The 72,089-nt window shown below is 44.8% G+C and overlaps 3 protein-coding genes across 3 annotated transcripts in view; 2 read left to right on the plus strand and 1 right to left on the minus strand.

The window, feature by feature from the left end:
- Positions 1-1,890: 1,890 nt before the first annotated feature.
- capn5a (calpain 5a) lies at positions 1,891-35,578 on the plus strand. Its single transcript, XM_083913834.1, has 13 exons — positions 1,891-2,086; positions 8,689-8,848; positions 14,789-14,920; positions 25,758-25,966; positions 26,796-26,988; positions 27,691-27,884; positions 28,012-28,089; positions 28,811-29,006; positions 30,227-30,349; positions 32,351-32,547; positions 32,643-32,764; positions 33,083-33,219; positions 35,073-35,578. Exons 2-13 carry the CDS (start codon positions 8,693-8,695, stop codon positions 35,247-35,249), a joined length of 1,914 nt encoding a protein of 637 aa, XP_083769960.1. The 5' UTR covers positions 1,891-2,086; positions 8,689-8,692; the 3' UTR covers positions 35,250-35,578.
- Positions 21,278-22,760, minus strand: ompa (olfactory marker protein a; the record flags this gene model as incomplete). Its single annotated transcript, XM_083914127.1, has 2 exons — positions 21,278-21,709; positions 22,692-22,760. The coding sequence occupies 2 exons, from the start codon at positions 22,758-22,760 to the stop codon at positions 21,278-21,280; spliced, it is 501 nt and encodes a 166-aa protein (XP_083770253.1).
- A 28,856-nt stretch (positions 35,579-64,434) lies between the features above and the next one.
- myo7aa (myosin VIIAa) overlaps positions 64,435-72,089 on the plus strand; it is a gene marked incomplete at its 5' end in the record, with an annotated part of 95,423 nt that continues 87,768 nt past the window's right edge. Inside the window, one exon of the mRNA XM_083913792.1 lies at positions 64,435-64,483. Within this exon, the coding sequence (XP_083769918.1) occupies positions 64,435-64,483 (49 nt within the window). The remainder of the gene's footprint in view (positions 64,484-72,089) is intronic.

Genomic DNA, 72,089 nt, shown 5'->3' on the forward strand with positions numbered 1-72,089 from the left:
GTCATTTTGCATCTTTTTTGGTGGTTTTGCATCTATTTTTAGACATTTTGCATCTTTTTATGTGTATGTTCAAAACAACTGGGAGGTTTAATCATTGATTATTGTTATTTTTGCCCCAAAGAAGAAAAAACCCATTGTTTTGTTCCCATAATTAGAACATTACAGGGTTAATTGTGAATGACTTCCTCTTGAGGCAATAACGCATGAGTCTTTTGGTTGTTATGCATGTATTTATTATTTATAATATAATTATATATCTGCAGAGGAGTGAATATTCATGTTTAAGTATTCTAGATGTCGTCCTGGTCGTTCCCTGTAATAACCGCAGCACCCACCAGAGGTCAGTGTTGCTCATTAAAGCCTTCAGGGAAACTTCCCCAGATAAAGTAAAAATTCCTTCCAACTGTGTTAAAATGTTAAAGGTGCTTCTTTATTCATGTGTTAAGGGTAAAGTGTTTGCTGTTCTCCTACACTTATGTTTCTTTGGAGTGTACTTCGGTGCAGACATGATCCGGGCTCAGCTGTTAAATGCTTCACAGATGTTGTTTACGAGACCTCGAACTCAGCACTCAGAGGAATTTACTGCATTTAAACTCCACTTCATCTGAATCTGCCACTGAAGTCATCATCAAGTCAAAGTCATTTAAAACCACGTTTACCAACCGCAACATTAACGTCATGCACTCATTAACGTCATGCACTCATTAATAAAGCTTTATTTAATTTAATATAATATATGTTCTTCTCTAGAGGACTGTTCTGCATGATAAGTACTTTTAAAGTGCCCTCTAGGAGACAAAACGTGTGCTAAAGTGCTCTCATGGGGGCCAAAACGTGTGCTAAAGTAACCTCTAGGAGCATTAACGTGTGCTAAAGTGCCTTCATGGGGGCCAAAATGTGTGCTGAAGTGTCCTAGGAGCATAAAGATGTGCTAAAGTGCCCTCTAGGAGCCAAAATGTGTGCTAAAGTGCCTTCATGGGAGCCAAAACGTGTGCTAAAGTGCCCTCTAGCACAAAAACCTGTGCTAAAGTGACCTCTAGGAGCATAAACCTGTGCTAAAGTGCCCTCTAGCACAAAAACCTGTGCTAAAGTGCCCTCAAGGAGCCAAAACGTGTGCTAAAGTGTCCTCTAGGAACCAAAACCTGTGCTAAAGTGTCCTCTAGGAGCATAAACCTGTGCTAAAGTGCCCTCTAGCACAAAAACCTGTGCTAAAGTGCCCTCAAGGAGCCAAAACGTGTGCTAAAGTGTCCTCTAGGAGCCAAAACCTGTGCTAAAGTGTCCTCTAGGAGCCAAAACATGTGCTAAAGTGGTCTCTAGGAGCCGAAACTTGTGCTAAAGTGCCCTCTAGGACAAAAACGCGTGCTAAAGTGCCCTCATGGGAGCCAAAACGTGTGCTAAAGTGTCCTCATGGGAGAAAAATGTGTGCTAAAGTGCACTCTAGGACAAAAACCTGTGCTAAAGTGCACTCTAGGACAACAACCTGTGCTAAAGTGCCCTCTAGGAGCCAACACGAGTGCTAAAGTGCCCGCATGGGAGCCAAAACATGTGCTAAAGTGCCCTCATGGGAGTCAAAACGTGTGCTAAAGTGCTCTCTAGGACCACAACCTGTGCTAAAGTGCCCCCATAGAAACCCAAACTTGTGCTGAAGTGCCTTCATGGGAGCATAAACGTGTGCTAAAGTGCCCTCTAGGACAAAACGTGTGCTAAAGTGCCCTCTTCAGTGGCACGGACGTGCTATATGTGCCCTGTTTTTTCCATTTTCGCCCCTGCCCTTCAAAAACTCGCGCCACTGACAGGGACCAGGAAGATCTCTGTTTTTTCCACCAATGGTAGACCAACAGTCTTGAGTCGTTCCAATTAGTCCGAGCCGCACCTGAAGGCATCATATTGAGTCTGGCTCCAGCCTCCAGTGAAGTCTCCTCGCGCGTGTGTGTGTGTGTGTGTGTTTGTGTCTTTGACGGTTGTAAACTCACTAAACTCCGGTTGAGGAGCTCCGCACATCACCGGCCTGACAGCACCGACACCCTCCCGGGAGAAGAGCGGGGAGCCACCGGCGGAGCTGCCGTTAAACCGACCGTGTCTCCAGGTAACTGAAGTTTATCACGTTAAAGCTAATTAAGCCCTGGAACCATCTCCGGTCTCCTAGGAAACCGCACTCCCAACCGTCGTTTAACGGTCGCTTTCGAACGTTCGAAACGTTTGAATTTTAACGGCCGTTCAGTTTGATTTTTGTTGTTTTTTAACAAGTTTGATAATTCACAGGTAAAAACGCTTTAATTTAAAGTAAAGTTTCGGTTTCGTTGGATGAAAAAACACAAGTTTGACGGTGACACGCGACATTAAGTGTCCGCGGTTTCATTTCCGCTCTCACAGAAGATGAAAAATGTAAAAGAGCAGAAAAACAAAACACAATTCGCCATAGTTTAAGCTAGCTAGCGTTAACAAACACTTCCGGTGACAACCTTCAAAATAAAATGTAATTATTTGTATTATTATTACGAAAGGTAGAGGGTTTGAGTCCTGCACAGTGCTGGAAGAAGTATTTAGGTATTTTATTTAAATAAAAATAGTGATACTAAAGTCTAGGAATACGCTGTAATAAATAAAAGTATAATTTTTAATATAGATTGCTGTTTATTCTTTCTAATATGGTTCATATGTATTTAACTTCTCCCCACTGTATATAACATATATCAAGTATTAACTTTGTCCTGTTTTCTTTTACGTTATTTAAATTCAAATCAGTCAATCACTCAAAAAGTAATACTGTAAGTAAGTAAAAGTACAAATGTATCAGCATCCAAGTATGGACTTTAGGGCGCCCTCCCACTGTGCCTCCGTCCCGTGCCCCGTGCTTTAGGGTCCTTGTCCCCCCCTCCAGGCCCGTTTGTACTCACACTACCTGGGCCTCGGAGAATGCTTCTTGCTGCCTATACGTCATCACGCCGTAACACGTCACACGCATTGATGACGTCATGGCGATGCGTGGCTTTGTTTCCAGATCTTTCCGTAGACCTCGGAGTTTTTGTGCGTCTTGTCGACTGTTTTTGAATCTTTTCATCGACCAAATCTGCAGTAAACACTCCACCTCCGCATCACACCAACGTGAACCTTTCACCGCCATTGTTTGAAATGTCCGCGCATGGTCCCTCCTTCTTTTTTCTATGTCCCAACAGGAAATTACCTCAGAGCCGCCGTAGGCCTCGTGCTCGTACAAGTGCGCACGCTCGTGCTCGTACATGTGTAAACATGCTTTACTAAAGCCCACCTCTCTCAGACGGGCCGTGGACGACCAGCTGGCCGCTGTTATGCGTGGAGCGGTTGCACTCACACTGGTCAAACGAACTAAGCTTTACCCGAAAAACCTGTTTTGGCGCGGTGCGGAAGGACAGTGTGAGCGCGCCCTTAAGTACCTAAACAATGGGCCATTACACTTCATCTTATGTTACTGCATTATAATTATTGATGCATTATTGTGTACGTCACATAAATGTTGTATCCTAACTGACAAAGGTTGGAGAAATTAATAGCATAACATGCAAATATGCAAGTAAAGCATAATTTTCAGCCTTTTATGTTCGTAAAAAAATATTTTCATCTCGGAAAACGAACACACCGATACCGTTAGATACGGATGGACCTGACGATGAAGTGGCCTGGCTTTAAAGACAATTACATTCATTCAAAAACACTGATTAGAGGCATTTGTGTGGTTCATATTATCGTGCAACTTTCCATTTCTCAGCGCCGTGTTCCCTTTCCTGACAAGACATTATGCTTTTATTTTGAAGGCCATTTCCTGTATCCTCTGCTGACATACTCTGTTTGCCTTCACACAACTAAAAAAAACATGAAGCTCTTCCACTAAAATGTGTCTTAAAGTTCATTTTAACAAAGTGAGACCAAGGAGACTGATGCATTAAGATGCGTTCAGGTACACCAGGTGTGGCCGTGCTGTTCGGTTCACTGTGTCTGAACTCTGTCGCTCAGTTGTCACAGATGTGTGGTAACATGATTATTGGTGCCCACGTGAAACCACACCCATGTTTGGCTGGTTCTCCTCTGTTCTTGCTCCATAATCAAAGCTCAGCCCTGCAGGGGTGGGAGCTAACATTACATAATCAAAATAAGTGTCTATAATCTGCCCAGATTACATTAAAGGGCATGTGCAACGACAATACAGTTATGCCAGCACTTGAAGACACCTTTGATTCTTAAAATATGGCATTGTGAACGACATGAATGATACGGATTTATGGATAAAGGCGTTTTTTTAGTCTGTTTACGTTAAAAAAAGGAAGATAAACCTTTAAGTCGGTCGACTAATCTGTTGAGTTTAGTCGATTACCGTATTTTTCGGATTATAAGTCGCAGTTTTTTTTCATAGTTTGGCCGGGGGTGCGTCCTATGCTCTGGGCGTGCGACTTGTATATGTTTTTTTTCCTTCTTTATTCTGCATTTTCAGCTGGTGAGACTTTTAATCCGACAAATACGGTAATCATTTTATTGCTTTTTTAATGCTGAATAATCTATTTCAAAGAAACTTGGTTAAAACAATATTTAAAGTGGTGTTTTTGTGGAGAAACCAAGCCTCCAACACAGAGACTTCCTGTTTTATCCAAACAGGAAGTGCCAAAAGCGTCAGTTCTCTGAGTGTCCACTAGGGGCAGGTTTCATAACAGAGCAGTTTCTCATTGACCCCCTTGTTAAACATTGGGGGGGGGGGGGGGTTCTTTTCATCGACCAAATCTGCAGTAAACACTCCACCTCCGCATCACACCAACGTGAACCTTTTAAATGTCCGCGCATGGTCCCTCCTTCTTTTTTCTATGTCACAACAGGCGCACAGGAAATGACCTCAGAGCCGCCGTAGGCCTCGTGCTCGTACACGTGCGCACGCTCGTGCTCGTACACGTGCAAACGTGCTTTACTAAAGCCCACCTCTCCCAAACGGGCCGTGGACGGCAAGCGTACCGCTCCTAGACGCGGTACGGTTGCACTCACACTGGTCAAAGGAACCAGACTTTACCCGTGAAACCTGTTTGGGCACGGTACGGATGGACAGGGTGAGTGCGCCCTTAGTCGCCTTATATTTTGGATAATTAAGATACTATGTAAGAAACCAAAGGTGCAAGTAAAGGCACCAACACACGTGCAGCAGCTTCTGGCACCTCTTTATTTTGAGGTGCATGTTTTTGGCCCCGTTTGTTTTGTTAAAAAGTTTCCACTGATGGAAAGCCCAAGAAACTGTTGCTAATTGCTCAAAATGACTGGAACGTAAATACGTATTGAAGCGTAAATACTGTGTTTGTTGAAGACAACCGTCTATGGTTCTGCTTGGTATGGTTTTTTATTTTCCCCGCCTGCTCTGTTCAGTGTCCTCCGTGCGTTTAGCGCCTTAATTGACACAGATGTAATTACGGACTGGCCTGATGAACAGTCTCCATGGTAACCAGCATCCTGACAGTCCTTTACCCGCAGTAAAAGTACTAATACCACACTGTGAAAGGTAAAGTCCTGAATTCAAACCGTTATTTAAGTAAAAAAGAATCAGCTTGTGACGAATCGATGCATTTTGCGTCCGACCCAAGTTGGTTTTTTAAAGACTTTATCTAGATTTAAGAAGGAGATGGGAGGTTTCCACTGGACAGAGATACAAAACGGAGACGTAGTGAAGTACAAGTATAAGGGCGCTCTCACACTGTCCTTCCACACCGGGCCAAAACAGGTTTTTCGGGTCAAGCCTAGTGCGTTTGACCAGTGTGAGTGCAACCGCTCCGCGCATATGTTGTATCCTAGCTGATAAAGGTTGGAAAAATGAGTAGCATAACGTGCAAATATGAAAGTAAAGCATAATTTTCAGCCTTTATGTTGTGTAAAAAAAGATTTTCATCTCAGAAAACGAACACACTCATACAGATAGATACGGATGGAAGGAGGGGAGGTGGAGAGGAAGAGGAGGAGGGGAGGAAGAGGAGGAGGAGAGCAGGAGGAGAGGAAGAGGAGATAAGGAAGAGGAGGGGAGGAGGTGAGGAGAGGAAGAGGAGGAGAGGAGGAGGAGAGGAAGAGGAGATAAGGAAGAGGAGGGGAGGAGAGGAGGTGAGGAGAGGAAGAGGAGATAAGGAAGAGGAGGGGAGGAGAGGAGGTGAGGAGAGGAAGAGGAGATAAGGAAGAGGAGGGGAGGAGGTGAGGAGAGGAAGAGGAGGAGAGGAGGAGGAGATAAGGAAGAGGAGAGGAGGAGAGGAAAAGGAGGAGGGGAGGAAGAGGAGGAGGAGAGGAAGAGGAGATAAGGAAGAGGAGGGGAGGAGAGGAGGAGAGGAAAAGGAGGAGGAGAGGAGGAGGAGATAAGGAAGAGGAGGGGAGGAAGAGGAGGAGGAGAGGAGGAGGAGAGGAAGAGGAGATAAGGAAGAGGAGGGGAGGAGAGGAGGTGAGGAGAGGAAGAGGAGGAGAGGAAGAGGAGAGGAGGAGAAGGGGGAGGACGTGGAGAGGAAGAGGAGTAGAGGAAGAAGAGAGTAGGAGAGGAAGAGGAGAGGGGGAGAGGAGGAGAGGAAGAGGAGGAGGGGAGGGGAGGAAGAGGAGTAGAGGAAGAAGAGAGTAGGAGAGGAAGAGGAGAGGGGGAGAGGAGGAGAGGAAGAGGAGGAGGGGAGGGGAGGAAGAGGAGGAGAGGAGGTGAGGAGAGGAAGAGGAGTAGAGGAAGAAGAGAGTAGGAGAGGAAGAGGAGAGGGGGAGAGGAGGAGAGGAAGAGGAGGAGGGGAGGGGAGGAAGAGGAGGAGAGGAGGAGGAGGTGAGGAGAGGAAGAGGAGGAGAGGAGGAGGGGGAGAGGAGGAGGAGCGGAGGAGGAGGAGCCCACCTCTCCCAAACGGTTGCACTCACACTGGTCAGGCAAACTAGACTTTACCCGTGAATCGTGTTTGGGCACCGTACGGAGTCACAGTGTGAGTGCGCCCGTAGAAATGTCTGCAACAGCTGTATTTTTGGATGGCGAGCACTTGTGTCGTGTAAACTCCTCAGAAACCTCCTTATAGTGAATCTCCTGGTGAAAGCGTCCACCCTCTGATGCTCCAGGTCTGTAGTTTGTGGTCGGGCTCATTGAACCCACACGGGTCCAGTTTATGACCTTCAACACAGTTTATGGACCCAGTCTGCACAAACATTACAACAGTCCGTTTTTTAGCCTCCTTCCAAACAGGCCGCAAGTTTTGAGTTATCACACACACACACACACACACACACACACACACACACACACACACACACACACACAGACACTCACACCGCTTCCTTTTTTATTGTCTCACATTATTTTGCAGACTGGAAGTTGCTTTTAGGACTTCGTTCATTCGATCAGGCACACACACACACACACACACACACACACACACACACACACACACTTTCATCATATGTTTGCTTTGCTGGTGATCCGTAGTCAAACACGACTTCCCAAGTTTCTGTTTGTCATCCTGTCACATGACCAGTGGGATGACCACGTATTGACTCAGTGTGTGTGTGTGTGTGTGTGTGTGTGTGTGTGTGTGTGTGTGTGTGTGTGTGTGTGTGTGTGTGTGTGTGTGTGTGTGTGTGTGTGTGTGTGTGTGTGTGTGTGTGTGTGTGTGGGGGTGCGCGTGTGTCCGTGTGTCCGTGTGTGTGTGTGTGTGTGTGTGTGTTTAAAGTCTTTAAAGTAGTTTTTAGAGGAGGAGGATATCCTTGTTACTAATCCGTGTCCACACTGTTTTACTCTCAGCCTTTATTATTATTATTATTATAGTTTTGTTGTTTCATGTTGATTATAACTCGTATGTTTCAAATATTGGTTTATATGCTGTTTTTTTATTTTACAGAATATATAATGCAGACATTTAGTCATAAATCTATTTGATCTATTTCATTCTTAATGTATGTATTTTATTTTTATTTTATCCTTTATTTAAATGATCAACATCTGACTGACACCGAATTCGTTGTTTATTTAACTATTTATTTTATTTTTTATTTATTCTTGATTTAATCGTCAGCAATTAACTGAAACTGAACATACAGCACAATTAATGTATGTCATTTATTTATTTATTTATTTATTTTAAACGGTCAACAACTGACTGATGCTGAACATGATGTTTATTTAACTATTTATTTTATTTTTATTTATTTATTTAAATGGTCAACAATTGACCAAAACTGAACATGGTGTTATTTTGATATTATTTTATTTTTATTTATTCTTTATTTAAATGATCAACATCTGACTGACACTGAACATGATGTTTATTTATATATTTATTTTATTTTAATTAATTTATTTAAACGGTCAACAATTGACTGATACTGAACTTGTTGTTATTTTTTAATGTTTTATTTATACTTAATGTTTTCAGTCTTGGTTGTCATGGTAATAAAGGATGTATAATAATTTTAAATATTCTTATTATTATTCTTAGCTATGTGATGTGTGTGTGCAGCCTTCTGAGCACCTTTGCAGAGTCACATCGGTGCAAAATCCACATAGATTATCAGTTATTATCAATTATCTGCTGCCGTAGGTCATTGTGCCCTGATTACAGTTCATATAAAACAAAATAAGCACAGGAAAGTTACAGTTTACATCAACAGACAACAAACAAACGAGCCGAGCCTTTCTAAACGTGTGTGTGTGTGTGTGTGTGTGTGTGTGTGTTTGTGTGTGTGCAGCGCGATGGTGGTTCCATACGAGGGCCAGTCCTTCTCTGCGCTCAGGAGGCAGTGTCAGCAGCATGGACGTCTGTTCGAGGACCCTCTGTTCCCCACGGCCGACCAGTCGCTGTTCTACCAAACCAACCGCATCGGCAGAGTGGACTGGAAAAGACCCAAGGTGAGAGAGAGAGAGAGAGAGACAGAGAGAGATGGTTTGGGAATGAGTCCTGACCCCAAGTGAAGGAGTTCAAGTGCCTCGGGATCTTGTTCACGAGTGAGGGGACGATGGAGCGTGAGTTTGGCCGTAGAATTGGAGCAGCGGGGGCGGAGCTGCAGTCGCTCTACCGCACCGTTGTGACCAAAAGAGAGCTGAGGAAGGCAAAGCTCTGGATCTACCCTCAGTCCTGGTTCCTACCCTCACCTGTGGTCATGAAAGCTGGGTCAGGACCCAAAGAACCAGGTCCAGGTCCAAGCGTGTGAAATGTGTTTCCTCAGGAGGGGGTCTGGAGTCTCCCTTAGAGAGAGGGGGAGAAGTTCAGCATCCGTGAGGAACTCGGAGTAGAGCCGCTGCTCCTTTGTGTTGAAAGGAGCCAGTTGAGGTGGTTCAGGATCATCTGGTAAGGATGAACCCTGGGCGCCTCCCTAGGGAGGTGTTCCAGGCACGTCCAGCTGGGAGGAGGCCTCGGGGAAGACCCAGGACCAGGTGGAGAGATTAGATCTCCACACTGGCCTGGGAACGCCTCAGGATCCCCCAGTTAGAGCTGGTTAATGTGGCCCAGGAAAGGGAAGTTTGGGGTCCCCTGCTAAAGCTGCTGCCGCTGAGACCCGACCCCGGATAAGAGGCTGAAGATTCATAAAAATAAAGGTTTTATTTGCACGAGTGCAACAAAAGACAAGATTCAGTGTCCCTCCAGATTTACAGCGTTGGGACAAAAAAAACCTTAAAGTAATCCTGGTTTTCATGTGTTTCCACGTCACTGTCTGCTGTTGCCTGAACGTTCTTTTGTCTTTAAATATTTTGTTTTGTCCAAAAATATTCAGTTGAATGTGAAATCAAACAGAAAAAAGAGGTTTGCTGTTATTTTCAGCAGCATTAGTGGTTAAAAAAGACCTTTGAATGCCTTCACCGTGCTTCCCCCGAGCTAACCACTGTTAGCCACGTCCGGCTGTTAGCGACTCTACCGGGATTTCTACATTAATAGTTAAAAAACTGTCTCGATAGTTTATTTGATGCATGTAAGCGCCGAAAAAGACTTAAAGCAGAATCTAATCAGGGTATTTTAACCTGCACATAAAGGCGCATCCGTGGTTTCCTCCTTACACAACGACCGCAAAGTCAGCAGACATGAATAAGTTGTTGAGCGAGCCGATCAGCTGCGGAGGCAGGAGGTGGGGAACGGGTGACGGGGACAATAGAGCGCACACATGTGGACAGAGGAGTAGTGTGAGCAGCACAGGGAGAGGAATCTCTGGAATTTACTCAATGAAATCCAGTCAAACACCAAAGATCTGTTTCAGGAAACACACGAGCAGAACAACAACATGTGTCCGGAGTCAGTTACTGAGCGGAGGCTGCAGGGACTGAAATATGTTATAATACAATCTAGGAACAGCAAAAAAACCTGCTATTCAAACTCCTTTAAGGGCGCACTCACACTGTCCATCCGTACCGTGCCCAAACAGGTTCCACGGCTAAAGTCTGGTTCCTTTGACCAGTGTGAGTGCAACCGTACCACGTCTAGGAGCGGCACGCTTGCCGTCCACAGCCCGCTAGGGAGAGGTGGGCTTTAGTAAAGCACGTTTGCATGTGTACGAGCACGAGCGTGCGCACGTGTACGAGCACGAGGCCTACGGCGGTTCTGAGGTCATTTCCTGTGCGCCTGTTGGGACGTAGAAAAAAGAAGGAGGGACCATGCGCGGACATTTCAACAATGGCGGTGAAAGGTTCACGTTGGTGTGATGCGGAGGTGGAGTGTTTACTGCAGATTTGGTCGATGAAAAGATTCAAAAACAGTCGACAAGACGCACAAAAACTCTGAGGTCTACGGAAAGATCTGGAAACAAAGCCACGCATCGCCATGACGTCATCAATGCGTGTGACGTGTTACGGCGTGATGACGTATAGGCAGCAAGAAGCATTCTCCGAGGCCCAGGTAGTGTGAGTACAAACGGGCCTGGAGGGGGGACAAGGACCCTAAAGCACGGGGCACGGGACGGAGGAACAGTGGGAGCACAGTATAACAACATCCCCCTCTGCAGCAACATGTAGCTTGCATACAGACACACATGCTGCACACCCACAGAAAGCTAAGAATCTCTTCTACATGCTCATGTAAACCATTCAGATAACCAACAAACACAGATACAACAGCGAGCGATCAAACAACGCGAGGCGAAAACACAGAAATACGAGCGACAGACAAATAAAGCTGGTGCAGTGGCTGCTCTGCTATGGAGTGGATGCAGTGAAATCTTGCTGACATCAGAGTCTCCACCTTTATTGAAATACCAAGATCTCATCTTCAGCCTCTTATCCGCGGTCGGGTCTCGGGGGCAGCAGCTTTAGCAGGGGACCCCAAACTTCCCTTTCCCGGGCCACATTAACCAGCTCTAACTGGGGGATCCTGAGGCGTTCCCAGGCCAGTGTGGAGATCTAATCTCTCCACCTGGTCCTGGGTCTTCCCCGAGGCCTCCTCCCAGCTGGACGTGCCTGGAACACCTCCCTAGGGAGGCGCCCAGGGTTCATCCTTACCAGATGATCCTGAACCACCTCAACTGGCTCCTTTCAACACAAAGGAGCAGCGGCTCTACTCCGAGTTCCTCACGGATGCTGAACTTCTCCCCCTCTCTCTAAGGGAGACTCCAGCCCCCCTCCTGAGGAAACACATTTCAGACGCTTGGACCTGGACCTGTTCTTTGGGTCCTGACCCAGCTTTCATGACCACAGGTGAGGGTAGGAACCAGGACTGAGGGTAGATCCAGAGCTTTGCCTTCCTCAGCTCTATTTTCGTCACAACGGTGCGGTAGAGCGACTGCAGCTCCGCCCCCGCTGCTCCGATTCTCCGGCCAAACTCACGCTCCATCGTCCCCTCACTCGTGAACATGATCCTGAGGGACTTGAACTCCTTCACTTGGGGTCAGGACTCATTCTCTACCTGGAGTAAACAATCCACCGGTTTCCTGCTAATACCAAGATGATGCACATAAAGCTTGTAATTACAGAGATGTACCCTGTTTATCCTGAGCATGTCATTTTGGAGCAGGAACCTCAAAAAGGGCCTCAGGGACGAACAGGTTCAGTCCTTTCTGCGTGTGAGGATCTGAGCAGCTTAATAATTAAACCTGGACCCGTAACAGTTCATCAGTGTTATCCATCGGCCCAGGGAGCGGGAGAGAGAGGGAACACCGGTAAACGTTAAACCGTCTCTGAGGCGTTTCATCCCCGGAGGAACTGCGTGTTTGTCAAAGGGATGAAAAACCACATTTTGTGTTTAAGGGAGAAAAGAGGAGGATGAAGACATGTTAAAGGAGAACCACCCAGGCTAGAGTGAGTGTGTGTGTGTGTGTGTGTGTGTGTGTGTGTGTGTGTGTGTGTGTGTGTGTGTGTGTGTGTGTGTGTGTGTGTGTGTGGTGTGTGTGTGTGTGTGTGTGTGTGTGTGTGTGTGTGTGTGTGTGTGTGTGTGTGTGTGTGTGTGTGTGTGTGTGTGTGTGTGTGTGTGTGTGTGTGTGTTGTGGTTTATGGTACTGTGTGTGTGTGTGTGTGCGTGCGTGTGTGTGTTGTGGTTTATGGTACTGTGGGTGTGTGTGCGTGTGCGTGTGTGTGTGTGTGGTTTATGGTACTGTGTGTGTGTGCGCGTGTGCGTGTGTGTGCGTGTGTGTGTGTGTGGGCATATACATTATGTCGACTCAAAATAGCGACCTCTAATTTTGGGAATCACACAGTGAGAAGCCTTTGAGATTATTTTTGTAAAGATGTTTAATTGAAAGAAGATGTTTAAGTTACTGTGCTAAAATATGAAATGGATAAAAAATCAAAAACACAACAGCCAAATAGAAAACACAACAGAGAGAGAGAGAGAGAGAGAGAGAGAGAGGAGAGAGAGAGAGAGAGAGAGAGAGAGAGAGAGAGAGAGGAGAGAGAGAGAGAGAGAGAGAGAGAGAGAGAGAGAGAGAGAGAGAGAGAGAGAGAGAGAGAGAGAGAGAGAGAGAGAGAGAGAGAGAGAGAGAGAGAGAGAGAGAGAGAGAGAGAGAGAGAGAGAGAGAGAGAGAGAGAGAGAGAGAGAGAGAGAGATAGAGACTGTATATACAAGTAAAATAGTGTACAAAACACAACATATACTGTGTAGTACTAATACATACTCTGTGTGTGTGTGTGTGTGTGTGTGTATATATATATATTTTAAACATGGAGCAAGGAAATGCAAGACTTAAAAAAACAACAATAACAAACTAATATCTCCGTAGCAACGACCTTAAACAGTCCTCTGACACTTTGGGAAATGCACTGATTCATTATTTTTCTGTCTTTCCATAAACTTAGATCAGAAGATGGATCCCGCTAACATCTGCTCGCTAAATATGAAGCTGGAGTAGAAGCAGCTAGTTAGCTTAGCGTAGCTTAGCTTAGCTTAGCACAAAGACTGGAAACAGGGGGAAACAGCTAGCCTGCCTCAAAACCCTGCCCGGCTCAAAACCTGCCTGGTTCAAAACCCTGCCTGGCTCAAAAACCTGCCTGGTTTAAATCCCTGCCTGGTTCAAAACCCTGCCTGGCTCAAAAACCTGCCTGGTTCAAAACCCTGCCTGGCTCAAACCCTGCCTGGTTCAAACCCTGCCTGGTTCAAAACCCTGCCTGCCTCAAAACCCTGCCTTGCTCAAAACCTGCCCGGCTCTAAAACCTGCCCGGCTCAAAACCTGCCTGGTTCAAAACCCTGCCTGGCTCAAACCCTGCCTGGTTCAAACCCTGCCTGGTTCAAAACCCTGCCTGGCTCAAACCCTGCCTGGTTCAAAACCCTGCCCGGCTCAAAACCCTGCCTGGCTCAAAACCCTGCCCGGCTGCACCTGTGAAGCTCCCTCGTCTGTTGAGACATGACATGAGCCTCATGTAGCGTCCGTCTCCACGTGGTTGTTGGTCTCTCTGGGTGTGTGCCCACGGGTTGATCCCCGCCCTATCATTTGGCTGCCGTCCTGATCGTCTGTCTCGCCTCATACGCTCTGTGGTTTGTTCAGAGGGATCCAGGATCTCTCTCGGAGGGTGTATTTGTGTCTTTCACCCTGTCTTTACCGTATGGTGCTCTGGCTAACGCCCTCTCTGTCACATTCATCCATAACGGGCCGCTGCCCACTACGACCACATCTTTCTACCAGTGATGTAAAGTAACATACGTGCATTTACTCAGGTACAAGGACAATTATTCAGGACCCAAAGAACCAGGTTGCGGGTTCAAGCGTGTGAAATGTGTTTCCTCAGGAGGGGGTCTGGAGTCTCCCTTAGAGAGAGGGGGAGAAGTTCAGCATCCGTGAGGAACTCGGAGTAGAGCCGCTGCTCCTTTGCGTTGAAAGGAGCCAGTTGAGGTGGTTCAGGATCATCTGGTAAGGATGAACCCTGGGCGCCTCCCTAGGGAGGTGTTCCAGGCACGTCCAGCTGGGAGGAGGCCTCGGGGAAGACCCAGGACCAGGTGGAGAGATTAGATCTCCACACTGGCCTGGGAACGCCTCAGGATCCCCCAGTTAGAGCTGGTTAATGTGGCCCGGGAAAGGGAAGTTTGGGGTCCCCTGCTGGAGCTGCTGGAGCTGCTGCCCCTGAGACCCGACCCCGGATAAGAGGCTGAAGATGAGATGAGATAAATATATATTTTATGGAGAAGCAATACTTTCATTCTGTACCCCTCAAAACGCCCCATGGGTGGATTATTTTATTATTTTTTAAATGTGGCTTTTAATAAAGATTCTACATATTCAACCTTTAATGTTGGCAGATTGTCTTGCCATCATTTTTCCAAATGCAGCTGAAGCGTTGGATCATTTGCAGCACCCGTCCTTTTGTCTTTAACTTCATAAGTCAGGGGGAAATGATCTGAAAGCAGAATTAAACCGATTGTACTCGTCTTTATTCTTGCAGGAGTTACGCAGCAATCCCCGTCTGATCGTGGACGGCATCAGCGCCCACGACCTGCACCAGGGCCAGCTGGGAAACTGCTGGTTCGTCGCCGCCTGCTCCAGTCTGGCCTTCAGAGAGGCGCTTTGGCAGAAGGTGAGACACAGAGCTGTGTTTATTCTCTACGGCCTCAGTCAGGAGCGCTCTTCATGAGGTAAAGGTTTGAATCCCTGTAGACCGTACGGCCTCAGACAGGGGCGCTCTTCATGAGGTAAAGGTTTGAATCCCTGTAGAGCGTACGGCCTCAGACAGGGGCGCTCTTCATGAGGTAAAGGTTTGAATCCCTGTAGACCGTACGGCCTCAGACAGGGACGCTCTTCATGAGGTAAAGGTTTGAATCCCTGTAGAGCGTACGGCCTCAGACAGGGGCGCTCTTCATGAGGTAAAGGTTTGAATCCCTGTAGAGCGTACGGCCTCAGACAGGGGCGCTCTTCATGAGGTAAAGGTTTGAATCCCTGTAGACCGTACGGCCTCAGACAGGGGCGCTCTTCATGAGGTAAAGGTTTGAATCCCTGTAGACCGTACGGCCTCAGACAGGGGCGCTCTTCATGAGGTAAAGGTTTGAATCCCTGTAGACCGTACGGCCTCAGACAGGGGCGCTCTTCATGAGGTAAAGGTTTGAATCCCTGTAGACCGTACGGCCTCAGACAGGGGTGCTCTTCATGAGGTAAAGGTTTGAATCCACGTGGACCGTACGGCCTCAGACAGGGGCGCTCTTCATGAGGTAAAGGTTTGAATCCATGTAGACCGTACGGCCTCAGACAGGGGCGCTCTTCATGAGGTAAAGGTTTGAATCCCTGTAGACCGTACGGCCTCAGACAGGGGCGCTCTTCATGAGGTAAAGGTTTGAATCCCTGTAGACCGTACGGCCTCAGACAGGGGCGCTCTTCATGAGGTAAAGGTTTGAATCCCTGTAGACCGTACGGCCTCAGACAGGGGCGCTCTTCATGAGGTAAAGGTTTTGGATCGGAGTTTTTGTGCGTCTTGTCGACTGTTTTTGAATCTTTTCATCGACCAAATCTGCAGTAAACACTCCACCTCCGCATCACACCAACGTGAACCTTTCGCCGCCATTGTTTTAAATGTCCGCGCATGGTCCCTCCTTCTTTTTTCTACGTCCCAACAGGCGCACAGGAAATGACCTCAGAACCGCCGTAGGCCTCGTGCTCGTACACGTGCAAACGTGCTTTACTAAAGCCCACCTCTCCCAAACGGGCCGTGGACGGCAAGCGTGCCGCAGCTAGGCGCGGTGCAGTTGCACTCACACTGGTCAAAGGAACTAGACTTTACCCGTAAAACGCCCTTGGGCACGGTACGGAGGAACAGTGTGAGTGCGCCCTAACAACACCTTTAAAAAAGATGTACTTTATACACGCCTGTTAACATGTGTATAAATAAAATCACTTCCTTATAATATAATGCAGGTTACTGTTGGCACTTCACTGTGTAAAGGAGCAGTAATCCATAATCACCTGGATTACGCAGAGTGCACACAATGTAAAAGTAAACACACGCCCCGTCACACACATTTGACACCCACGAACACACACACACCCATCAGCACACACTCTTACAAACACCAAACCTTCCAGTTTCATCTCTGTCTGAAGGCTTTTACAGAGGGAGTTCATATAAGATTCACAGTTTGTTCATAAAAACATAAAGAAAATAGACTTTTTTAAAAGATGTTGTTGCCAGAATTTTCCTGGTGAAAGAGCTATCTCTGAAAAGACCTTTGAGGGCGCACTCACACTGTTCCTCCGTACCGTGCCCCAGCACGTTTCACGGCTTAAGTCTGGTTCCTCCTAGAAGCATCACGCTTGCCGTCCGCGGCCCGTTTGGGAGAGGTGGGCTTTAGTAAAGCACGTTTGCCCATGTACGAGCACGAGCGTGCGCACGTGTACGAGCACGAGCGTGCGCACGTGTACGAGCACGAGCGTGCGCACGTGTACGAGCACGAGGCCTACGGCGGCTCTGAGGTCATTTCCTGTGCGCCTGTTGGGACATAGAAAAAAGAAGGAGGGACCATGCGCGGACATTTAAAACAATGGCGGTGAAAGGTTGACGTTGGTGTGATGCGGAGGTGGAGTGTTTACTGCAGATTTGGTCGATGAAAAGATTCAAAAACAGTCGACAAGACGCACAAAAACTCTGAGGTCTACGGAAAGATCTGGAAACAAAGCCACGCATCGCCATGACGTCATCAATGCGTGTGACGTGTTACGGCGTGATGACGTATAGGCAGCAAGAAGCATTCTCCGAGGCCCAGGTAGTGTGAGTACAAACGGGCCTGGAGGGGGGGGCAAGGACCCTAAAGCACGGGGCACTGGACGGAGGCACAGTGGGAGGGCGCCCTAAACTTTTTGCTTCCTAAATAATCTAAGGTAAAGGTTTGAATCCCTGTAGACCGAAAATGACAACTGCTTTGCGCCGGATGTAAGACAGAACGTGTGTGTGTGCGTGTGTGTGTGTGTGTGTGTGTGTGTGTGTTTTCCACTGTTGGTGACCTCATTCCTCCTCCTCCTGGTCTCCGAGGTGCTCTGCAGCTCAGTTTTCCATCAGCTGAAGGGAAACTGCAGCGTGTTTAAGGTGTCAGCGCCTCAGCGGAGCAGCCGGTTGTCTCGTTGTTGTCTCGTTGTTGTCTCGTTGTTGTCTCGTTGTTGTCTCGTCTTTGTCTCGACGCCGTCAACGCTCCAAAAACAAACACTCATTAGATCTTTAGAGCGATTTTAGGTAAACGCCAGACGCAGCAATAATGACAACACACGAGCCGCTCGCCTCCAACCTACACTCACAGAGACGTGTGTAACGCTTTAAGACGTTCAGTACTTACATTAATAAACAAGATTTATACCGGTGACATTTGTTATGTCCTAGTCTCCTCTCCTCTCTTATTTCCTCCCTTCCTAGTCTCCTCTCCTCTCTTATTTCCTCCCTTCCTAGTCTCCTCTCCTCTCTTATTTCCTCCCTTCCTAGTCTCCTCTCCTCTCTTATTTCCTCCCTTCCTAGTCTCCTCTCCTAGTCTCCTCTCCTTATTTCCTCCCTTCCTAGTCTCCTCTCCTTATTTCCTCCCTTCCTAGTCTCCTCTCCTAGTCTCCTCTCCTTATTTCCTCCCTTCCTAGTCTCCTCTCTCATTTCCTCCCTTCCTAGTCTCCTCTCCTCCTTATTTCCTCCCTTCCTAGTCTCCTCTCTTATTTCCTCCCTTCCTAGTCTCCTCTCCTAGTCTCCTCTCCTAGTCTCCTCTCCTCCTTATTTCCTCCCTTCCTAGTCTCCTCTCCTCTCTTATATCCTCCCTTCCTAGTCTCATCTCCTCTCTTATTTCCTCCCTTCCTAGTCTCATCTCCTCTCTTATTTCCTCCCTTCCTAGTCTCTACGTGTGTTTTAACTCATTATTCAAAGATTATAATTCAACTTTAAACTGATGGCGGCTGATATGGTGATGTTTCTTTTCCCCATTTAATGAAATTAGACCTTTTATTTGTGGATTATTCACCATTTAGTGCCGACATGCGTCTGCAAACGTCCTCAGAAAGCTGCTGACCTAAAGAAAAACGATAATTAAAGAAGAATATTCAACAGTATTACGCAGAGAATCCATTATGTCGTCGACCGACTGTTGAGATGAACAGAGAAAATCAGGAAAACATAAAAAACACGGCTAAATAAACATGTTTAGTATCATTTAAATAAAGAAAAATGACAAATAGAATAAAAGCTAAAGCCTCATTTGTTTCATTTTAAATATTGTTCCTGCAGCATATAAGTGATTTGACCTTTAACCCAAACCAAAAAGATCATTTTAACTCTTATTTTGTGTTATTTCTGACTGAATTGAGGAAACCGGCCCTGCTGTGGTCCTTGTTTCCTCCTGTTTCAGTGTAACTCAGTGAAAGTGCAGAAGCAGAGCTGCAGAGAGGAAGAGAAAGGAGCCAAATCCCGTCGTTTGGCTCCGGTGTGACGGAAAAATCACTGGGAACAAAACTGGACTGTTGTGATTCAGGAAGAGACGATTCTGCAGCTGTGAACACGACAGCTGTTGCTCCTCAGTCACACGGAGACTCAGACTCTCATTTCCTCCTCTCCTAGTCTCCTCTCCTAGTCTCCTCTCCTAGTCTCCTCTCCTAGTCTCCTCTCCTAGTCTCCTCTCCTAGTCTCCTCTCCTAGTCTCCTCTCCTAGTCACCTCTCCTCTCCTATTTCCCCCCTTCCTAGTCTCCTCTCCTAGTCTCCTCTCCTCCTTATTTCCTCCCTTCCTAGTCTCCTCTCCTAGTCACCTCTCCTCTCCTATTTCCCCCTTCCTAGTCTCCTCTCCTCTCTTATATCCTCCCTTCCTTGTCTCCTCTCCTCCTTATTTCCTCCATGCCTAGTCCCCTCTCCTAGTCTCCTCTCCTCCCTTATCTCCTCCCTTCCTACCCCCCTACGCCCCCTCCCCCGTGCAGTGACACCAATAATAATCAGCACCCATGAGGACACACACACACACACACACACACACACACACACGTCGATGTTTAATAGATGTCACCCCATTGATCTGTGTTTTTCTGTCAGGCTGACGAACATGTGATGTGAACATTTCATATTCTGTTCACTGCTCCTCGTTTTCTGCTGTCGTTGCCCGCGCGACGAACTAAACACAACAACAACAACAACAACAACTCAAACACACACTTTCACAACACAAGGCCTGCTTTATTTACAAGAGGAAGTGATTTTGATCCAAAAGTCCTGAACAATAAGTTGCTGATTATGAAGTTTCAACATCATCGGATGATTTTATCAGCTATTTTTAGTCATTTAGCATCTTTTTGTGGTGGTTTTGCATCAATTTTTAGTCATTTTGCATCTTTTTGTGGTGGTTTTGCATCTATTTTTAGTCATTTTGCATCTTTTTGTGGTGGTTTTGCATCTATTTTTAGTAATTTAGCATCTTTTTGTGGTGGTTTTGCATCTATTTTTAATCATTTTGCATCATTTTGTGGTGGTTTTGCATCTTTTTTTAGACATTTTGCATCTTTTTGTGGTTTTGTATCTATTTTTAGTAATTTTGCATCTTTTTGTGGTGGTTTTGCATCAATTTTTAGTCATTTTGCATCTTTTTGTGGTGGTTTTGCATCTATTTTTAGTCATTTTGCATCTTTTTGTGGTGGTTTTGCATCTATTTTTAGTCATTTTGCATCTTTTGCGGTGGTTTTGCATCTATTTTTAGTCATTTTGCATCTTTTTGTGGTGGTTTTGCATCTATTTTTAGTCATTTTGCATCTTTTTGTGGTGGTTTTGCATCTATTTTTAGTAATTTAGCATCTTTTTGTGGTGGTTTTGCATCTATTTTTAATCATTTTGCATCATTTTGTGGTGGTTTTGCATCTTTTTTTAGACATTTTGCATCTTTTTGTGGTTTTGTATCTATTTTTAGTAATTTTGCATCTTTTTGTGGTGGTTTTGCATCTATTTTTAGTCATTTTGCATCTTTTGCGGTGGTTTTGCATCTATTTTTAGTCATTTTGCATCTTTTTGTGGTGGTTTTGCATCTATTTTTAGTTATTTTGCATCTTTTTGTGGTTTTGTATCTATTTTTAGTAATTTTGCATCTTTTTGTGGTGGTTTTGCATCTATTTTTAGTCATTTTGCATCTTTTGCGGTGGTTTTGCATCTATTTTTAGTTATTTTGGATCTTTTTGTGGTGGTTTTGCATCTATTTTTAGTCATTTTGCATCTTTTTGTGTTGGTTTTGCATCTATTTTTAGTCATTTAGCTTCTTTTTGTGGTGGTTTTATATCTATTTTTAGTCATTTTGCTTCTTTTTGTGAAGGTTTTATATCTATTTTTAGTGTCTCTGTCTGTCTTTGTCATTTGGTTGTCTATTTCCAATCATTTAGCATCTCTTCCTGGTCGTTTTGCATCTTTATACTAATTTTTGTCTCTTTGTGGTCATTTCTGGTTGCGTTGCCAAGCGTGCGCTGGCTGCACAGACAAAAAAAAACAAAGAAATAACAATGTGGTTTTGAATACCGACCAATTTCACCAATAAAATTAGATTCACCATCTTTCCTGAAACACGTGATCCACTGTTGAGCTCTATAGGGGACGTTAGACGACCGAACACAATGTAAACATTGTAATGATGTAAACACATTTGCAATAGTATCGTCTCTGCACCGATATTTAGGCAGGGCATCGTATCAGATCCTGATTCTGGTGACGTGACAACACTATTAAATAAATGTGTGTGCACAGAAGAAGGTGGATCTGCGATGATGCTGCAGTTACAGGTTAAAAAGAGCAAGAACGACCTTTTATGGGAAATCATTTAAGTTGAATTTCTTTGATTACCTGAAAAAGTGATGCAAAGTTTTCCTTCAGCTCTAGTTTGATGTTTTTTTAAAGGTCGAAGATTGAACCAAATATAAAATATATGACATCCGGTGCTAATTCTACGGACATGAAGTGAAGAGTCATGTGTCTGCTGTGAACTCTACCGAGCAGCTGACATGTGCGGCCTCGGCAGCATCCTTGAAGGCAAACAGGAAGTACATGACCTTCCTGACCTTGGCCAGCTCCGCGATCCTCTCGCCGAACTCTTGCATGTCCGCCTCCAGCCACTTGAGCGGTGAATCCTCCGGGTCCTCTGCGTTCCGCCAAAACGTCCCGATGGGTTCCAGCAGCTGACGGGTCATCAGGTTGGTGAGGTCGGGGGTCCAGTGTTGGCAGATCCCCGTGATGGTGACGCGACCGTGGGAGGCGAGGGAGAAGTACCAGCGGGAGAAGCTCAGCTCCTGGGTGGGGAAGTCCAGCCGATACACGGCCTCGTGGGGGAGAAGCAGGCGCTCGCCGTCCTGACGCTTCTGCCCCGAGCGCTGCAAGGACGACACGCGGAGACGCATCATCTGCAGGGGAAGTAAAAGAACGCACAGGAAGAGAAGAGAGGAAAAGGAAATCGAGATCAGTTGGAGAAGAGTAGTTATTTTCCCGTAAACAGAGTTTTTGTGTGAACAACCTTCCAGCTTTGTTCCCAGAAACACATTTTAATGCACAGTTTTGATGATCTGCGCTAGAAAAGCTTTATAGAAACGGCAAATTTACTGTAAAGCCCTGTTCAGACGGGACTAGTTTAACGTGGGGACGTGGGGTAAGGTCATTTTCCCCAGAGTCTTCAGTCCTGAATGCTCCACGTCTGTGATTATTCTGCAGAAAGTCGTTTTTCACCTTCTGTAAAACGTCAAACTCCTCCCGTCTGAATACGACCCTCTGTAAAACACATGTTGACGTCCGTCCCCTCCTATTAATACGGAGTTTACATTCATTTTTGAGCACGGAGGCGCCTGAAAAAGCCCTTTTTTAGATGATCGATTCTCTCCTTTAGTTTCATGTTGAGTTAGTTTTGTGATCGCAGGAAGCTGCGGAGCACGCGCATGCAGACAGGGAGGTGACACACCAGTGACCCCTCCACCTCTGGGAGAATACGGGGATTTATCACCCTTTTATATCACAGACGTCCTGAGGGGAGACTACTTTACCCCACGTCCCCACATTCAACTCTGCTGTAGCCTCTTTTAATCGCTCCAAACCAGTTAAAGTCAACATTAATTAAAGTTCTGTTGAAATCAATTCAAAGGGGGTCAGGAGATATAAGAGACGGGCAAATAAAGCTCAGCAAGACTTTGATTTTAAAGTAATCCAAAGTATTCAGAGTAATCTAATGGACTAAATACGTTTTAGGGCACGCGCTCAGTGATCTGACACCACAGCCTCAGCTCTGATCTTTACACGTTCAGATATTTCGTCTTAAAAGTGAAATAAAAAACCGTATATTGTGATAACGGACGCTGTGAGAAGGGAGAAGGTGTCGTTTGGCAGTGAGGAGCTCACCTTCGTCAGCGCGGCGTCCTCTTTAAACGGCAGCGCCAAAGTGTTGGAGGAGTCTTTGGCGTTGTCCATGTCCGACTTCGAGGTTTTGCACGATGAGATGAAGGGATGCTGTGATAGATGGAGCTCCCAGAGTTTTGAATCTCTCTCTCTCTCTCTCTCTCTCTCTCCCTCTCTCCCTCTTTTCTCATTGGCTCGTTCGCCTTCTCTACCTCCCCTCCCCTCCCCTCTCCAACTTTTTCCATCACACAGTGGCAGGTTCTCACTTTTGTCCCCTCCCATCCCCCCCGTCTCCTGCCCACGGGACAGTTTTGTCCGGACGCATCGATCAGCCCCACAGCACACGAGAGAGTGTGAGGGGAGGCATCGGGAGATCGGATCAATGCAAAAACAGCTTTCAAACCTTGTTTTAAAGGCTCACGTGTGACATTTCTGCACCAATACTCTCATTTCTGACACTGACGCCACAAAAAAAGGACTTTTCTGAGTCATTTTAAGGTTTTCAGGATGTGCAAACTCCATGGATCGGGTTTAAAATGTATGAATTGCAAATGAAAATACACTCCAAGGGGTTTTTTTTGTGTTTTTTTTAAGGCGTTAAGTAGGTGGGTGATGTGTGAGGGTGCTAGGCAACAGGAGGCGCCGATGACGTACGAGAGGGAACTCTGGGAGTTTCCTGGGGGCTTCTGGGAGCTCGACTGGTTTTGGCTCAGTGGACCAGTCATTTATTTATATCGCTGACTTCAATGAGGAGTGTTACTGTGTGTGTGTGTGTGTGTGTCGTCAGTAGGGATCTCAGCTCAGGATACGGGTAGATGGCATTCCCTTGTAGACAACTTTGGACGCCCTCGGGTTAATTGAGGGGAAACGAGTGGAAAAAGCAAATGTTTCTCAACTTTTTAGGAATCAACAAACGGACAGAATCGAACAAACGATCTTGTCAGAGGCTTTTATTGTTTTAGGTGAATATTTGTCGGCTTCTAAGACTCTGGAATAAACACCGTTGGTCGACGCTTTTGCTTCTAAATTGGTTTTATTTCATTATATCATCTGTGTGAATGGTACAGAGTGGGAATGGGGGGGGGTTGTGTTTTTGTCTCCATCGCTCTGGTTCTTTTTGGGGACCATTGACTTTGTCCTCATCTCATCTTCAGCCTCTTATCCGGGGTCTGGTCGCGGGGGCAGCAGCTTCAGCAGGGGACCCCAAACTTCCCTTTCCCGGGCCACATTAACCAGCTCTAACTGGGGGATCCCGAGGCGTTCCCAGGCCAGTGTGGAGATCTAATCTCTCCACCTGGTCCTGGGTCTTCCCCGAGGCCTCCTCCCAGCTGGACGTGCCTGGAACACCTCCCTAGGGAGGCGCCCAGGGTTCATCCTTACCAGATGATCCTGAACCACCTCAACTGGCTCCTTTCAACACAAAGGAGCAGCGGCTCTACTCCGAGTTCCTCACGGATGCTGAACTTCTCCCCCTCTCTCTAAGGGAGACTCCAGCCCCCCTCCTGAGGAAACACATTTCAGACACTTGTACCCGCGACCCGGTTCTTTCAGTCATGACTTTATTGGGCCTCTGACGGCAGCTGAAGCCGACACGGAGCCGAACCGACAGACTTGCTGGTGGCGGTGTATGTCGCAGATCTTTCTCTGACACGCTACAGTACAAATGAGTGCTCACGTTTTATTTTGAAATAAGATCTGAGCTCTGATACGATGATGTTTGTCTTTGTTATTGAGTGCGTTTACATGCAGTTTAAAAGTTAATACCCCGGTTTCTCAAACGCCATGTAAACACTTTACCCCGGGTGAAATCTGAGTTCTCATCGTACCCCAGGTAACAGACCTAGAGAACTCCTTCAGTAACCGGGGTAACCATGCATATAAACAGCTTAACCGGAGTAATATCGGGTTTCTCGTCTGCGCACGCTCCCCACTCTGCTGCTGTGGCTTTTGACCAGGAAATAGAATAAACCAGGAAGCAACGGCGCTAAAAACAACAACAACAATAGAGCGTTTCCTTTAAGCCGAAGGAGGACTTCACCACGGCGACTAACATCACTACCAAGAAGACCCGTTTCTGTCGTGATTCTGCCCTTTCATGTGCACGTGGGTGACCTCAATAATCCGATTATTCCCTTCACCGTGGTGAGGCCATTTTGTTCACTGATGTGACGGTAAACGCACTGAGTGAGGACTTCACCATGGCGACCAACGTCACTACCAAGAAGACCCGTTTCTGTCCTCATTCTGTCGTAAAGTCGTCCGTGTTCTCCGCGCTTTCCAAAGTTGTTGTGATTTTGACAAAAGGTCAACGTGAAGAAAAAGACGCATTCAGACCAGTTGTGCGTCGGCAGAGCGCCACCTACTGTACCGGAGGAAGACTTACGACAGAAACGGGTCTTCTTGGTAGTGATGTTAGTCGCCGTGGTGAAGTCCTCCTTCGGCTTAAAGGAAACGCTCTATTGTTGTTGTTGTTTTTAGCGCCGTTGCTTCCTGGTTTATTCTATTTCCGGGTCAAAAGCCACAGCAGCGGAGTGGGGAGCGTGCGCAGACGAGAAACACGATATTACTCCGGTTAAGCTGTTTATATGCATGGATACCCCAGTTACTGAAGGAGTTCTCTAGGTCTGTTACCTGGGGTACGATGAGAACTGCGATTTCACCCGGGGGTAAAGTGTTTACATGGTGTTTGAGAAACCGGGGTACGCCCCGTACCCGAATATAATCGGGTTTTTTTCAACTGCCTGTAAACGCACTGGGTGGCTTTAAAGGTAAAGCTCGTGTTGTTGTTGTTGTCGTTTTTGGCGCCGCTGCTTTGTGATGTTTTCTATATCCGGGTCAAAAACCACTGAAACCTACGGAGCACGTGCAGACGCGTGAGAGTTACTCCGTCATTCTTCACTTCCTTCCACGCTCATGTGTACGAGGAGAACTGGCGTGACCCGGTTATTAACGTACTCTGGTTACCACTGTGACTGTGAACGCACTGACTGACCCAGTGTCTCTGTGTATGAGGGTCGTTGCCCGTAGTGATTAAGTATAAACACATGAATCGTGTTTTTTACCCTCCAGGTGATCCCCGACTGGAAGGACCAGGAGTGGAACGATGAGAAACCGGAGTCCTACGCCGGGATCTTCCACTTCCGATTCTGGCGCTTCGGCGAGTGGGTGGACGTGGTGATCGATGACCGGTTGCCCACGGTGAATGGAGAGCTGGTGTACTGCCACTCCAACGACAGCGACGAGTTCTGGAGCGCGCTGGTGGAGAAGGCTTACGCCAAGTAAGGGGCGCACGCACACTGTCCTTCCGCAACCGTGCCCCGTGCTTTAGGGTCCTTGTCCCCCCCTCCAGGCCCGTTTGTACTCACACTACCTGGGCCTCGGAGAATGCTTCTTGCTGCCTATACGTCATCACGCCGTAACACGTCACACGCATTGATGACGTCATGGCGATGCGTGGCTTTGTTTCCAGATCTTTCCGTAGACCTCGGAGTTTTTGTGCGTCTTGTCGACTGTTTTTGAATCTTTTCATCGACCAAATCTGCAGTAAACACTCCACCTCCGCATCACACCAACGTGAACCTTTCACCGCCATTGTTTGAAATGTCCGCGCATGGTCCCTCCTTCTTTTTTCTACGTCCCAACAGGCACACAGGAAATGACCTCAGAACCGCCGTAGGCCTCGTGCTCGTACACGTGCGCACGCTCGTGCTCATACACGTGCGCACGCTCGTGCTCGTACATGTGCAAACACGCTTTACTAAAGCCCACCTCTCCCAAACGGGCCGTGGACGGCAACCGTACCACTCCTAGGCGCGGTACGGTTGCACTCACACTGGTCAAAGGAACCAGACTTTCCCCGTAAAACCTGTTTTGGCCCGGTACGGAAGGACAGTGTGAGTCTTAGACCATTACAGATGTCGGTCCGTGTATGTTTGGGTTTCAATTTTCAATTCACAAACGGATATTAAGTTAAAAAAAAAGGGTGGTTATTTGATTTACGTTTTAAAATGCTAAAATAAAAATTTAATTACGAGGCTTTTTTCTTTGTCAAGGTCAGAAAGGGAAACCCCGACTGTATGAATTCAAACGTCGGCGTGTGTTTTCCAGGATGTGTGGATGCTATGAAGCACTCGACGGGGGCAACACGGCCGACGCTCTCGTGGATTTCACCGGCGGCGTGACGGAGCCGATGGACTTGATGGAGAACGGGTTCAAAGAAGATGAGGAGAGACGCAGCGAGCTGTTTGAGAGAGTCCTGAAAGTCCACGAGAGAGGAGGCCTCATCAGCTGCTCCATCCGGGTGAGAAGAGCAGGAACCACACACATATGTCCAGCAGGAGGAGACTCCACTTAAAGCTGCATTCTCTCTAATGTCCAGCAGGAGGAGACTCCACTTAAAGCTGCGTTCTCTCTAATGTCCAGCAGGGGGAGACTCCACTTAAAGCTGCATTCTCTCTAATGTCCAGCAGGAGGAGACTCCACTTAAAGCTGCATTCTCTCTAATGTCCAGCAGGGGGAGACTCCACTTAAAGCTGCATTCTCTCTAATGTCCAGCAGGGGGAGACTCCACTTAAAGCTGCATTCTCTCTAATGTCCAGCAGGAGGAGACTCCACTTAAAGCTGCATTCTCTCTAATGTCCAGCAGGAGGAGACTCCACTTAAAGCTGCATTCTCTCTAATATCCAGCAGGAGGAGACTCCACTTAAAGCTGCATTCTCTCTAATGTCCAGCAGGGGGAGACTCCACTTACAGCTGCATTCTCTCTAATGTCCAGCAGGAGGAGACTCCACTTAAAGCTGCATTCTCTCTAATGTCCAGCAGGGGGAGACTCCACTTACAGCTGCATTCTCTCTAATGTCCAGCAGGAGGAGACTCCACTTAAAGCTGCATTCTCTCTAATGTCCAGCAGGAGGAGACTCCACTTAAAGCTGCATTCTCTCTAATGTCCAGCAGATGATGATTTACAGACTCGACTTAACCGCCACTTGTCGTGTCGTTCCAGGCGACCACTGCGGCGGACATGGAGGCCAGGCTGGCCTGCGGCCTGGTGAAGGGCCACGCCTACGCGGTGACGGACGTCCGCAGGGTGAGGCTGGGCCACGGCCTGCTGGCCTTCTTCAAGTCAGACAAACTCACCATGATCCGCATGAGGAACCCCTGGGGAGAGAAAGAGTGGGTCGGGCCCTGGAGCGACAGGTGAGGAAGAGACGCTGACATCTTTTCAAATGTCTGGAAAAACCTACGAAACAGTGAACAACAAACATTTCCCATGTGCTGATACCACTTTATTACAAGAGGAAGCTTATTTTCCACCTGTTTGCAGCTCTGAAGAGTGGAAGAAGGTCAGTAAGAGCGAGAGGGAGAGGATCGGTGTCACTGTGCAGGATGACGGAGAGTTCTGGTGAGTTTTACTTCAACAACACCGCCCCCTGTTGGCCTCATTTGTTATAATGTACATTTTTCAGTCATTTTGCATCTTTTTGTGGTGGTTTTGCATCTTTTTTAAGTCACTTTGCATCTTTTTGTGGTGGTTTTGCATCTATTTTTAGTAATTTTGCATCTTTTTGTGGTGGTTTTACATCTATTTTTAGTCATTTTGCATCTTTTTGTGATGGTTTTGCATCTATTTTTAGTCATTTTGCATCTTTTTGTGGTGGTTTTGCATCTATTTTTAGTCATTTTGCATCTTTTGTGGTGGTTTTGCATCTGTTTTTAGTCATTTTGCATCTTTTTGTGCTGGTTTTGCATCTATTTTTAGTCATTTTGCATCTTTTTGTGGTGGTTTTGCATCTATTTTTAGTCATTTTGCATCTTTTGTGGTGGTTTTGCATCTGTTTTTAGTCATTTTGCATCTTTTTGTGCTGGTTTTGCATCTATTTTTAGTAGTTTAGTGTCTTGTAGTCACTTTCTTTTAGAGTCATTATTTGTGTATAGGCAGCAAGAAGCATTCTCCGAGGCCCAGGTAGTGTGAGTACAAACGGGCCTGGAGGGGGGGACAAGGACCCTAAAGCACGGGACACGGGACGGAGGCACAGTGGGAGGACGCCCTTATAGTAAATAAACCAGACTTTCCACTTCTCCCCCCCATCTCTCTCTCTCTCCCTCTCTTTCTCCTCCTGCAGGATGACATTCGACGACTTCATCGCCAACTTCACAGACCTCATCCTGTGTCGTCTCATCAACACGTCCTACCTGAGTTTCCATAAGACCTGGGAGGAGGCCGTGAAGCGCGGCTCCTGGCGCCGCCACGACGACCCGTCCGTCAACCGAGCCGGGGGCTGCACCAACAACAAGCACTCCTTCCTCCAGAACCCACAGGTGCTGGGTATTTAATATCACACGTTGTTTTTATTAGCGATTACCGTATTTCCCGCACTATAAGGGGCAACGAACAGACGCTACAGTGGAGGCTGGGGTCACGTTCTGCATCCATTAGATGGAGCTGCTCTAAAGGGAACGTCAACAAAACAGTCAGGGGAGGTCGTCTTGTTGCTTCCTCCACTTCGGCACCATTGATTGGTTCATGTTCAACTCTCTGGCTGCTGCTCTATTCCCGTGTTCTGCTGCGTGACTTTTAGTGATGGTTAAATGATTTAGTGTCTCTTTGTGGTTATTTTATGTCTGTGTTGAGGCCTTTTGCACCTCCTTGAGGTTGTTTTGTGTCTCTTTTTGATTAATTTTGCATCTCTTTATAGTGAGTTTGCATCTAGTTTGAGTCATTTTACATCTATCACAACAGCGCTTTACATTTCTGTGTTGTTGTTTTGGGCTCGTCCGTCGTCATGTATACTTCGTTTTTATCCTTTTGTGTCAGTTTCAGTCATTTACTCTCTCTTTGTTGTCATTCTGTGTCTCTCTGTGGTTATTTTATGTCTGTGTTGAGGCCTTTTGCACCTCCTTGTGGTTGTTTTGCATCTCTTTTTGACTCATTTTGTATCTTTTTATAGTGAGTTCACATCTATTTTCAGTCATTTTGCATCTTTTTGTGGTGGTTTTGCATCTATTTTTAGTCATTTTGCATCTTTTTGTGGTGGTTTTGCATCTATTTTTAGTCATTTTGCATCTTTTTGTGGTGGTTTTGCATCTATTTTTAGTCATTTTTCATCTTTTTGTGGTGGTTTTGCATCTATTTTTAGTCATTTAGCATCTTTTTGTGGTGGTTAAATGATTTTGTGTCTGTGGTTATTTCATGTCTGTGTTGAGTCCTTTTGCACCTCCTTGTGGTTGTTTTGCGTCTCTTTTTGATTCATTTTGCATCTTTTTATAGTGAATTCACATCTAGTTTGAGTCATTTTGCGTCGTTTGTGGTGGGTCGTTTGTTACATGTACTTTTTTTATCATTTCCTTCCCATTTTAAATCATTTAGTGTCTCTTTGTCAGTGTTTTCAGTTATTCTCTTAAACAGCAATAATCAGGAAATCTCCATGTTCGAGAGGCTGAAAACAGCATTTTATGCATTTTATTTATGCAAAATGAAACATTACCTTAAGGATTAATTCGATAGATTAATAGTTGCTATTGTTTTGTGTGTGTTGCAGTTCGTGTTTGACGTGAAGAAGCCGGACGACGAGGTTCTGATCTGTCTGCAGCAGAAAGACCGCAGAGCCACGCTGAGAGAGGGGCGAGGAGAGAACCTGGCTATGGGCTTCGACATCCACAGGGTGTGTGTGTGTGTGTGTGTGTGTGTGTGTGTGTGTGTGTGTGTGTGTGTGTGTGTGTGTGTGTGTGTGTGTGTGTGTGTGTGTGGGTGTGTGTGTGTGGGTGTGGGTGTGTGTGTGTGTGTCTGTTTTAGAGACCTTGGCCTGTGTGGACCCTGTTTTAGAGACCTTGGCCTGTGTGGACCCTGTTTTAGAGACCTTGGCCTGAGTGGACCCTGTTTTAGAGACCTTGGCCTGTGTGGACCCTGTTTTAGAGACCTTGGCCTGTGTGGACCCTGTGTTAGAGACCTTGGCCTGTGTGGACCCTGTGTTAGAGACCTTGGCCTGTGTGGACCCTGTGTTAGAGACCTTGGCCTGTGTGGACCCTGTGTTAGAGACCTTGGCCTGTGTGGACCCTGTGTTAGAGACCTTGGCCTGTGTGGACCCTGTTTTAGAGACCTTGGCCTGTGTGGACCCTGTTTTAGAGACCTTGGCCTGTGTGGACCCTGTGTTAGAGACCTTGGCCTGTGTGGACCCTGTTTTAGAGACCTTGGCCTGTGTGGACCCTGTGTTAGAGACCTTGGCCTGTGTGGACCCTGTGTTAGAGACCTTGGCCTGTGTGGACCCTGTGTTAGAGACCTTGGCCTGTGTGGACCCTGTGTTAGAGACCTTGGCCTGTGTGGACCCTGTGTTAGAGACCTTGGCCTGTGTGGACCCTGTTTTAGAGACCTCGGCCTGTGTGGACCCTGTGTTAGAGACCTCGGCCTGTGTGGACCCTGTGTTAGAGACCTTGGCCTGTGTGGACCCTGTGTTAGAGACCTTGGCCTGTGTGGACCCTGTTTTAGAGACCTTGGCCTGTGTGGACCCTGTTTTAGAGACCTTGGCCTGTGTGGACCCTGTGTTAGAGACCTTGGCCTGTGTGGACCCTGTTTTAGAGACCTTGGCCTGTGTGGACCCTGTGTTAGAGACCTTGGCCTGTGTGGACCCTGTGTTAGAGACCTTGGCCTGTGTGGACCCTGTGTTAGAGACCTTGGCCTGTGTGGACCCTGTGTTAGAGACCTTGGCCTGTGTGGACCCTGTGTTAGAGACCTTGGCCTGTGTGGACCCTGTTTTAGAGACCTCGGCCTGTGTGGACCCTGTGTTAGAGACCTCGGCCTGTGTGGACCCTGTGTTAGAGACCTCGGCCTGTGTGGACCCTGTGTTAGAGACCTTGGCCTGTGTGGACCCTGTTTTAGAGACCTTGGCCTATGTGGACCCTGTGTTAGAGACCTTGGCCTGTGTGGACCCTGTGTTAGAGACCTTGGCCTGTGTGGACCCTGTGTTAGAGACCTTGGCCTGTGTGGACCCTGTTTTAGAGACCTTGGCCTGTGTGGACCCTGTGTTAGAGACCTTGGGCTGTGTGGACCCTGTGTTAGAGACCTTGGGCTGTGTGGACCCTGTGTTAGAGACCTTGGCCTGTGTGGACCCTGTTTTAGAGACCTTGGCCTGTGTGGACCCTGTGTTAGAGACCTTGGGCTGTGTGGACCCTGTGTTAGAGACCTTGGCCTGTGTGGACCCTGTTTTAGAGACCTTGGCCTGTGTGGACCCTGTGTTAGAGACCTTGGCCTGTGTGGACCCTGTTTTAGAGACCTTGGCCTGTTTTAGAGACCTTGTGATGAGAGAAGTTCAGAGGGAGTTGTAATGTCTGAGGCATGTTTTGGTCTAAAGACGTCACCCAACCAAGGCTCAGCTCGTTCTGTCTGTGACCTTGTGACCGTGTCTGTCTGGATGGGGGGTCTCCTCCTCTAAAAGGCTGAGCACCCGTGGGCTCGGGGTCATTCCTGCTAAACTCTGAGCTTTGTGATCCTGTTTGTTGATCTTTGTTGAAGAAATCCATTTCCACAACAAGGTCCCCATAGATAACTTCCCTGTTCATGAAAACAAGCCTCTCTTTGGACGCGTTTGAACACTAAAGTGGTGAAGTTACGTCTTCAGCTGTTAAAGTCTGTGTGCAGACGCATGAGTGTCCGTCTCTCTCGTGTTCAGGTGGAGTTGAACCGGACCTACCGTATGCACGTCACCCAGCAGAAGGTCGGGGGCAGCGTCTACATCAACTCCAGGTCTGTGTTCGTACGCATCAACCTGACCGAGGGCCGCTACGTCATCATACCCACAACCTTCGACCCCGGCCTGGAGGGAGACTTCCTGCTCCGCATCTTCACCGACGTGCCGTCCGACTGCAAGTAAGGAGGGACACACCGGGCCCGTTTGAGTTTTCAGTGTTCCTTTATTATCTGATTTAAAAAAAGACAAATGTGCCTCTCTGTCTGTCCCACAGGGAGCTGACGCTGCACGAGCCTCCGCAGACCTGCTGGTCCGGGATGTGTGGTTACCCCTCTCTGGTCACTCAGGTCCACGTACTGAGCGCCAATGGACTCGCAGGACAAGACTCTGACGGAGGTAGAGTTAGCGAGGGTTTTCTCAAAGAACCTGTAAACGTCTGGGATGAGACCTGTGGTCGTGCACAGATATTTCTGCTGTTTAGAGGAAATCTCACACCTGTCACGTTCATTCAGTATCTCTGGAATGAATTATCTGAAAAAACGGAGGAAGACGATGTTGCTGTCACGAGAAAACGGACGCAAATGATCTCGTTAGCACGGGAAAACAGAGGAAATAAGATGTATGTAATGTGTGATCCTTTAGGGCTTCCGTATTTAAATACTCTGTGTGTGTGTGCGTGTGTGTGTGTGTGTGTGTGTGTGTGTGTCTCTCCAGTGTCGGACCCCTACGTGATCATCCGTTGTGAAGGACAGAAAGTTCGCTCTCCGGTCCATAAAAACACACGCAGCCCTGACTTTGACACCAAAGGACTCTTCTACAGGAAGAACGCCAACAAGCCAATCAGCATCGAGGTTTGTGTGTGTGTGTGTGTGTGTGTGTGTGTGTGTGTGTGTGTGTGTGTGTGTGTGTGTGTGTGTGTGTGTGTGTGTGTGTGTGTGTGTGTGTGTGTGTGTGTGTGTGTGTGTGTGTGTGTGTGTGTGTGTGTGTGTGTGTGTGTGTGTGTGTGTGTGTGTGTGTGTGTGTGTGTGTGTGTGTGTGTGTGTGTGTGTTACTAAGTTTTCAGACATGTTAAAACAATCCCACGTGCTGTTTTAGCATAACCGTATTTTCCTCACTATAAGGCGCATAGAACAGACGCTACAGTGGAGGTTGGGGTTACGTTAAGGACCGCCTCTAAATTCATTGATGCTAAGTTGGCGTGCTAGCGCTGTTGCCTTCAGTGGAACAGTGATTGTACGGACTCTTCTACTTGCTGCTCTCTGTTCAACAACCCACTGTTGGAGTTTGTCCTCCAGCTGCAGCCGTCTCGCTCTGTTCCCTCTAAACTCTGTTGAGTCTTCTTTACTCCGCGCAGGTCGTCTTGTTGCTTCCTCCACTTCGGCACCATTGATTGGTTCATGTTAAACTCTCTGGCTGCTGCTCTATTCCCGTGTTCTGCTGCGTGACTAATGGCCTTGAGTGTAAACTCTGCGTCGTAAGCGTGTCTCTTAACAGGAGCCATTTTGGGCTCTTTACACAAACACACACATGGAAATGAAACGGCACGCTTCACGCAGTCGTATATCTCAACATGCACCGCGCGTTACTTCTTCTACGGGGGAAAATAGAGTCGGAGGCTGCTCACCGTAGTTGGAGACCTGTTGTGGCTCAATATTGGTCCATATATAAGGAGCACCGGATTATAAGGCGCACTGTCGGCTTTTGAGACATTTGAAGGTTTTTAGGTGCAACTTATAGTGCGATACATGAAAGCACCTTCCTATGGAACACACAAGCTTTAAGTGTTCAGAACATCATTTCATGTGTGTACAGTGTAGAAAAACGAAAATACAGTATTTTTCTCCACACACACTCGGGTCTTAATGCTGCAAAAATATAAATACTGCTAAACTGTCATCAGTGGGCTCAGTCACCACCGTGTTACCTCCTTCAGAGCTCAACCGTGCAGTTGCAGACGTTAAACTGATTATTAACCACCAAACGTAGATTCACCTCGAGGTGTGAGGTTGTAAAACGATGGATTACGCTCCTGTAGAGTCCACCAGTCCGTGTGACATCAACCTTGTTTAAAAGGGGAATTTAACGTGGAGTGTCTCAGCTGCGGCACGCTTGCCGTCCACGGCCCGTTTGGAAGAGGTGGGCTTCAGTAAAGCACGTCTGCACATGTACGAGCACGAGCGTGCGCACGTGTACGAGCACGAGGCCTACGGCGGTTCTGAGGTCATTTCCTGTGCGCCTGTTGGGACGTAGAAAAAAGAAGGAGGGACCATGCGCGGACATTTCAAACAATGGCGGTGAAAGGTTCACGTTGGTGTGATGCGGAGGTGGAGTGTTTACTGCAGATTTGGTCGATGAAAAGATTCAAAAACAGTCGACAAGACGCACAAAAACTCCGAGGTCTACGGAAAGATCTGGAAACAAAGCCACGCATCGCCATGACGTCATCAATGCGTGTGACGTGTTACGGCGTGATGACGTATAGGCAGCAAGAAGCATTCTCCGAGGCCCAGGTAGTGTGAGTACAAACGGGCCTGGAGGGGGGGACAAGGACCCTAAAGCACGGGGCACGGGACGGAGGCACAGTGGGCGTGCGCCCTTAGCGGCTCACATTGTGCCCAATAACAGGTGTTGAACCTCAAAGTAGTGAACTGGAGTAAATCTACTTGATCACAGTCACATGTTCCTCTCTCACCGCGTCTCTCAGATCTACAACCACAACGTGTTGGTGGACTCCTTCCTGGGTCAGGTGACGTTGCCGGCCGAGCAAGGCGACTTCCAGCAGACGCTGCACCTGAGAGACAAGGGCGACCGCCGCGACAACGACCTCCCGGGAACCCTCACTGTCACCGTCATGACCAGCACGGTGCTCACCAACATCTGAGACAGACGCACACCGAACCGTCCAGTCAGCGAAAGTTTACTGAATTACCGCTTTACCGCCCTGTAATGGCAAATTAACGACGCAAATAGATTTTTGTAGAAGGTCAAAGATCCAGCGGGACGTCTGTGGAGGTCACCGGAGGAGTTGATGTGTTTTAAGCTTGTTTACAAAACGATTTACAGAACCAGTCTCTGAATTACACGTGATTCTAACGGGGCTGGGCGACGCCATGATCTCCTGTCCTGGTGTAGGTCAGGGGGCATCTGGGAATACGGTGGCCCGTACAGTGCGCAAATGCAAACAGCAAATACGGAAACACAACAACAAATCATAAAACACAACAACAAATGGGGAAAATCAACAAATAGAAAAACATAACAACTCATAAAACAACAACAAATAGAGAAACACAACAACAAATAGAGAAACACAACAACAAATAGGGAAACACAACAACAAATAGGAAAACACAACAAATAGAAACGCAACAACAAATACGAAAACACAACAACAAATAGGGAAACACAACAAATCATAAAACACAACAACAAATAGGGAAAAAAAACAACAAATAGGGAAAAACAACAACAAATAGGGAAACACAACAACAAATACAAAAACACAACAACAAATCATAAAACACAACAACAAATAGGGAAAAAAAACAAATAGGGAAAAACAACAACAAATAGGGAAACACAACAACAAATACAAAAACACAACAACAAATCATAAAACACAACAACAAATAGGGGAAAAAAACAACAAATAGGGAAAAACAACAACAAATAGGGAAACACAACAACAAATACAAAAACACAACAACAAATAGTGAAACACAACAAATCATAAAACACAATAACAAATAAGGAAACACAACAACAAATACAAAAACACAACAAATAGAAAAACAACAACAAAAACGAAAACACAGCAACAAATAGGGAAACACAGCAACAAATAGAGAAACACAACAGCAAATAGAGAAACACAACAACAAATAGAAAAACACAACAACAAATAGGGAAACACAACAACAAAAAGAAACACAACAACAAATAGAGAAACACAACAACAAATAGGGAAACACAACAACAAATAGAGAAACACAACAGCAAATAGAGAAACACAACAAAAAATAGAGAAACACAACAACAAATAGGGAAACACAACAACAAAAAGAAACACGACAACAAATAGAGAAACACAACAACAAATCATAAAACACAACAGCAAATACGAAAACACAACAACAAATAGGGAAACACAATAAATCAGAAAACACAACAACAAATCACAAAGTCTGTTTGTCAGGAGGGCTTTAATAGATTGACTACCTTTTCGGGTAGACGTAAATGTCGTGATTGATTTTTTTCTGTTTGTTGTCGTGATTCAGGATTTGCTGTTGTGTTTTTCTATCTGCTCTATTTGCACTTCAGGGCCACCGTAGTTAAGAACATATCTCACAATATAGCACGTTTTCTGGTAATCCAATAAATTAAACCTACGTGAAATCTTTTAAACTTTAGTGCAAAGTTGACAGAACAGTCGAGGATGAGCACGTAAAGCATCTTCGGGGTTTTCCACGGGTCCTGGAGAACCTTCAAAACGTTTCCCCGTCACGTAAAACGCACGAAACATAAGAGAAAATGTCAAAAGTCCTGGAAAAGGATTTTTCCCTTTGGCTGAAAATGAACCAGTAGTGTTTCTGTGAGAGCTCCATCTGAACGGGTGGAAAAGTCCCGTTCGGGTCCTGATAACCTTCAAACGGTAACGTTAGTTCATGGTCACGGGGATTTTTGAACAGGCTGTTGTGTCGTGGAAAATTGCTGAGTCGTATTTTTAAGGGAAAATGGACGTTTTAGCCGAGTGAAGCTACTTTAAAGAGCTAAATTACGTGGTTTTGGATCCGCGCATAGCCTTGAAAATTAACATAGAATCAACTCTTGCCAAAATACGCATCAGAACAGCCTGATTTTAATTTTATCTTTTGTTTTTAATGAAGGTACCGGATACTTTTGCTGATTTAGTTTTTTTTAAATTTGCCAAATTTGACTTTTTAAAAGAAAACACAGATTCAGAGTCAGAAAGAAGTTTATTGCACTGTACGTTATCTGTATTATCTCAACTTGATCCAATCGTCCTCGCCTACGTGAGTCTCCATCTTGTCTTTGACTCCGCCTCATTTCCTGTTACCAAAAAAGGGCATGTATGTGACGTTGGGGGGAGGGGTGTACGTCCATCTGGCTGACGTTTACCTCCGAGGAGAAGTGAGGGCCAGAGGCTAGCTGTCACTCAAGAGGCCACGCCCCTAATTATTCATACACTTTAACCTCCAATCAAATAAAAACTAGCCCCTCCCCCTCAGTGTTGTCATGGAGATATGAGCTAAACACACAGACTAGAATGTTCTTTTGTCCTTAAACAGGTTTAATGATGCTGTGTAAACGCCTGTTTAACATGGGGCTCAATGAGAAACTGCTCTGTTATGAAACCTGCCCCTAGTGGACACTCAGAGAACTGACGTTTTTGGCACTTCCTGTTTGGATCAAACAGGAAGTCGCTTTGGTGGGGGCGTACAACAAATACAATAACTAAAAAGAAATTAACAGTAAAGCAAAGAACTGCAGTCAAGATCATAAAAAGTAAATCCGGAGCCCTGATACGTCCAAATGACGTAAATATTGTATTTTATACACGGGATAGAAAAACGATAAAAATACATTTTCTGAGAAGTCTGAGTTAATGAGCTTGTTATTGACGATTTAAACGACTTAATTCTGGACATCGATGTAATTGAAAGACAATAAATGATCATAATCGCCCAGCCCTAATTTCTATCTATCTTATAAACGTTGTTTACAGTTGTTCACGTTATGCCTATTAACCACTACTTATTGTTATATTTAGTTTCATGTTTACTTCTATTTGATCTTTTGTGTTGATTTACTCTTTTTTAAATCCTATTCCTGTGTCTTTTTATACGGCTTTCTTTTATATCTGGTCTCGATGCCTTTAATGTCTCCTGTACGCCACTTTGTATTGTTGAAAGGTGCCATACAAATAAACTTGGTATTATAACATCATAGTACCTTCTATTGCAGCTTTAGCTAGCATTAGCATTTTGTTTCGGTGTTGCGCTATTCTATAAGTGAATGTATTGTTCCATAGGGGGCATGGGTGGATACTGCTCAGGGGTCCTGTTGCTTAAAAAAACACGATCACAAAGAGATGCTTAATGACCACAAACATACACACACCGTCACCGACTACAAACGTCCTAGCATGCCCACAAAGAGACAGTAAATGACTGAAAATAGATACAAAACAATCAAAAATGTACATATAACAACTACAAACAACCACAAAGATGCACAAAATGATGCAGAAGCAACACAAAAAGTTGCAAAATGACAAAAAAAAATTTAAAGTGCCAGAAAATAGTTGCAAACCGACTGGAGACATAATTTGACCACATACATACCGACGTAAAATGACTGAAAATATATACAAACAACTACAAAGAGACGCAAAATGACTGAAAATAGATACAAAACAACAACAAAGAGACGCAAAGTGACTGTAAATAGATACAAAACAACTACAAAGAGACGCAAAGTGACTGAAAATAGATACAAAACAACTACAAAGAGACGCAAACTGACTGAAAATAGATACAAAACAACGACAAAGAGACACAAACTGACTGAAAATAGATACAAAACAACGACAAAGAGACACAAAGTGACTGAAAATAGATACAAAACAACGACAAAGAGACACAAACTGACTGAAAATAGATACAAAACAACGACAAAGAGACACAAAGTGACTGAAAATAGATACAAAACAACTACAAAGAGACGCAAAGTGACTGTAAATAGATACAAAACAGCTACAAAGAGACGCAAAGTGACTGAAAATAGATACAAAACAACTACAAAGAGACACAAAGTGACTGAAAATGGATACAAAACAACTACAAAGAGACACAAAGTGACTGAAAATAGATACAAAACAGCTACAAAGAGACGCAAAATGACTGAAAATAGATACAAAACAACTACAAAGAGACACAAAGTGACTGAAAATAGATACAAAACAGCTACAAAGAGACGCAAAATGACTGAAAATAGATACAAAACAACTACAAAGAGACACAAAGTGACTGAAAATAGATACAAACAACTACAAAGAGACTGAAAATAGAAACAAAGAGACGCAAAGGGACTGAAAATAGATACAAAACAACTACAAAGAGACGCAAAATTACTGAAAATAGATACAAAACAACTTCAAAGAGACACAAAGTGACTGAAAATAGATACAAAACAACGACAAAGAGACGCAAAATGACTGAAAATAGATACAAAACAACTACAAAGAGACACAAAATGACTGAAAATAGATACAAAACAACTACAAAGAGACACAAAGTGACTGAAAATAGATACAAAACAGCTACAAAGAGACACAAAGTGACTGAAAATAGATACAAAACAACTACAAAGAGACGCAAAATGACTGAAAATAGATACAAAACAACTACAAAGACACAAAATGACTGAAAATAGATACAAAACAGCTACAAAGAGACACAAAGTGACTGAAAATAGATACAAAACAACTACAAAGAGACACAAAGTGACTGAAAATAGATACAAAACAACTACAAAGAGACACAAAGTGACTGAAAATAGATACAAAACAACTACAAAGAGACGCAAAGTGACTGAAAATAGTTACAAAAGAACTACAACGAGACACAAAGTGACTGAAAATAGATACAAAACAACTACAAAGAGATACAAAGTGACTGAAAATGGATACAAAACAACTACAAAGAGACACAAAGTGACTGAAAATAGATACAAAACAGCTACAAAGAGACGCAAAATGACTGAAAATAGATACAAAACAACTACAAAGAGACACAAAGTGACTGAAAATAGATACAAACAACTACAAAGAGACTGAAAATAGAAACAAAGAGACGCAAAGGGACTGAAAATAGATACAAAACAACTACAAAGAGACGCAAAATTACTGAAAATAGATACAAAACAACTTCAAAGAGACACAAAGTGACTGAAAATAGATACAAAACAACGACAAAGAGACGCAAAATGACTGAAAATAGATACAAAACAACTACAAAGAGACACAAAGTGACTGAAAATAGATAGAAAACAGCTACAAAGAGACACAAAGTGACTGAAAATAGATACAAAACAACTACAAAGAGACACAAAGTGACTGAAAATAGATACAAAACAACTACAAAGAGACGCAAAGTGACTGAAAATAGATACAAAACAGCTACAAAGAGACACAAAATGACTGAAAATAGATACAAAACAACTACAAAGAGACGCAAAATGACTGAAAATAGATACAAAACAGCTACAAAGAGACACAAAATGACTGAAAATAGATACAAAACAGCTACAAAGAGATGCAAAGTGACTGAAAATGGATACAAAACAACTACAAAGAGACACAAAATGACTGAAAATAGATACAAAACAACTACAAAGAGACGCAAAGTGACTGAAAATAGATACAAAACAACTACAAAGAGACACAAAATGACTGAAAATGGATACAAAACAACTACAAAGAGACGCAAAGTGACTGAAAATAGATACAAAAGAACTACAACGACACACAAAGTGACTGAAAATGGATACAAAACAACTACAAAGAGACACAAAGTGACTGAAAATAGATACAAAACAGCTACAAAGAGACGCAAAATGACTGAAAATAGATACAAAACAACTACAAAGAGACACAAAGTGACTGAAAATAGATACAAACAACTACAAAGAGACTGAAAATAGAAACAAAGAGACGCAAAGGGACTGAAAATAGATACAAAACAACTACAAAGAGACGCAAAATTACTGAAAATAGATACAAAACAACTTCAAAGAGACACAAAGTGACTGAAAATAGATACAAAACAACGACAAAGAGACACAAAGTGACTGAAAATAGATACAAAACAACTACAAAGAGACGCAAAATGACTGAAAATAGATACAAAACAACTACAAAGAGACACAAAGTGACTGAAAATAGATACAAAACAACTACAAAGAGACGCAAAATGACTGAAAATAGATACAAAACAACTACAAAGAGACACAAAGTGACTGAAAATAGATACAAAACAACTACAAAGAGACGCAAAGTGACTGAAAATAGATACAAAACAGCTACAAAGAGACACAAAATGACTGAAAATAGATACAAAACAACTACAAAGAGACGCAAAATGACTGAAAATAGATACAAAACAGCTACAAAGAGACACAAAATGACTGAAAATAGATACAAAACAACTACAAAGAGACACAAAGTGACTGAAAATAGATACAAAACAACTACAAAGAGACACAAAATGACTGAAAATAGATACAAAACAGCTACAAAGAGATGCAAAGTGACTGAAAATGGATACAAAACAACTACAAAGAGACACAAAGTGACTGAAAATAGATACAAAACAACTACAAAGAGACGCAAAGTGACTGAAAAAGATACAAAACAACTACAAAGAGACGCAAAATGACTGTTGCTGCTCTGTGTGCCCTGAATTGCCCCCCGGGGACAAAAAAAGTTTTTTGAATTGAATTGAATTGAAAAAACAACCTGAGGTTCCACACTGGATAAGAAGTGTTCACACACACACACACACACACATCTTTTTGTACTTACAGGGACCCCAAGCCCCTAAAATATGTGTTGGGATGTTTAAAAAATAAAAAGTGATGCCCCTGAGGGTTAAGTTTATATTGATATTGAGGTTCAGATCTCTTTAGTAGGATCTTTGCACTTCCACAGAGAGTTTCTCTCGTTGAGCTGAGGCACAAAGATTCTGACTCAAAGTGCAGATTTGGTTTTAAAAAGACTGAAATGAAGAAATAAAAATACTTTATTACGCAAACGCAGCTCCTCCAGACACGGAGGGGGCTCCTGCACCCGTCAGAGCGTCACGCACAGACACTTTACTCAACATTTGTTTGGTATTTATAACTTTTTGGGTATTTACTGTTTATGTCTTATTACTTCTGTTAAGACGTTTCAGCTCGGTTTAACCGCCTGCTGTTCACACATGTTACACCCAACAGATATGTGGGTTATTAAAGTTAACATCAGGAATCAAAACAGTAAAAACTGATCAAGTTTTATTGTTTTTTATTTCCCTTTATGATGCAGACACTTGATTATGGATTGATTGAAACAGAAGTATAATAACAGTAATATAACACTGACAGCACTGCAAGATACAACAGTTATACATTTATATAAAGCAAATGAAATTATTACACATTTAATACAAAATAAAAGAATTTGATGTAAAACAAAACATCAGTACAACACAACTTAAAATGATGATGTAAATTATATAAAGATAAAAACACCTTAGACTAAACTAATGTTAAAAAGTGAATTACCAACATGTTAAAAATGTTAAAAATGTTAAAAACAATATGACAGAACAGAGCAGCCCCCTCCTGTGGGTCAGGCTGCAGCCCAAAGCACTGATCTCTATAATCACAGATATACACAACACAACAAAGACAAAGAGTAAACAATATATACAATATAATGAACTATGATATAATATAAAATATAACTAATATAGAAACTAAAGGGTCATCTGAACCCTGTTATGATCAAAGGACGACTTCTGACCTTCAAAGCTTTTATTTATTATTTTCAGTCTAATTATCATAGTTTCCCAGTATCTTACTTTCTATCATTATGATTATTATTATGATTATTATTGTTCGGTATTTATAACTTTAGGGGTTTTTATATATGTGTTATTGTCTCCACCAAGAAGGTTCTGTTTTCTATTGGTCTGTTTTTTTGGTTTGTCTCTTTTTCAGCGTGATTACAGAAAAAACTCCCGGCTGGATTATCATGGATCTTGGTGGAAGGATGAAGCACGGTCCAAGGAAGAACACAGTCAGTTTTTGAGTGATATAAATATATTTTACTTACGTTGCAAGATCGGGTCGTTGTGCTGCATTCATGTGTTGTTGTAAGAATCAGACAAATGAGTTCTCGACTGGGAAAGTTCAAACTCTCTCTCTGATGTTTTTGGCCCAGAGGTTCACAGCGACTACAACGACACAGAGCATCAGCAGCAGAACACTGAGCACTGAGCATCTCACTATGTAGAAGGTGGAGGGACCTTTAAAGGGCTCTCTGTACTTTAGAACCGTTCTGGTCATTGACACACACCAATAATCTTCTGACACAACTGCACACCAGTACTCCCCTGTGTCTGCCAGTGAGACATTAGAGATAACCAGGCTCCCATTAGTTTCATACCAGTTCACTCTGCTCAGATCAGATGTTACATAAACTGTTTCTCCTTCTGTTCGGTTCGACTTTATGAACCAAAGGTGCATCCGACCCTGATCAAAATCTCTGCATCTGAGAGTGACGTCTTCTCCCTCTGAGAAGAGCTCTACAGCAGGTGGGGCAAATTTAGGACAAACAGCCAGAAAATAAACTTGCACTCTGTTAGATTCTTCACAGATGTACCAACCTGTGTGATATAATGTTAGTGATGAAAACACCAGCGAGTAGTTTTGGTCCACAGTCACAGTCTGGTTTTGTTGTCCTAGGACTCTGAGGGATCGTGTTTCACGATCATACTTCGTCCATTGTGGGGGCTGGTCATCAGTGACATCAGCAGCAGTGCACGGCAACACAGCCGTCTCTTCCACTGAACGGTAGATTAACTCTTGTTGTAGACTTAACTCTACAGGTCGACTGCTAACACACTGCTGTTGGTTCATCACCAGACAGATGAACCTTGTAAAGTCCGTTGCTTTGATGTTGGTTACATGAAGAGCTGATGAGTTTGTCTCCACTTGGTATCTTCCTCTTACTTCGTCCATCACTGACGTCGTATTGTCCCCAAAAACTCTGGTCCACATTTCTTTAGATCTTAAATCAGCCTTCAGCCACTGGACATCCACACTGTCAGCTGCTCTGAAACATGGCAGGTTCACTGTTTCTCCAAGTCTTGAGTCAATAGATGCTGTCTCACCTACTGAACTACAAACAGTAACAGTGATGTTTTTCTCATGAGTCACGTTGCCCTCAGTCCAACACTCCTCTTGGTACAGGCCGGAGTCTGAATGGGTCAGATTGTAGATCGTGTAAGAAGAAATATCCGGCCTGCTGAAGAGTCGTCGTTCCAAGTCTTCAGGTACTGTGGAGTTCTGGGACCAGAGGTCAGAGGTGTTCCACAGGACAAGCTTCTCCTCACCAACAAATCTGGAGATCAGGCAGGAGTTGGCCGCCTTCGGGAGGCTGAAGGTGTAAGAGTCCCCTCTCTTTTTGATGGTGATGAGTTGTTCTGCATGAATGTTGTTGATGAGAGCAAACAGCAGGAAGGAGAGCTCTGCGACTGCAGCCATTCTGCTCTGAGGTCTCCTTGTGAGTGTCCACAAACACTGACACCACTCCCCTCATAAGCTCTGTGTCGACCCTCGTCAGCAGCTCCTCCTTTGTGACTTCTTAATCTCATCATCATAGGAAACTTTGAAGCGTCAGGCTCTCTATCAAGTCATCTATGTTCTTTTGAAATGTCGCAATATGTGTGAAAAGAGTTCAGGTTGAATAAGTCAGTAAAAAGTAACATTTTGTCACACGATGGTCACTGAGACTTTACCTACATGAGAGCTGTGTTTGTACACTCAAGTCAAAGTCAAACCACTCTTAGTGTGTGTTGGCCTCCATCAGGATTGTCCAATGTCAGCAATTCTGTTTGTGATTTGCATGGACAGGATCTCAAGGCACAGCAGGATGGAAGAGAGGGTCTGGTTAAGAAACTTCAGATTTCCATCTCTGCTCTTTTTGATTCTTTTGGATTCATCAGAACGTGACCAACAGCACACACTGGGGCTGTTTGCAGTGTGAAGCTGTCAGAACGAGAGTCAGCATCTCCAAGTCTGAGAAAGAAGGAGATCACTGATACAAGTGGCGAAATTAGTTTCCTACGCAAGGTTGCTGAGCTGATTCCTCATGCCAGCTGTTGAGAGATTTCACTCCAAAACCACAGACATCAACCTCATGATGTTATAGAGGAAGAGTCAGAGGATCACCAAAGTCAGTGGGGTTCAAACTCTGGGAAACATGAATGCCTGAACTGAATTTCATGCCTATCAATCAAATAGTGTTTGAGTTATTTCAGTCTGGACCGACGTCATCATCACAGACTTTCCAGGTCCTCAGCTAGCATGGCTAAGAATTAGACTGTCATTCAAAGCTTTTGATATGTGTATGAATTTAAACCAAATCAAATATAAGAGAAGAAAATTGAAGTTCATTTGAAACAGATATATAGTGAAGTCGTTGTTGGGTTGATGGATATCTTTCTGGGGAAATGTGAAAGGAAATGGAGCCAAAACCGCTGAGGCTCGTTTATGAAACACAGATTATTGAGAGATATGGGGAAACCACCAGAGACAAGTGTTTATGTGTGTGTGTGTCTTTACCTCTGTTATGGTGGAGAGAGAGAGAGATTAGCATAAATAAAATATAATAAAATAACATGCACAAGTGAGGCAGTTAAGACGACGACTTAAGTGTGAAGTTTATTGGATTTTCACGTTAAATTTCTCCAGTTAATTTAAATTAAGAAGAGAGGGGCAGAGCTGTCAACGGATCACTATCTGGTGATGAGTTGGGTCAGAGGACGGGGGAAGATTCTGGACAGACCAGGTAAGCCCAAACGAGTAGTGGGGGTGAACTGGGAACGTTTGGAAGAGGCCCCTGTCCGAGAGATCTTCGACTCACATCTCTGGCGGAGCTTTTCTGGCGTCCCTGTGGAGGTTGGGGGCATTGAACCGAAGTGGGCAATGTTCAAAGCTTCCATTGCTGAGGCTGTAGCGGTGAGCTGTGGCCTCAAGGTCTTAGGTGCCTAAAGGGGCGGTAACCCTCAAACACCGTGGTGGACACCGATGGTCAGGGAAGCTGTCCGACTGAAGTAGGAGGCCTTCCGGGATCTGTTATCCTGTAAGACTCCGGTGCAGTTGCAAGGTACCGACCGGCCAGAAGTGCTGCAGCCTCTGTTGTGTCAGAGGCAAAGCAGCGGGTGTGGGAGGAGTTCGGAGACGTCATGGAGAAGGACTTTCGGGCGGCACCAAGGTGCTTCTGGTAAACCATTCGACATCTCAGGATGGGGAAACGGGGAACAGTCCAAGCTGTTTACAGCGAGGACGGGACGCTGGTGACCTCAGCTGATGAGGTAATTGGGCGGTGGAAGGAGCACTTTGAGGAACTCCTTAATCCGACTAACATGCCTCTCTTGTAGAGGCACAGTTGGAGGCTGATGTGGAATCATTGTCAATATCTCTGGTGGAAGTCACTGAGGTAGTCAAACAACTCCACAGTGGCAAAGCCCCAGGGATCCATGAGATTCGTCCAGAAATGCTGAAAGCTTTTGGTTTGGAGAGACTGTCTTGGTTGACACGTCTCTTCAACATTGCGTGGAAGTCTGGGGCAGTGCCAAGGGAGTGGCAGACCAGGGTGGTGGTTCCTCTGTTTAAAAAGGGGGACCAGAGGGTGTGTGCCAATTACAGGGGTATCACACTGCAAGTGGCTGAAATGTGTTTCCTCAGGAGGGGGGCTGGAGTCTCCCTTAGAGAGAGGGTGAGAAGTTCAGCATCCGTGAGGAACTTGGAGTAGAGCCGCTGCTCCTTTGCGTTGAAAGGAGCCAGTTGAGGTGGTTCAGCATCGTCTAGAAAGGATGCCCCCTGGGCGCCTCCCTAGGGAGGTGTTCCAGGCACGTCCAGCTGGGAGGAGGCCTCGGGGAAGACCCAGGACTAGGTGGAGAGATTAGATCTCCACACTGGCCTGGGAACGCCTCAGGATCCCCCAGTTAGAGCTGGTTAATGTGGCCCGGGAAAGGGAAGTTTGGGGTCCCCTGCTACAGCTGCTGCCCCCGAGACCCGACCCCAGATAAGAGGCTGAAGATGAGATGAGATTTTAAAGTTTTGTTTCCGGTAACAACCAACCTGATATTTTTACTGTAGTGTATCAAAGAGAAGTCTGTTTATTATAATCTGCTGCTGCCTCACAGTAATTACATATTTAAATTCAGTGTGAAATAGAAGGAGATAGAAGGATCATCTTTAGGTCCAGTCTTGTTTCAAATGTGTATTATTAATATTGTGTCTTCTGTTAATGACTGTAATGTTCATGTTTATGCAGATGACACTATTCTGTATTGTTTAACTGACTCTGTACAAGTTGCTGTTGAGAACCAACAACTTCATTTAATATCCTTCAAAAAGCACTTTAAAAAGTACTTAATGCAAACAAAACAAAGATGATGCTTTACTCTAGAACAAGACACTGATTCAGCAGCTTACACTGATCCACACTGAACAGTAACAATATTAACTCAGATTGGCTTCAGATTAACTTTTGGTATTTTCACTAAACGTGTTTCTTTAATTGTGCCCTCGTCACTTTAGATAATCTCTGTTTTTCCTCTGAATCTGACATGAATATAAGGATTTTACATGTTCACACACTTTTCTCTAACATTTATTTAGTCTAATTAGAAAACGGCATCTCTTATAGTCTGCATGTGTGCCCTGTTTACTATAAATTATAAAAAGCAGCACGGAGCGACACTGAGTAATGAGATGCAGTAAAACATCAGTACAGGCACAGATCAAAATGATGTTTGTGGATATTTTTAAATCTGGTTTTAAATACAATATAAGAAACATTTTGCACACCAAGACATTTATTGCTTATTATAATTAAGATCAGGAATCAAAACAGTAAAAACGAATAAAGTTTTATTGTTTTTTTATTTCCCTTTATGATGCAGACAATTGAATATTGATTGATATAGACCAAAGTATGATAACAATTATAAAACACTGATGAACAATTATAAATGAATTAAAGGTAATTCACATTACTTCACATGTAATAAAAAAAATAAAATCATTTGATGCAAAAAAAAACATCAGTACAATAACATAAGATAAAATGAAGTAAAATATATGAAAATAAAAACACCTTAGACTAAACTAATGTTAAAAAGTTAATTACCAACATGTTAAAAATGTTAAAAACAATATGACAGAACAGAGCAGCCCCCTCCTGTGGGTCAGGCTGCAGCCCAAAGCACTGATCTCTATAATCACAGATATACACAACAAAGACAAAGACAAAGAATAAACAATATATATAATATAATGAACTATGATATAATATAAAATATAACTAATACAGAAACTAAAGGGTCATCTGAACCCTGTTATGATCAAAGGACGACTTCTGACCTTCAGACCTTTTATTTATTGTTTTCAGTCTAATTATCATAGTTTCCCAGTATCTTACTTTCTATCATTATGATTATTATTATTATTATAATTGTTGGGTATTTATAACTTTAGGGGTTTTATATATGTGTTATTGTCTCCACCAAGAAGGTTCTGTTTTCTATTGGTCTGTTTTTTTTGGTTTGTCTCTTTTTCAGCGTGATTACAGGAAAAACTCCCGGCTGGATCATCATGGATCTTGGTGGAAGGATGAAGCACGGTCCAAGGAAGAACACTGTCAGTTTTTGAGTGATATAAATATATTTGACTTATGTTGCAAGATTGGGCCGTTGTGCTGCATTCATGTGGTGTTGTAAGAATCAGACAAATGAGTTCTCGACTGGGAAAATTCAAACTCTCTCTCTGATGTTTTTGGCCCAGAGGTTCACAGCGACTACAACGACACAGAGCATCAGCAGCAGAACACTGAGCACTGAGCATCTCACTATGTAGAAGGTGGAGGGACCTTTAAAGGGCTCTCTGTACTTAAGAGCCGTTCTGGTCGTTGACACACACCGATTATCTGCTGACACAGCTGCACACCAGTACTCCCCTGTGTCTGCCAGTGAGACATTGTAGATAACCAGGACTCCATTAGTTTCATAGCTGTTCACTCTGCTCAGATCAGATGTTACATAAACTGTTTCTCCTTCTGTTCGGTTCGACTTAACGAACCAAAAGTGCAAAATACTCTGATCAAAATCACTGCATCTAAGAGTGACGTCGTCTCCTTCTGTGAAGAGCTCTACAGCAGGTGGGGCAAATTTAGGACACACAGTGAGAATGACAATTTGCACTCTGTTAGATTCTTCACAGGAGTACCAACCTGTGTGATTCAATGTTAGTGATGAAAACACCAGCGAGTAGTTTTGCTCCACAGTCACAGTCTGGTTCTTTTCTTCTAGGACCCTGAAGGATCGTGTTTCCCGATCATACTTCGTCCATTGTGGGGGCTGGTCATCAGTGACATCAGCAACAGTGCACGGCAACACAGCCGTCTCTTTCACTGAACGGTAGATTGTCTCTGTTTGTATTTTCAACTTTACAGGATGACTGCTAACACACTGCTGTTGACTCATCACCAGACAGGTGAACGTTGTTAAGTCTGTTATTTTGATGTTGGATACACGAAGAGCTGATGAGTTTGTCTCCACTTGGTATCTTCCTCTTACTTCGTCCATCACTGATGTCGTATCGTCCCCAAAAACTCTGGTCCACATTTCTTTAGATCTTAAATCAGCCTTCAGCCACTGGACATCCACACTGTCAGCTGCTCTGAAACATGGCAGGTCCACTGTTCCTCCAAGTCTCTGGTAAAAAAATGTTCCTTTACCTGTTGAACTACAAACAGTAATACTGATGTTTTTCTCATGAGTCACGTTGCCCTCAGTCCAACACTCCTCTTGGTAAAGGCCGGAGTCTGAATGGGTCAGATTGTAGATCGTGTAAGAAGAAATATCCGGCCTGCTGAAGAGTCGTCGTTCCAAGTCTTCAGGTACTGTGGAGTTCTGGGACCAGAGGTCAGAGGTGTTCCACAGGACAAGCTTCTCCTCACCAACAAATCTGGAGATCAGGCAGGAGTTGGCCACCTTCGGGAGGTTGAAGGTGTAAGAGTCCCCCTCCTCTTGGATGGTGATGAGTTGTTCTGCATGAATGTTGTTGATGAGAGCAAACAGCAGGAAGGAGAGCTCTGCGACTGCAGCCATTCTGCTCTGAGGTCTCCTTGTGAGTGTCCACAAACACTGACACCACTCCCCTCATAAGCTCTGTGTCGACCCTCGTAAGCAGCTCCTCCTTTGTGACTTCTTTATCTCATCATCAGAGGAAACTTTGAAGCGTCGGGCTCTCTATCAAGTCATCTATGTTCTTTTGAAATGTCGCAATATGTGTGAAACCTTTTCACCTGAACATTTTCAAAGTGTCATCTTGAGTTCACAGTTGATCTAATGGAAAGAGTTGAGGTTGATTTAATCAGAAAACAAGTTTATTTTCCAGTTAAACCATGACCACTGAGAATGATCCGGATTTCCTGCAGGTTTTGCATTAATTTGTTGTAGCGTGTGACAGGAGCGTATCTATGTTTCCCAGCTCATTAAGAAGACAAAAATAGTTTCATGTTCTCAGAAATGTTTTTTTTCTTTTGGGCAAATGTTCAACAGACTGTATGTTTTCTTGAGTCAGTTATGTTGAAATCACCCTACAGTTCATAGCCAACTAATATTCAACTACTTGAAGCGTATATCATTAAAATTCAGTTTTCCTGACTTTAGACATTGGTATCTTTGTTTGGCCCTCACCATGACCTGTGTTGAGCTAACTGGCACCGTGGCACCGAACTGCAACCTCTCCCCACCACGACTACGCCTCGATATCCTGTCCATGAAAATCACAAACAAGATTTGTGACAAAGCGCACACCTGGCGGAGGCCGAATCCCCAACGGCAACGAATCTAACTTACTGCAGAGGATCCGGACACAGCTCTCGCTTTGGGTGTACAGATTGGATGGCCCACAGAAGTGACCCCCTCACCCCATACTCCCCCAGCACCTCCCACAGTATCTCCCAGGAGACCCGGTCATATGCATTCTCCAGATCCACAAACCACATGTAGACTGGATGAGCATACTCCCAGACCCCCTCCAGGATCCTTGCAAGAGTGAAGATCTGGTCCGTTGTTCCACGTCCAGGACGGAATCCGCATTGTTCCTCTTCAATCTGAGGTTCCACTATAGGACGAACCCTCCTTTCCAGCACCTTGGGGTAGACTTTGCCAGGGAGGCTGAGTAGTGTGATACCCCTGTAACTCGCACACACTCCCAGACTTCCACGCAATGTTGAAGAGATGTGTCAACCAAGACAGCCCCTCCAAACCCAAAGCTTTCAGCATTTCTGGACGAATCTCATTAACCCCTGGGACTTTGCCACTGTGGAGTTGTTTGACTAACTCAGTGACTTCCTCCTTCCACCGCCCTGAGATGTCGAATGGTTTTCCAGAAGCACCTTGGTCCCACGTGAAAGCCCTTCTCCATGACTTCTCCGAACTCCTCCTACACCCGCGGCTTCTCCTCTGACACAGCAGAGGCTGCAGCACTTCTGGCCCGTTGTTACCTTGCAACTGCCTCCGGAGTCTTCTGGGATAACAGATCCCGGAAGGCCTCCTTCTTCAGTCAAACAGCTTCCCTGACCATCGGTGTCCACCACGGTGTTTGAGGGTCACCGCCCTTTGAGACACCTAAGACCTTCAGCAATGGAAGCTTTGAACATTGCCCACTGCAGTTCAATGTCCCCAACCTCCACAGGGATGCCAGAAAAGCTCCGCCGGAGGTGTGAGTTGAAGGTCTCTGGGACAGGTGCCTCCTCCAGACATTCCCAGTTCTCCCGCACTACTCGTTTGGGCTTAACTGGTCTCTCCAGAATCTTCCCCCATCCTCTGACCCAACTCATCACCAGATGGTGATCAGTTGACAGCTCTGCCCCTCTCTTCACTCGAGTGGCCATAACATGCGGCCTCAGATCAGATGATAAGATCACAAAATCGATCATCGACCTTTGGCCTAGGGTGCTCTGGTACCACGTACACTTATGAGCATCCTTATGTTCGAACATGGTGTTAATTATAGACAATCCGTGACTAGCACAGATGTCTAATAACTGACGACCACTCGGATTTAGATCAGAGAGGCTGTTCCTCCCAATCAAGCCTCTCCAGGTGTCTCCATCATTGCCCACATAGGCGTTGAAGTCTCCCATCAGAACTATGGAGTCCCTGAATGGAGCCCCATGCAGGACTCAATTCAGCATCTCCAAGAAGGCCGAATACTCTGAGCTGCTGTTCGGTGCATACGCACAAACAACAGTCAGAGCGTAAGGAGACGACCCTCACGTCCACCGGGGCAAACTCCAACACACCGAGGGTTTGTGAGTATCCCCACACCCGGCCGGTGCCTCACATCCTGGGCAACTCCAGAGAAGAATAGGGTCCAAACTCCAACACACCGAGGGTTTGTGAGTGTCCCCACACCCGGCCGGCGCCTCACACCCTGGGCAACTCCAGAGAAGAATAGGGTCCAACCCCCTACCCAGGAGTACGGTTCCAGACTGTGTGTGGAGGTGAGCCCCACCAGATCTAACTGGTAGCGCTCCACCTCCCGCACAAGCTCCAGCTCCTTCCCCGACAGAGAGGAGACGCTCCACATCCTAAGAGCCTCTGCTGCCTGTGTCTGGTCCGTCGAGGCCCCTCCCCTTCACTGCCACCCATGCAGCAGCGCACCCGACCCCATCGGTTCCTCCTGCGAGTTGTGGCCCCATAGGATGGAGAGGGGTAGGTGCCACGTCAGCTTTCGGGCTGTACCCGGCAGGGCTCCATGGCCAACCCGGCCACCAGGCGCTCGCCGGCAAGCCCTATGTCTGGGCCTGGCTCCAGACGAGGGGCCCCGGGCTTCCTCCGGGCAGGGTCTCTCTTCCTCTTCCTCGTTTTTCCATAGAGTCTTTGTGAATCTATCAAATCCTGAACAGTAAAAAAATAACAGTATTTTTGAATAAATCAAGTATTAATAATTTGTTAATGTGCTGCCATAACCTTTGTTAGTCATATTCCTCTATTATCATAGCTGATAATGTTAATTCTGTGGTTGCTATATATATCTATATATCTATATATAGATATATATATGGAATCATGAGTTAACTCAAATAAATATACAAACAGAAGAATTTAACATTTTCCATTTCAAATATGTGCACAAACAATTACAAAACTAAGAATATAAACCAAACAACATGCATTTATTTATTTTATAAACTGTAAAAAATAATTGTTGTGTCCCTGTAAATTATAAATAAATAAATAACAGTGTGGTGTAGACCTGAGCTAAGTTTGTGTGTGTGTGTGTGTGTGTGTGTCTAATTACAACCTCCTGTGTTGTACCTCATCACCCCCCACTGACTCTCTCTCTCTCTCTCTCTCTCTCTCTCTCTCTCTCTCTCTCTCTCTCTCTCTCTCTCTCTCTCTCTCTCTAACAGGGATCAGTGGCAGTGAATGAGCAGCTTGCCGAGTCGCTGTTAATACCAACAAGAAAGAAAGAGGGAAGGACTGGGAGGAGGGAGTCATTCGCTCCTCACACCTCCGTACACCTCCACATGAAAGAGAGAGAGAGGGGAAGGAAAAGAGAACTGAAGGACAACACGGACGAGAGAGGGAAGAGAGAAAAGACGTGTGGACACAAACAGGAAAAGAGGAAAAGGTCTGAGGTGTTTCGCTCTTTCTTCCAGCTCCTTCTGAGGTGGTGTTCACAGGTTTCTCTCCACTTCCTCTCCTAAAGAGAGACTTCATCCCTCCATCCCTCCATCCCTCCATCCCTCCATCCCTCCATCCCTCCATCCACCGAGGACAACGTCTGTGGTAAAAGACACTGGAACAAAGGAGGGACAGAAGAACGAGAAGAGTTCAGATCACACCAAAGGTAAGGACAAAGAGTGTGTGTGTGTGTGTGTGTGTGTGTGTGTGTGTGTGTGTGTGTGTGTGTGTGTGTGTGTGTGTGTGTGTGTGTGTGTGTGTGTGTGTGTGTGTGTGTGTGTGTGTGTGTGTGTGTGTGTGTGTGTGTGTGTGTGTGTGTAAAAGCATAAGATAATAAAAATGGAAATATAAAGAGAAATAAAATATGTTAAGACAAATAACCAAATATAAAATAATACTTTTTAAAATTTCAATATAATGTATTTTCACATTTATCCGTTCATTTATTTCTGTTTATATTTATTTATAGACTTTGAATTCATTTGTTTATTTCCATATAAATTACTCAAATCTTTCTGTATATTATTGTAAAATGATTTGGCTCAATGTTAGTGTTTGTGTGTGTGTGTGTGTGTGTGTGTGTGTGTGTGTGTGTGTGTGTGTGTGTGTGTGTGTGTGTGTGTGTGTGTGTGTGTGTGTGTGTGTGTGTGTGTGTGTGTGTGTGTGTGTGTGTGTGTGTGTGTGTGTGTGTGTGTGTTCAGATCATGTAAACACCCATTTTCCAGTTAAAACCAAAGTTTTTTGTTGGTTTGTTGAGAGCCATATATATATATATGTGTATGATGTGTGTATATATGTGTGTTCAACAGTGGGTACAAAACTATTCAGACCCCCTTAAATGATCCACTCTTTGTTAATTCATTCATTCTGCCTCATTGATGTAAACACAGCCCCCCCCCCCCCCCCCCCCCATTATGACAGAAAAACACAGAATTGTAGAAACTTTATTAAAAAAAATGTATTAAAAAGTGAAACATGGCGTGTCCATAAGTATTCAGAGCCTTTGCTGTGACACTCGTTTATTTAACTCAGGTGTTTGTGATCATCCTTGAGAGGGTTGGACGCCTTTATTGGAGTCCGGCTGTGTTTAATTAAACTGATTGGACGTGATTAGGGGGGGGGGGGCCCTTCCCCGTCTCACAGCTCAGAGCTCAGAGCGCATGTCAGAGGAAATGAGAATCGTGAGGTCGAAGGAACTGCGTCAAGAGTTGTGTTTGAAACACCGTTTTTGATCTGTTCTAAACGCCCTTTGAGGTGGTTTTTTATACTCTAATCAACACGGAAGTGGACAAATGTGCCGCCTCATGCAACAGAGACCAAATCTCATCTCATCTCATCTTCAGCCTCTTATCCGGGGTCGGGTCTCGGGGGCAGCAGCTTTAGCAGGGGACCCCAAACTTCCCTTTCCCGGGCCACATTAACCAGCTCTAACTGGGGGATCCTGAGGCGTTCCCAGGCCAGTGTGGAGATCTAATCTCTCCACCTGGTCCTGGGTCTTCCCCGAGGCCTCCTCCCAGCTGGACGTGCCTGGAACACCTCCCTAGGGAGGCGCCCAGGGTTCATCCTTACCAGATGATCCTGAACCACCTCAACTGGCTCCTTTCAACGCAAAGGAGCAGCGGCTCTACTCCGAGTTCCTCACGGATGCTGAACTTCTCCCCCTCTCTCTAAGGGAGACTCCAGACCCCCTCCTGAGGAAACACATTTCACACGCTTGGACCTGGACCTGGTTCTTTGGGTCCTGACCCAGCTTTCATGACCACAGGTGAGGGTAGGAACCAGGACTGAGCGGTAGATCCAGAGCTTTGCCTTCCTCAGCTCTCTTTTCATCACAACGGTGCGGTAGAGCGACTGCAGCTCCGCCCCCGCTGCTCCGATTCTCCGGCCAAACTCACGCTCCATCGTCCCCTCACTCGTGAACAAGATCCAGAGGTACTTGAACTCCTTCACTTGGGCTCAGGACTCATTCCCTACCTGGAGTAACAATCCACTCAGTAAATTGCTGTTGCAGAGTTCTCAGCAAGAGTTTGCTCACGTCAGCAGATTGTGTTGAAACATGAATGTTGACACGACTTCGTCCACACCCAGTTCAGAAAACGATATCATAATGGATCCACGGAGATAAGAGTGTAAAAGCTCTGTGAGTACCAAGGGAGGGGCCGGGAGGAAACCCAACCTGCTGCACAGAAACATCAAGTCAGTGTGTGCTTCAGACTTTTAAAGGTGTTTCACTACAAGCTTGCTACGTCGTGCACTGACACAACACATGTAGAAAAGTATACTTTCAAATCATCCGATTGTTTCCATAAACAAGTCGTTTTTGGGTCCAATCTGAATTTATCTTTAGGGACAGCGGCTGATATTTCCTGTTTCAGGCTCTCCAGTGTAGCAGGCAGATACTAGACGGTGTCTGGTTCTTTATCTCATAGAACAAAACATTAAAATCTCCTTATTAAAAGGTTGAATCTGGAGAACGAGCAGAACAGCTCCATCTAGTGTCTCAGGATCGTAGTCGCAACAACAAAAAATAACTCCAGCAGTCGAGTTGCCAGGTTCGTTTCCAGGTGTGTCAGCGATCAGCCTGCTCCATGTCAGTATTGAATCAAACAGGGGAACCACTCATTTGGACTTATTAACAGTAGCTGCACCGAACAACAGACAACCCCGGCAACCCGTAATGAGGGCCGCTATTGGCTGCAACAAAGGAAACAGAACGTAGGAGAAAGTCAGTGACGGACCTGTTATTTTATGGGAGAGCAATACTTGCGTTCTGTACCCCTCAAAACGCCGTGTGGGTGTGTTATTACTTTAAAAATATAGCTTTTAATATTCAACCTTTTAAGGCATCTACCCAAAAAACTATTTAAAACAACTGACCTTAAAGCACGGGAACTGGGTGTGCCAATAATGCTAATTCATTTCTGTAACCATGCTTGCTTACTCCAGGTCGGGAATGAGTCCTGACCCCAAGTGAAGGAGTTCAAGTCCCTCTGGATCTTGTTCACCAGTGAGGGGACGATGGAGCGTGAGTTTGGCCGGAGAATCGGAGCAGCGGGGGCGGAGCTGCAGTCGCTCTACCGCACCGTTGTGACCAAAAGAGAGCTGAGGAAGGCAAAGCTCTGGATCTACCGCTCAGTCCTGGTTCCTACCCTCACCTGTGGTCATGAAAGCTGGGTCAGGACCCAAAGAACCAGGTCCAGGTCCAAGCGTGTGAAATGTGTTTCCTCAGGAGGGGGTCTGGAGTCTCCCTTAGAGAGAGGGGGAGAAGTTCAGCATCCGTGAGGAACTCGGAGTAGAGCCGCTGCTCCTTTGTGTTGAAAGGAGCCAGTTGAGGTGGTTCAGGATCATCTGGTAAGGATGAACCCTGGGCGCCTCCCTAGGGAGGTGTTCCAGGCACGTCCAGCTGGGAGGAGGCCTCGGGGAAGACCCAGGACCAGGTGGAGAGATTAGATCTCCACACTGGCCTGGGAACGCCTCAGGATCCCTCAGTTAGAGCTGGTTAATGTGGCCCGGGAAAGGGAAGTTTGGGGTCCCCTGCTAAAGCTGCTGCCCCCGCGACCCGACCCCGGATAAGAGCCTGAAGATGAGATGAGATTTCTGTAACGAGTGTGAAGCATGGTGGAATTAGCTAGCTAGCTAGTTAGCTAACTAACCAGCCATCTTTATGCTCCGGACTCGCTGTCCACTCACCTCCAGCTGAAGTCTCCAAGCAGCGGGGACATAAGACGGTACAATAGAGTGTGCTAGCTAGCTAACAAGCTAATTTACCATTAGATTAACTGGCTACCCGAATACTGCAGCTAACGTTATGTGGCTAAATTCAGTCGTTTGGACACATGATCGTAAGAATCATACTAAAAAATAACTTTATGAGTGTGTTTTTAACATTGTTGTAAAGTTACAACATTACCATAAGCATTAGCCTGGTGGCTAATGAGCCACTTAGTAGCACTGTACGTCGTAGCAGGATACTGACAGTCACAAAGCAAGAAAAGCTAGTACTCGATGTGATGTACAGATTCGGCCGTTCAGAGCGAGTACTCGTGCCCGTCCCTGCTCCAGAGGAACCAGCTGGGCTGAATAATGAATCCTTGATCATAATTGTTATAACATTGCAAAGTAACGCCCCCTAAACGCGACATAAGTCTTACAAACATCATCCACATCAGCTCCAAAAGCGACATCTTACACTGAACGGCTCACTGCCCAGGACCGAAGCCCTTCACCTTTCACTGTCCATTGGTGTTGACCCACAAAGTCACTCATAATCAATTGTCTCCTGGTTCGATATCGGCCCGCAGCGGCGCCATTAGAGGCTTTTACTGCCGGTCTGCCTCTCCCAGCAGGGGGTCGGGGGCGCCCCCCAACAGGCTGCAGCTTCAGGATGACACAGTTGTTCTGGCTGATGATTGAATGTGTCTGTAAAGTGTCGGGGCACCGGCACGCTCAGATATCTCCACCTGAGCTGCAAAGGGTACGCTTTCAGTCCTGGTGTGGTTGTTTTGTGGACACTTTACGCCTCTTTGGAGACGTTTTACATCCATTTGTGATCGTTTTGCATCTCCATGGATTCATTTTAGGTCATATTGGGGTCTTTTGGGGTCTTTTTGGGTCTTTTTGGGGTCATTTTGGGTCATTTTAGGTCATTTTGGGTCATTTTGGGGTCATTTTGGGTCTTTTGGGGGTCTTTTTGCAGCACATCTTTGTTGTTCTTCCTCTGTTCTTGCTTTTCTTCTGTGCTCTCTCTCTCTCTCTCTCTCTCTCTCTCTCTCTCTCTCTCTCTCTCTCTCTCTCTCTCTCGCTCTCTCTTTCTCTCTCTCTCTCTCTCTGTTTTAGTCCTTCTCTCTCTCTCTCTCTCTGTGTTTTAGTCCCTCTCTTCCTTCCTCCACTTTCCATTCTTTCTCTCTAAATACTCTCTGCTAGCGGATGTTTTACTTTCACTGTGCTGCACACCTTTTGCTACAGGTATAAAATCTGATATGTTTAGACACACACACAGACACAGACACACACACACACACACACACACACACACACACACACACACACACGCACATTAAGCCATGACTGCACACAACCTTTGTCCCAGACCTCTGCTGGGGTAATTAGATGCTAAAATATTGATAGGAAAAGTGTGTGCGTGCGTGCGTGCGTGCATGCCTGCGTGCGTGTGTGTATGTGTGTGTCCGTGCGTGCGAGAGGCAAGGAAAGAGTCTTGCTTGTGTTCATGTGTTTGCATCATGTGTGTATTTGCGTGCATGGGGTGGTAACTGTTTTTGTTATTCTTATGACATTTCTTCTGAAGTTTAATTTGACTGACAGCATCTTAAAGGGTAAGACCTGCTCCATAGTTGTTGGCATATGATGTTAATGCAGCAACAACAAAACAAAACATGGACAAATGAAGGACGATGAGGGCGGATTGTTGGTCACTTAACACATTGATGTCTTTCATTGCTGTACTTTTGGTTGTGCGTCTCATTGCGGTGGTTTTGTGTCTCATTGAGGTGGTTTTGCGTCTCATTGCGGTGGTTTTGTGTCTCATTGAGGTGGTTTTGCGTCTCATTGCGGTGGTTTTGCGTCTCATTGCGGTGGTTTTGCGTCTCTTTGTGGTGGTTTTGTATCTCTTTTCGGTGGTTTTGCATCTCTTTGCTGTGGTTTTGCTGTGGTTTTGCATCTCATTGTGGTATTTTTTCGTCTCTTTTTGGTGGTTTTGCGTCTCATTGAGGTGGTTGTGCGTCTCATTGAGGTGGTTTTGCGTATCATTGTCGTGGTTTTGCGTCTCTTTGCGGTGGTTTTGCGTCTAATTGCGTTGGTTTTGCATCTCATTGCGGTGGTTTTGCGTCTCTTTGTGGTGGTTTTGCGTCTCATTGCGTTGGTTTTGCGTCTCATTGCGGTGGTTTTGCGTCTCATTGCGGTGGTTTTGTGTCTCATTGCGGTGGTTTTGTGTCTCATTGCGGTGGTTTTGGTTCTCATTGTGGTGGTTTTGCGTCTCATTGTGGTGGTTTTGCGCATCTTGACGGTGGTTTTGCGTCTCATTGTGGTGGTTTTGCGTCTCATTGCGGTTGTTTTGCGTCTCATTGTGGTGGTTTTGAGTCTCATTGCGGTTGTTTTGTGTCTCATTGCGGTGGTTTTGCGTCCCTTTGCGGTGGTTTTGCGTCTCATTGCGGTGGTTTTGCGTCTCATTGCGGTGGTTTTGCGTCTCATTGCGGTGGTTTTGCGTCCCTTTGCGGTGGTTTTGCGTCTCATTGCGGTGGTTTTGCGTCTCATTGTGGTGGTTTTGCATCTCATTGCGGTGGTTTCGCGTCTCATTGCGTTGGTTTTGCGTCTCATTGCGGTGGTTTTGCGTCTCATTGCGGTGGTTTTGCGTCTAATTGCGGTGGTTTTGCGTCTCATTGTGGTGGTTTTGCATCTCATTGCGGTGGTTTCGCGTCTCATTGCGTTGGTTTTGCGTCTCATTGCGGTGGTTTTGCGTCTCATTGCGGTGGTTTTGCGTTGCATTGCGGTGGTTTTGCGTCTCATTGCGGTGGTTTTGCGTCTCATTGCGGTGGTTTTGCGTTGCATTGCGGTGGTTTTGCGTCTCTTTGCGGTGGTTTTGCGTCTCATTGCGGTGGTTTCGCGTCTCATTGCGGTGGTTTTGCATCTCATTGAGGTGGTTGTGCGTCTCATTGTGGTGGTTTTGCGTCTCATTGCGGTGGTTTTGCGTCGCATTGCGGTGGTTTTGCGTCTCTTTGCGGTGGTTTTGCGTCTCATTGCGGTGGTTTTGCGTCTAATTGCGGTGGTTTTGCGTCTCTTTGTGGTGGTTTTGCATCTCATTGTGGTGGTTTTGCGTATCATTGCGGTGGTTTTGCGTCTCATTGCGGTGGTTTTGCGTCTCTTTGCGGTGGTTTTTCGTCTCATTGCGGTGGTTTTGCGTCTCATTGCGGTGGTTCTGCGTCTCTTTGCGGTGGTTTTGTGTCTCATTGCGGCGGTTTTGCGTCTCATTGCGGTGGTTTTGTGTCTCATTGTGGTGGTTTTGCGTCTCATTGTGGTGGTTTTGCGTCTCATTGTGGTGGTTTTGCGGCTCATTGAGGTGGTTTTGCGTCTCATTGCGGTGGTTTTGTGTCTCATTGTGGTGGTTTTGCGTCTCATTGTGGTGGTTTTGCATCTCATTGTGGTGGTTTTGCGTCTCTTTGCGGTGGTTTTGTGTCTCATTGCGGCGGTTTTGCGTCTCATTGCGGTGGTTTTGTGTCTCATTGTGGTGGTTTTGCGTCTCTTTGTGGTGGTTTTGCATCTCATTGCGGTGGTTTTGCGTATCATTGCGGTGGTTTTGCGTCTCATTGCGGTGGTTTTGCGTCTCTTTGCGGTGGTTTTCGTCTCATTGCGGTGGTTTTGCGTCTCATTGCGGTGGTTTTGCGTCTCATTGCGGTGGTTTTGTGTCTCATTGCGGTGGTTTTGCGTCTCATTGCGGTGGTTTTGTGTCTCATTGCGGTGGTTTTGCGTCTCATTGCGGTGGTTTTGCGTCTCATTGAGGTGGTTGTGCGTCTCTTTGTGGTGGTTTTGCGTCTCTTTGTGGTGGTTTTGCGTCTCATTGAGGTGGTTTTGTGTCTCATTGCGGTGGTTTCGCGTCTAATTGCGGTGGTTTTGTGTCTCATTGTGGTGGTTTTGTGTCTCTTTGTGGTGGTTTTGTGTCTCTTTGTGGTGGTTTTGCATCTCTTTGCGGGGGTTTTGTGTCTCATTGTGGTGGTTTTGTGTCTCTTTGTGGTGGTTTCGCATCTCTTTGCCGTGGTTTTGCATCTCTTTGTGGTGGTTTTGCGTCTAATTGCGGTGGTTTTGTGTCTCATTGCGGCGGTTTTGCGTCTCATTGTGGTGGTTTTGCCAGTGTTTTGCGTCTCTTTGTGGTGGTTTTGCGTCTCTTTGCGGTGGTTTTGCGAGAGTCAGCTCTTCCCACTGAAAGGCAGCTGTCACCGCTGCAGGTGTCAAAGGTCAAATGATCCAATTAAAGCCGGATAATGGGAGAGTGAATAATTTACTGTGGCTAATTCTCATGTACACGCAGGTTTGTCACAATGGTGAGGAGTGACCTTTGTTCACTCATGAGATTACCTACGTCTAACCACAATGTCTGTTGTCACATCTAGTTAATTGTTTGGTTTATTTTACATTAGCTTTCTTTGTATTTGATTTATGTTTTTATGCGTATTGTTACTCTGACCCTTTCCCATCTTTGTATTGAAACTGTTGCACAATAAATAAAGCTTCTTGAATCTTGATAAACATCAAGAGAAGGTTTTGGTGCAAAAGAATAAAAAAAAAAAGGTTCATATTTCCACTTCAGTAATATTTAAAGGTTAAATCTGTAGAATCATCATTAAAAGCTCAGTGTTTTGAGGGGTACAGAATGAAAGTGTTGCTTTTCCAAAAAAATATATATATTTAGTCTGAATTAATAACTTTTGTCATGAGTTGTTGGCACTGTAAATACAATAGTGGGTTGATGCTTTAGTCGTGGTTTTAAATGAAGTGAAATGGTAAATATTGAAAATACAGGACGTGAAGAAAAAGCAGGTTGAGGGAAATCCAAAAAAACGTATTTCTGACATGCGCTGAGCTAATACGTTGCAGAACACGCTGATGAAATGAGACCTAAAGGAGGACTTTAGGGTTAAACTCAGCTCAGGTGTGACCGCGACGTTCAAAGAGACGCCTAATGAGGTCGAGGCGGCGCGGCTGCCATGTGTCAGAAAGTCAAAGGATCAAACTAAAGCTTCATTAAGGGAGGCTGAATAATTTACAAGAGCCAACACACACACACGCACACACACACACACACACACACACACACACACACACACACACTCATAGTCCATGAGGTTACTACTCTGCTCTCTGCTCTGTTCACATTTTAGAGAATGCAATTGATATTTTCTCAAAATAGGACTTTGAAAGGGTTTTACGTCACTTGAAGGCTGAAGTGTCACATGACCACTTCTTTGTGAAAGGCGTTTCTTAACCGGACACCTCGACTTTAGCTTGACACAGAGCTTTGCGTAGTTTTATGGTCAACAACTTACAGTTTACTGTGTGTGTGTGTGTGTGTGCGTGTGTGTGTGTAGGGGATAGAGAAGCCTCTGTGAAGTGACGCCGCTGGCTCCTTGTTAAACACACTGGGAGTCCACTGGTACACTGGAAATGTTCCTGTTTTTCAGGGTAGTACATGACACAGCTCCTTCCACACTCTCTGTGGATAAGTGCGGACAGAGAGCCTGAATGTGACGTTGTGTGTGTGTGTGTTGGGACATGATGTTAAAACCACCATTTTTATTGTGTCCACACCGAAGGAACCAGGAAGGATCTTAGGTCTTAGACGGAGTTTGTTAGCTCCTACTTCAGAGTAGGTGCTGTACTCCCCCAGCACAAGAGGAGCCTTTCCCACCTGTGTGTATTGTGACGTTGTGTGTGTGTGTGTGCGTGTGTGTGTGCGTGTATATGTGATTCCTTTTACACAAACCCCACAGAATTTTAACAAGCCTGGTTTTTATGTGTGAGCTGCTCCTTTGATCGCGTTTCTAAAGCTGAACCTGGAGCTGCTCTGCAAACCGAGGACTTCCGGTTCCTCGTCTTTTTCTTTATTGTCGTTGTTCCTTTGGCGTCACTATTGACGACCGTCGTTTACAGTCTACGGTGAAAACAGTGAATGAGGACGGCCTGAAAACCCTTTTTCAGTAGACGGGGTTTTCATGATGGAACAGGCTGCATTGTACCAATACTGAAGTACCACGTTTATGTCGTAGTGCTGCACTTCCACGCGTGTGTGGATGATGAGATGGTGAAGCAGCCTCTGGGTTTGAAAGTGTGTGTGAATAAGTAGAATAAGGGCGCCCTCCCACTGTGCCTCCGTCCCGTGCCCCGTGCTTTAGGGTCCTTGTCCCCCCTCCAGGCCCGTTTGTACTCACACTACCTGGGCCTCGGAGAATGCTTCTTGCTGCCTATACGTCATCACGCCGTAACACGTCACACGCATTGATGACGTCATGGCGATGCGTGGCTTTGTTTCCAGATCTTTCCGTAGACCTCTGAGTTTTTGTGCGTCTTGTCGACTGTTTTTGAATCTTTTCATCGACCAAATCTGCAGTAAACACTCCACCTCCGCATCACACCAACGTGAACCTTTCACCGCCATTGTTTTAAATGTCCGTGCATGGTCCCTCCTTCTTTTTTCTACGTCCCAACAGGCGCACAGGAAATGACCTCAGAACCGCCGTAGGCCTCGTGCTCGTACACGTGCGCACGCTCGTGCTCGTACACGTGCAAACGTGCTTTACTAAAGCCCACCTCTCTCAGACGGGGCGTGTTAGACCTGGTACGGTTGCACTCACACTGGTCAAACAACCGGGCACGGTAAGGATGGACAGTGGGAGTGCGCCCTTAAAAGCGCCTTAAGTGAAAAATCCAGACGGTAAAGAATAATCTTGGTGAGCAGATGTTCTCATCATCATCTCTGTCTTTCTCAGGGTCTACAGGTGACTGCTGATGTCCAGTTATAAGGACCGAAACCAGAACCATGGTCATTCTACAGCAGGTAAACACACACACACACACACACACACACACACACACACACACACACTCCAATAAAATAAAAACTAGCATGGTCCAAAAAAATCCACCGCCCTCAGTGTTGTCATGGAGATTTTGTTGTTGCGACTACGATCCTAAAACACTAGATGGAGCTGTTCTGCTCATTCTCCATAATCAACCTCACACACACGCGCACACACACACACACACACACACACACACACACACACACACACACACACACACACACACACACACATGACACGTAGCTCAACTTGTGTACAACACTCATTAGGAATCAGCTGCATTGTTCCACTTTCAGTCCTCTTTGTAGTCTCTCTCTCTCTCTCACACACACACACACACACACACACTCTCACACACACACACACTCTCACACACACACACAAATGCAGCAATCATCTTGTCCTTTGGTCCAGAGTGAAATACTGACGCCTATTTAATTCAATATCTCCATAACTTGTCATAAAGGTATGAGAAGTTGTAGGAAAATCCTGTGTGTGTGTGTGTGTGTGTGTGTGTGTGTGTGTGTGTGTGTGTGTGTGTGTGTGTGTGTGTGTGTGTGTGTGTGTGTGTGTGTGTGTGTGTGTGTGCGTGCGTGTGCGAGCATGCGTTGCCCTCAGTGTCGGTGTTTTTGATACTCAGTGAATGCGTTGCTGAACTTGTCCGCTTTTCTGATCGACTAATCAGCTCTGACAGCCCCCCCACCCCCCCGCCCCCGCCCCCATCGCAAATGGGACGAGCCAATAAAACAAGTGAACCACACACACAAACACACACACACACACACACACAGATCAGCTCTCTCCCCTCTTAGTGTAGGTTTATCACACACACTCTGATCTCCGTCCAAACTGCACAGCTGTAATCAAAGTGAAATACGTGTGTTTGTGCGTGTGTGTGTGTGTGTGTGTGTGTGTGTGTGTGGGACTTGTGCGAACACACACACGACCTTTATTTGACTTTTTACGGTTGAAGAAGAAGAAGAAGAAGGTTGTGGATACCATTTGATCGACAGCAGAACGTTTTATCACCGGTTTAAGGGACGTTTCCCATATGATGGGACGTCTGCGTGGACCTTTGTTGTCACCGGTTTACCACTCAACGCGTCAACACAACCAGGAAGCGTCCATGTTTTAGCTTCCTTCGCCGTCCTGTTCGCACGCAGAATGGTGCACGGATCTTAACCGGTAACCATGACGATGAAAATGAACAGGCGCGGATCTGATTGGCCGCTGGAGGGCTGGGACCCAAACGTACGCCGCCTCAGCTACAGATGCAACACCCTCATCCAGGTACAGTCGGGCGCCGCTCAGCACCAAAGACTTCTACGGTTTGATTTGATGTGAAATAATAAATAATAAATAAATAAAACACTTAGAACAAAGGATTTCCCATCAAGTCAGAGGTTAACTTTATTGAAATTGGCTTTTTATTTGTATTTCTATGCTACACAAAGATTATTTTATCATTCGTTTCTTTGTTTTTATCTTTTTTTAATCGTTTGAAATAAAGATATAAGTAAATAAGTAAAAGAGTTACAAAGTATTAATCATAAAAGTGAAAAGCAGGACTGTATCTTACAAAGAAAATGAATAAAATAAGGGTAAAAATAACACAATAACCTTCATTTATCTCACCTGTAAGAAGATAAAGTACCGTCCTTACTATAAAAAGTCATGATACGCTTTTGAAATAGTCCCTTTTTTTTGTTTTACAGCCTAAAATCATAAATATAAAACATAAAAATACATAATTTTCCAGCGTGATTTACACATTTTGCCTTAAAACATTCAAGTAAAATAGTTATTTTTAAAATTTCTAAGAATTAATGAAAAATAATTAAAAAAAAACAGAATAGCAGGGTAGTTTCCTGGTCCTCCCTCTTCTCCATAATTTGAGTTAAATAATATTTATCAAAAATGCAACAACCATGTACAACTCAAATCAGCACCGCATTTGTTTGTACATTTTCTTTAATTGATTTATATTATTCATTTATTTTAAATAACGTTTTCCTCTTTAATAATAACCGCCGTCTCTTTTCGGTGTGTTACCGGGCAGAAACATTGTCAATTAATTTAAATTAATGGGGTTTCAATGATGCATTCAATGACCTTTTTTGTGAAGGTTATTTAAGATTTTAAGCACTAATTGAATTTACAGTTCACAAGGATGGAGTGGTGCAGAAATGAGTCCTAGAACCTGGAAGTGTTTTGGCATTTTTGCACTTCCTGTTTCCTCAAAGTCAGTGGTTGTTTTATATTTATATGATTTATTTTGTTAGTTCTTTCTGAGGTAAACATGGGCTGAAGATGTTTCCATGACATACTGTAAAATACGTCAGTAACCACCCGACTGGTTTGCCAACAAAATGGCGGCTGCTGACAAACGGCTAAATGAGACTACAAACGTCATCTCATCGTACGAATGAAATCAGTTGGAAGCTGCCGGGAGTTGTAGTTCGTTTGTAGACGTTTAACCATATAGTTTTTTACCTCTGGTGATTTTTTACGCTTCATAAATCATAAAAGTGATGTTCAGTTGTGAAGATTATCTCATGTTTCATTTGTTCTGGCTGATAGGTCTGGCCCCTCTCCCTGTGCCGACCAATCACAGCAGTTTATTTCTTGTGGGGCGGGTTTAAGTCGATGACTGACAGCAGCAAAGCCCTGTTCAGTTTTTCAGGCTCACAAAACTCAGATCAAACTGTCGAATAAGACTTTAGAAACTTATGACTGCACTTTCTTATGTAAAATGTTCTCAGAAACACATTTTAGCGTCTGGTTTAGCTGTAATTTGAGAAAGTTTGTGACCCGGCACAGAGCAGCAAGCGATGCCGTTTCAGGGCGCGCTCACTCTGTCCATCCGTACCGTGCCCTAGGCAGCTAGGCGTGGCGCGGTACGGTTGCCGTTTGGGAGAGGTGGGCTTTTGTAAAGCACGTTTGCACATGTACGAGCACGAGCGTGCGCACGTGTACGAGCACGAGGCCTACGCCGGTTCTGAGGTCATTTCCTGTGCACCTGTTGGGACATAGAAAAAAGAAGGAGGGACCATGCGCGGACATTTCAAACAATGGCGGTGAAAGGTTCACGTTGGTGTGATGCGGAGGTGGAGTGTTTACTGCAGATTTGGTCGATGAAAAGATTCAAAAACAGTCGACAAGACGCACAAAAACTCCGAGGTCTACGGAAAGATCTGGAAACAAAGCCACGCATCGCCATGACGTCATCAATGCGTGTGACGTGTTACGGCGTGATGACGTATAGGCAGCAAGAAGCATTCTCCGAGGCCCAGGTAGTGTGAGTACAAACGGGCCTGGAGGGGGGGACAAGGACCCTAAAGCACGGGGCACGGGACGGACGCACAGTGGGAGGGCGCCCTCATTGCTGTGTCACTTTTGTTCTGCCCCTTGGAACGGGTCGGCCTACAAGACACGTTATCTCTGCAGAAAAATAATATATATATATAATAATATTATCACTTCACAAACTTCAACTTTCATCACTGTTATTTGCATATTTGCTGCAAATGTTGCGCTAAATTCAGTTCGTTCATAAAACATTGGTTTATTCCAACAGAGCCTGTTTGTGTGTTTGTTGTTTGTGTGTTTTGTTTCGTGGTTGGTTGCTTTGCTTTGTCTGCTGTGTTCAGTGCAGCCTTGAATTCCTGGTATTCAGTCGTTCATACATTCATTCAACAGCTCGCTCTCATTTACTGGACGACCAAAATGGGAACAGGACTGTGTGTGTGTGTGTGTGTGTGTGTGTGTGTGTGTGTGTGTGTGTGTGTGTGTGTGTGTGTGTGTGTGTGTGTGTGTGTCATATAGGATCCAAACTCTGTCACTTCTGTCGCTCTTTTCATAGCAGAAAAGTAACCGAAGAGGCGATTTACCCAAATACTGTTCTTAAACCTGGAGGAGGCCGTTTATTTTTGACGTTGTTGGACAAAACAAATTCATAAAAACCGTTCTTCATATTAAAACTCAAGTGTTCTTGGAGAAAACTACACTTCTGCACCTTGGCTTTAGAAAATCTGGCTGTGACCGGAGACTTTGGCCAGTCCCAGGTCAATAGAGAGAGAGAGAGCATTTCTGTAAAGACAAAGCCCCTCCCCTCCCAGTTGACCACCATATCAGAAAAAAACTTACTGAACAGGGAGAGACCAGTTATTTTTCTGTTCCTGCCAAAAGTGAAGTGGATTGGATGAATGTTTCTTGAGATATGTGAAGGGCCGTCAGAGATTCCTTTCTTTATAGTCAGATTATGCTGCTACAGCGCCACCTGTTGGCCAAATGGCACCAAATTCCCAACGTCCCCTCAGACATTACATCTACACATGTCCACCAAATGTGGTTCCAATAGCACAAAGCGTTCAAGGGATATGATATGTTTTGTAATATAAGCCCCGCCCACAAAACATTTCTTATTGATGATTTCTTCAGTAATAACATTTTCCCAGCATGCTCCACTTCCTTTACTCCCTCGCCGTCTTTCGTGGAGGCAGAATGGAGACAAAATGTTAATGTTGATCGTCCGCTGAAGCAGAAAGGAGAGCCGTCTGTCTACCTCTGTTTTTATGGTGCGTGTCAAATACCAGCACAATTAGCACGTCACCGTATCTCACCCTGCGACCTTTGACGTAATTTCAATGAATGACCAATCTAAATGCAGATGAGATGAGCTGGAAGTGCCTTTATCAGTCATATGGTCCCTTAAAGCTGGTCTGTACCCGCCCCCCTGCCTTAAACGTGTAAAAACAGATGCAAAATCAACACAAAAAGATGCAAAATGACTAAAAATAGATGCAAAACAATAAAAAGGACATACAAAACAACTCACAATGGACGTAAAAAGAGCACAAAAAGATGCTAAATGACCACAAGGTTACACAAAACAACCAAAAATTATGACAAAGAGACACTAAAAATGACTACAGTGATGCAAAATCACTATGAAGAGAAGCTAAATGACTGGAAATAGACACAAAACGGCCACAAAGGGACAAAAATGAAGACAAAGACGGGCAAAATTACTGAAAATAGATACTGACCACAGAGAGACACAAAAAAACGTCAAAGAAACGTGTAAAAAAGATGCAAAACCAAAACGAAAAGATGCAAAATGACTAAAAATAGATGCAAAACCACCACAAAAAGATGCTAAATGACTACAGGGTCACACAAAGCTCTGTGTAACCGCAGAGGCTTTTCTGAGTGGTGAGAAACAACAATAAATTTCTCAGTACAACAAATAGTTTGTTGCTTGAACCCCTGAGTCCAGCGGAGGGCGGTAGAATGACCTCCCACCTGTGTGTGTGTGTGTGTGTGCGCATGTGTGTGTGTGTGCGCACCTGCGGCCGCTGGAGGGAGCTCATATAACGTGTAGTAAACCGCGGACACACGCGGGGGAACGAGATCCTGCAAAGCTGTGGGTGAAGTGAGACTTCACACTGAGCCTTTGTTGTTCAGTTCAATTAAACGCTCGACAGTGACGAACATTTGAAAGTGATTTAATAATAATTTGTGTTTATTAAAGCCGTGAGTGACAGAGACCTCCTGAAAACTACTAATAACTTGTGCAATAGATGCAAAATGACTAAAAATAGATGCAAAACCACCACAAAAAGATGCAAAATGACTAAAACTAGATGCAAAACCACCACAAAAAGATGCAAAATGACTAAAAATAAATGCAAAACCACCACAAAAAGATGCAAAATGACTAAAAATAGATGCAAAACCACCACAAAAAGATGCAAAATGACTAAAAATAGATGCAAAACCACCACAAAAAGATGCAAAATGACTAAAAAAGATGCAAAACCCCCACAAAAAGATGCAAAATGACTAAAAATAGATGCAGAACCACCACAAAAAGATGCAAAATGACTAAAAAAGATGCAAAACCAACACAAAAAGATGCAAAATGACTAAAAAAGATGCAAAACCACCACAAAAAGATGCAAAATGACTAAAAATAGATGCAAAACCACCACAAAAAGATGCAAAATGACTAAAAATAGATGCAAAACCACCACAAAAAGATGCAAAATGACTAAAAATAGATGCAAAACCACCACAAAAAGATGCAAAATGACTAAAAAAGATGCAAAACCACTACAAAAAGATGCAAAATGACTAAAAATAGATGCAAAACCACCAGAAAAAGATGCAAAATGACTAAAAATAGATGCAAAACCACCACAAAAAGATGCAAAATGACTAAAAATAGATGCAAAACCAGCACAAAAGATGCAAAATGACTAAAAATAGATGCAAAACCACCACAAAAAGATGCAAAATGACTAAAAATAGATGCAAAACCACCTCAAAAAGATGCAAAATGACTAAAAATAGATGCAAAACCACCACAAAAAGATGCAAAATGACTATAAATAGATGCAAAACCAGCACAAAAGATGCAAAATGACTAAAAATAGATGCAAAACCACCACAAAAAGATGCAAAATGACTAAAAATAGATGCAAAACCACCTCAAAAAGATGCTAAATGACTAAAAATAGATGCAAAACCACCAGAAAAAGATGCAAAATGACTAAAAATAGATGCAAAACCAGCACAAAAGATGCAAAATGACTAAAAATAGATGCAAAACCACCACAAAAAGATGCAAAATGACTAAAAATAGATGCAAAACCACCTCAAAAAGATGCAAAATGACTAAAAATAGATGCAAAACCACCAGAAAAAGATGCAAAATGACTAAAAATAGATGCAAAACCACCACAAAAAGATGCAAAATGACTAAAAAAGATGCAAAACACCACAAAAAGATGCCGTCAGATTGAGAGCTTTGCCTTCCTCAGCTCTCTTTTCGTCACAACGATCATGATTTATGCTGTTTTTTATGTATACTGCAGCACATTGAGCAACAAAGATTGTCTTTTAAAGTGCGATATATAAATACATGTTGAGTTGAGTTGAGATATACTGTATGGAGAAGTTAGACACAGATTGGAGCAGGAAGGTTCGGGTTCATGGTCGACGTCTTCTGAACCTGTAGCAGCTTTTCTCACCGCCCTCTGTGGGTGTTTGCCCTCCACACAGTCGTGACATCAGCGGGCGTAAGTGGATACCCGGCTCATGTCTGGTCTCAATTATTTACCTGAAGAAAGAGATGAGAACACACGCTGGTCCCCCGCAGCGTGGACGTGACGTCACTGCTGCCCTGCTAACACCACACCGACATCGTGGCTCACCTCAGGCACGTTTGACCAAAGTGTGTGTGTGTGTGTGTGTGTGTGTGTCAGATCAAAGCACACACTTGGGGGGGGGGGGGTCTTTGTTACATATTGAGCAGCAGAGGATGATTATATAAAGTGTGCAGAGCAAGAGGAACCCAGATGAGTACTTTGCTGTATCTGAAGAATAAACATGAGTTTATGTTAGCAAAGCTCTTCAGCTGCTATCATTAACTTTAGCTTTCAATGTGAAACAATGAGGGTTTACAGATTAAGCTGAGCCCTGACTCTGAAAATGACCATAAAGAGATGCTAAATGACCACAAGTTTACACAAAACAACCAAAAATAAGACAAAGAGACAAAAAAAAAGACTATAGGGA

Source organism: Echiichthys vipera, assembly GCF_963691815.1.
Source record: "Echiichthys vipera genome assembly, chromosome: 5".
NCBI classification, from domain to species: domain Eukaryota; kingdom Metazoa; phylum Chordata; class Actinopteri; order Perciformes; family Trachinidae; genus Echiichthys; species Echiichthys vipera.

Coding starts and splice junctions, on each gene's coding strand:
- capn5a (XM_083913834.1), top strand. CDS start 8,693: ATGGTGGTTCCATACGAGGGCCAGTCCTTCTCTGCGCTCAGGAGGCAG. Junction 29,007..30,226: donor CCTTCCTCCAGAACCCACAG/GTGCTGGGTATT, acceptor TGTGTGTTGCAG/TTCGTGTTTGACGTGAAGAA. Junction 32,765..33,082: donor AGGACAAGACTCTGACGGAG/GTAGAGTTAGCG, acceptor GTGTCTCTCCAG/TGTCGGACCCCTACGTGATC.